The sequence below is a fragment of the Pristis pectinata genome, chromosome 34, assembly GCF_009764475.1.
Source record: "Pristis pectinata isolate sPriPec2 chromosome 34, sPriPec2.1.pri, whole genome shotgun sequence".
In the NCBI taxonomy this organism is placed as follows: Eukaryota; Metazoa; Chordata; class Chondrichthyes; order Rhinopristiformes; family Pristidae; genus Pristis; species Pristis pectinata.
Genome location: NC_067438.1, coordinates 670,860 through 733,138, shown reverse-complemented (window position 1 = coordinate 733,138; position 62,279 = coordinate 670,860). Strand labels below are relative to the sequence as shown.

The 62,279-nt window shown below is 54.0% G+C and overlaps 3 protein-coding genes across 4 annotated transcripts; 2 read left to right on the top strand and 1 right to left on the bottom strand.

The window, feature by feature from the left end:
• Window positions 1-5,592: 5,592 nt before the first annotated feature.
• rnf5 (ring finger protein 5) lies at window positions 5,593-15,161 on the top strand. The gene is made up of 6 exons (XM_052043755.1): window positions 5,593-5,912; window positions 10,749-10,767; window positions 11,228-11,340; window positions 11,909-11,963; window positions 12,918-13,029; window positions 13,641-15,161. The coding sequence occupies exons 1-6, from the start codon at window positions 5,728-5,730 to the stop codon at window positions 13,772-13,774; spliced, it is 618 nt and encodes a 205-aa protein (XP_051899715.1). The 5' UTR covers window positions 5,593-5,727; the 3' UTR covers window positions 13,775-15,161.
• Window positions 15,162-15,301: 140 nt separating this feature from the next.
• Window positions 15,302-22,100, top strand: LOC127585992 (nucleoside diphosphate kinase homolog 5-like). Its single transcript, XM_052043756.1, has 6 exons — window positions 15,302-16,531; window positions 18,384-18,532; window positions 20,045-20,250; window positions 20,604-20,704; window positions 21,179-21,297; window positions 21,898-22,100. The coding sequence occupies exons 2-6, from the start codon at window positions 18,416-18,418 to the stop codon at window positions 21,988-21,990; spliced, it is 636 nt and encodes a 211-aa protein (XP_051899716.1). The 5' UTR covers window positions 15,302-16,531; window positions 18,384-18,415; the 3' UTR covers window positions 21,991-22,100.
• Window positions 22,101-24,614: 2,514 nt separating this feature from the next.
• kifc1 (kinesin family member C1) lies at window positions 24,615-49,369 on the bottom strand. Of its 2 annotated transcripts, none has more exons than XM_052043693.1 (17): window positions 49,244-49,369; window positions 47,805-47,890; window positions 44,939-45,046; window positions 43,912-44,020; window positions 42,903-42,977; window positions 40,524-40,716; window positions 39,689-39,845; window positions 38,560-38,727; window positions 35,486-35,608; window positions 34,655-34,771; window positions 33,559-33,732; window positions 31,528-31,695; window positions 30,876-31,014; window positions 29,672-29,811; window positions 26,435-26,508; window positions 26,279-26,354; window positions 24,615-24,838 (listed from the first exon to the last, which is right to left on the bottom strand). In XM_052043693.1, exons 2-17 carry the CDS (start codon window positions 47,880-47,882, stop codon window positions 24,785-24,787), a joined length of 1,953 nt encoding a protein of 650 aa, XP_051899653.1. In that variant the 5' UTR covers window positions 47,883-47,890; window positions 49,244-49,369; the 3' UTR covers window positions 24,615-24,784. The 2 variants fall into 2 exon arrangements, with proteins under 2 accessions (XP_051899653.1, XP_051899654.1); XM_052043694.1 differs by having other exon boundaries at window positions 47,805-47,906; window positions 49,244-49,362.
• Between the last annotated feature and the right edge of the window lie 12,910 nt (window positions 49,370-62,279).

The window sequence follows — 62,279 nt, the reverse complement described above, 5'->3', positions numbered from 1 at the left end:
CCAACCCACCTTCACACCCCCCCCCCCCCCCCCCCCCCCCCCCCCCCCCCCCCAGGTTCTACACCTCACACACACACACACTGGGACAATCTGCAGCAGCCAGCTAACCCACCGACCCCGCACGTCTCTGGGATGTTGGAGGGAACTGGACCCCCCGGAGAAACCCTCCCTCCCGGTCACAGGGAGAACGTGCCAACTCCACACAGACAGCACCTGAGGTCGGGATCAGACGGGCTCTCTGGGGCCATGAGGCAAGCAGCTCCACCCACTGACCACTGTTGCCCAGGCAGAAGCGCTCAGCCACGGAGCCTCCGTACAATCCGGGGCAGGGAATTCCGACGGTTCCCCATCCTCCGCCCAAAGAAAATTCTTCTCATCTTCACCCTGAGTGACCGGATCCTCGGCCTCGGCCTGAAACCTGACTCTGCAGCCCAAGTGTCCGTCCATCCACCTGTCCGCCCGTGTGTGTGTGTGTGTGCGCGCGCGCGTGACTGTCCGTGTGTGCCTGCGTGTGTGTATGCGTGTGACTGTCCGTGTCTGCCTGTGTGTGTGTGTATACGTGTGTGCCTCTCTGTGTCTGTCCGTGTGTGTGTGTATACGCATGTGACTGTCCATGTCTGCCTGTGTGTGTGTGCGTGTCCATGTGTGTCCTAAGTGGCTCACCCTCTGCTGTAATAATTCCCTGATTCTCCCCGTTCCAGGTTCCTGTCGGGACGGGAAGTAGTCGTCTGGCTCCATGGCTGGTGTCCGGGAGGTCTCTGTGTCGGGGGTTCCCCAGGGAAGGTGCCCCCTCCTACCCCTCCGACACTGCTCCCTCCTCCATTGGTGCAAACCACTCTGTACGACTGTAACTTATGTTGTTGGGACAGTTTAATAAAATTTATAAAGGACGTGGTCACTGACTCAGCAGCCCATGGGAGCCCAGTGAGGGGAGCCCACCCCCTGGGTCACCCTAGCGTAGCCCGTGGTACGCAGACCTGCCCCTGGAGGGGCCCACCCCCTGGGTCACCCCAGCGCGGGCCGTGGGACGCAGACCTGCCCGTGGTACGCAGACCTGCCTGTGGAGGGGCAGCCCTGGTCCCCCACAGAGCCCCCTGAGCAGTCCTGGTCACTGTTGTAACAGAAGATGGGCTGGAACCAGCACTGTGCCGAGTGTACACATCAGGTAGGCAGGGGCTGGTGGCAGAAGAGGGTCAGAGAGTCCCACCGCACCGAGACAGGCCCTTCGGCCCAACTCCTCCATGCTGACCAACTTCCTACCTGGGCTGGTTCCATTTGACTGGGTTTGGCCCATAACCTTCTAACCCTTTCCTACCCAGGTCCCTGTCCAAGTGTCCTTTAAACACTGTAACTGTACCCCCCTCAACCCCTTCCTCTGGCAGCTCGTTTCACACACCCACCACCCCCTGGGTGGGAAAATGTTGCCCCTCAGATCCCTATAAATCCTTCCCCTCTCACTCTAAACCTCTGCCCTCTAGTTTTAGACTCCCCTACCCCGGAAAAGCACTGACCACCCAGCTGATCTACACCCCTCACTGCATCAGGTCACCCCTCACTGCATCAGGTCGCCCCTCATCCTCCTCCGCACCAGAGACAACAGTGCTGGCCTGTCTGGCCTCTCCTGATAACTCGAGCCCTCCAGTCCCGGTGACATGCCGGTGCATCCTTTCTGCATCCTTTCTGCACCCCCTGTCGTCTGTTCCCTACCCAGAGGTGCACACAATACTCCATGTGGGCTTGTACAGCTGGAACGTGACGTCCCCTCCTGTACTCGGGGCCCTGTCCGATGAAGGCCAGCGTGCCGAACGCTGCCTTGCCCACCCTGTCGACCTGTGTCACCACTCTCAGGGAACCACGTACCCGTACCCCGGGTCCCTCTGTTCCACAACACTCCCCCTGGCCCTACCGTTCACTGTGTAGGTCCTGCCCAGGTTTGTCTTCCCAAATACAACACCTCGCACAACTGAACTAAACCTGCTGATGGAGAGAGGGGAGGTGAGGGTGGGGGAGGGGTGAGGAGAGGTGAGGGTGAGGAGAGGGGAGGGAGAGGTAAGGGGTGGGGAGAGGGGAGGGGAGGGAGAGGTGGGGAGGGTGAGGGGGATGAGGGGAGGGAGAGGTGGATGGAGGGGGAGGGGGATGAGGGGAGGGGAGGGAGAGGTGGATGGAGGGGGAGGGGGATGAGGGGAGGGGAGGGAGAGGTGGATGGAGGGGGAGGGGGATGAGGGGAGGGGAGGGAGAGGTGGATGGAGGGGGAGGGGGATGAGGGGAGGGGAGGGAGGGTGAGTGCGGAGGGTGAGGGGAGGGGAGGGAGAGGTGGGGAGGGTGAGGGGAGGGTGAGGGGTGAGGGGAGGGGAGGGAGAGGTGGGGTGAGGGGAGGGAAGGGTTGAGGTGGGGTGAGGGGAGGGGAGGGAGAGGTGGGGAGGGGGAGGGGAGGGAGAGGTGGGGTGAGGGAGGGGAGGGAGAGGTGGGGAGGGTGAGGGGGAGGGGAGGGTGAGGGGAGGGGAGGGAGAGGTGGGGTGAGGGGGAGGGGAGGGAGAGGTGGGGAGGGTGAGGGGTGAGGGGAGGGGACGGAGAGGCGGGGGGTTCCCGGGGGGAGAGCTGAGGTTGATGTAAGGTTCCATCGAGGGCAGTGGTGGGGTAGCTGAGGAAGAGTTGGAGACCCCGGAGCTGGGCTGTGTGGTGGAAGGAAAGGCTGCTGGGCCGGTGGTGTGTGTGGGTGGGGAGAGTAGCTGGGGTCAGACGTCGTCACCAACCAGCACTGTAACATTTCACACTGAAGGGGTTATTGAACCAAACGCTGCCTCTCTGTCGCTGGACAAAAGGCCTCAGCAGAACAAAGGCCGTCTGTCTGACTGATGAATGTGGCCCCTGTCACTGGCATCGGGCAATGGCTCCAGCCCAAGAGGTGGGGGGGTGGGGGGGGGGGTCCCCTCTCTGACTTCTGACCTCAGTCAGCAACACATCTGCAGAGGGGGCAAACATTCCCTGAGCAACTCACAGAACGTCCCCGGGGCAAAGGATGGCTCCCAGACACATGGAGGCCTCACTGTTGGTGAGCAGAGAATGGTCGGGCATTGTAGGGGAGGGGGAGAAGGGAGGGGAGAGACACGGGCGAGAGAGGGAACAGAGGGGGAGAGACAGAGGAAGGGGAGGGAGAAAGTGAGAGGGAAGGGTGAGGGGGAAGGGGGAGGGATGGGGAGAGAGGGGGGATGGAGAGAGAGAGGTGGGGGGAGGGAGGGTGCATCTCTGCATCACCGGGGGTGCATGCACCAAGTGCATCCTCCCCCCCCCCCCCCCCACGTTCCAAAGACGTACGGGTTAGGAAGTTGTGGGGGTGCTATGTTGGCGCCGGAAGCGTGGCGACACTTGCGGGCTGCCCCCAGAACACTCTACGCAAAAGATGCATTTCACTGTGTGTTTCGATGTACATGTGACTGATAAAGAAATCTTGTCCTAATATCAGTGTTGTGCACAAGGCCTGGGGGCTGAGTCAATGAGAGCAGGAGTGGGGGAGAGATGGGTGGGGGAGATGGGGTAGAGAACAGAGGACTGAGAATTGGAGGGGGGAGAGAGGGGCGGTCAGTGATGAGGGAACCAGAGCACCCGGGGGAAACCCACACAGTCACAGGGAGAACGTGCAAACTCCACACACACACACACACACACACACACACACACACACACACACACACACACACACACACACACACACACACACACACACACACACACACACACACACACACACACCCGCAGTGGTGGAGGTTAGGATTGAGCCTGGGGCTCGGGAGCTGTGAGGCAGCAGCACTACCAGCTACTGCACCAGCTGTGTTTTTGTTGAAGTGATGCTCTTTCAGGGATCCATCCAAGCGGAGAGAGCATTGCAGGCTCGCGGACGGCCAGAGACAGGCCCTCGGAGACTTAGGGCCACAGCACAGGAAGGAAATGACGGCAGCAGAGATGACATTTAGAAGCCCGTTGGCAGGCTGGAGAACTGTCAGGAGTCTTGAGGTGTGGGCATTCAGGCAGGGGTGCCTTTTCTGTTGGGGGAGATTTAGCCAAGCTGGGTGAAATTATAATGGGCTCAGAGCGAGTGAAGAGGGGGTGTCAGAAAATAGGAAACAGATTTAAGTTAATTGCTTGGCTACGTCTCAGGAAAGGCCAGGTAAATAGTTGAGGGGGTAAGGGGCTGAGGAAGACGGGTATGGAATGGGGTAGGGGTCTGCGGAAGGGTGGGGAACGGGGTAGGGGGCCGGGGGAGGGTGGGGAACGGGGTAGGGGCCGGGGGGAGGGTGGGGAACGGGGTAGGGGGCCGGGGGAGGGTGGGGAACGGGGTAGGGGGCCGGGGGGAGGGTGGGGAACGGGGTAGGGGCCCGGGGGGGTGTGGAACGGGGTAGGGGGCCGGGGGAGGGTGGGGAACGGGGTAGGGGGCCGGGAGGGGGTGTGGAACGGGGTAGGGGGCCGGGGGAGGGTGGGGAACGGGGTAGGGGGCCGGGAGGGGTGTGGAACGGGGTAGGGGGCCGGGGGAGGGTGGGGAACGGGGTAGGGGGCCGGGGGGGGGGTGGAGAACGGGGTAGGGGGCCGGGGGGAGGGTGGAGAACGGGGTAGGGTGGGGAACGGGGTAGGGGGCCGGGGGAGGGTGGGGAACGGGGTAGGGGGCCGGGGGGGGGGGTGGAATGGGGTTAAGTTAGGAACAGGGCTGAGGATCGAGCCCAGTCCGGTTTATCGTCATGTGCAGAAGTAAACTGGTTGATTATTCTCACCCTTGTGCCGTGAAGCCTGTGATCTGCCCGCCGGCCGTCACCTCAGTGCAGCGAGGCAGCACAAGGGATGACAACAGGGCGGTGGGTGCGGGCAGGGTGACAGCCTGTGGGCAGCAGCACAGGTCCACAACACACAGAAGCTGCACATCCGCCTTAGCGCCAGAGCCACAGCCGGAGCGGGGTGAGGATACTGTCGGCGTGCTGCAGGAGCTCGGGCGTTCATGGGTTGGGGAGGGGGTAGGCAGGTCTATGATGGGCTGAATGGACCGTCTCTGGGCCACCAGCGCAGAAACATAAGGCATTAGCCCGCCCATTAACCTGTCAGCGTTGATCGAAGGCACGATGAACAAATCATTTTCCACCACGTCATCATCGTACGCATAAGTGACATTATCGGCGACCAATCATCATTAGGACCCGCCGGCTGTAAGGCGGATCCTATTGACGATTGGTCGCCGGGAATGTCACTCATGCGGTTACTTCACCAGCAGCTATCCACGCCGGTCCGGCGCTGCTGATTGACAGTCCGATTATCCAATCCGTGGCTTGGACCCGGGTCTATTGACCAATCACGGCATAAATTCTGCCAACAACATTCCTGACGGACGTTGAGAACCAAATCACCGCAGGTGCTGGGGATCTGAAATAAAACCGGAGGCGGCAGGTCCCAGCGGGTCGGGCAGCGTCGGTGGTGGAGCAGCAGCAGCTCGATGGCCCTTCAGGTGAACGATTCCCTCCCCGCCCACTGCCCTGGGGGCGGTTCTGTTTTTATTCACTGACAGACGCACCGACCAATCACCAGCTAGGAAACCGGTAGGGGCGTTTGATGGACAACGGAATAAGCCATTGGAGAGTCGGCGCCGGCGGTAACCCGCTGATTGACGTTAGGGCCAACCAATCAGCGGTCGGTGCGGGGGGGGAGGTTTCCGGCGCGAAGGGGGCCGGTCGGTGTCATTGTTCAGTCATGGCGGCCGCTGCCGACGGCGGGGGGAAGGCGGCGGGGGGCGAGGAGCGGCCGGGGGAGGCCCAGGCCCAGGCCCCGGGACCGGCCCAGGCCCAGGCCCCGGGGGACAGGGCCAGCTTCGAGTGCAACATCTGCCTGGACACGGCCAAGGACGCGGTGATCAGCCTGTGCGGACACCTCTTCTGGTGAGGGGGGGCCCGGGGGGGCGGGCCCGGGGGGGGGGTGGTGAGGGGGGGCCCGGGGGGGTGAGGGGGGCCCGGGGGGTGGTGGTGAGGGGGGGCCCGGGGGGGTGAGGGGGGCCCGGGGGGTGGTGGTGAGGGGGGGCCCGGGGGGGGGGGGGGGTGGTGAGGGGGGGCCCGGGGGGGGGGGTGGTGAGGGGCCCGGGGGTGGGTGGTGAGGGGCCCGGGGGGCGGGCCCGGGGGGTGGTGGTGAGGGGGGGCCCGGGGGGGTGAGGGGGGCCCGGGGGGTGGTGGTGAGGGGGGGCCCGGGGGGTTGGGGGGGGACCGGATCCCGGGAAGGGGGGGACCCGGGGGGGGGGTGATCCCCGGGGGAAGGTCCCAGGGGGTCGATCCGTGGTGGGGGGATCCCGTGGGGTCGGGGGAGGGGAGGGAGGGGGGGAGGATGGGGAGATCCCTGGGGGGAGAGGGAGGGGGTGGTCCCGGGGGAAGGGGGAATTCTTAGGGGGTTGGGGAGAGGGGAGGGGCTTCCCCGGGGGTGGTCCTGTGGGGAAGGGAGGTAGGATCCTGGTGGTGGGGGGGAGAGGAGAGGGAGGATCCCAGGGGAGGGTGTGGTCCTGAAGGGTGGGGGAGCAATCCCAGGGGAGTGGGCGATCCCGTGGCAGGGGATGGTCCTGGGGGGGGGAGGGGGCAGGGAGGGTGGAGAGTTGGATGCAGGGATCCCGAAGGAGGCTTGGGAGGGGGGATGGTCCTGGGAGGGAGGCGGCAGTCCCAGGGGGATGTAGGAGGAGGGGCCAGTCCTTTGTGGCTGGGGGGGGGGGGGTGGGGGTGAGGGACACAGGCGACGGGGGAAGGGGATGGTCCCGAGGAGGAGGGGGCAGTCATGGTCGGGGGGGGGGGGGGAATGGGAAGGAGATGGTCCGGTGAAGGAGGGGGCAGTCTCGGGGGATACAGGAGGAGGGGCCAGTCCTTGTTGGCGGGGGGTGGGAGGGTGACACAGGGGACAGCGGAAGGGGACGGTCCCGGGGAGGAAGGGGCATTCCTGGGGGGGATCACAGGGGACAGTCCCGGGGGGGGGGGGGGTTAGAGGGGATCCGACGGGAGGAGGGGGGACCCAGGGGGAGGAGGTGGGGACCCAGAGGGCAGAGGGGGGAGGGGATGTTCCAGGGGAAGGAGAGGGGAGGGGGTTACCCAGGGGGAGGGCAGGAAGGGGGGGACCCAGGGGGATGAGAGGGCAAGAGTGGGGGGACCCAGGGGGATGAGAGGGCAGGAGTGGGGGGGACCCAGGGGGAGGTGAGGGGAGGAGGGGGGGTTCCAGGGGGAGGAGAGGGCAGGAGGGGGTTACCCAGGGGGAGGAGAGGGCAGGAGGGGTGGTTACCCAGGGGGAGGAGAGGGCAGGAGCGGGGTTACCCAGGGGGAAGAGAGGGCAGGAGAGGGGTTACCCAGGGGGAGGAAGGGCGGGGGGGGGACCCAGGGGGAGGAGAGGGTGGACCCAGGGGGAGGAGAGGGCAGTTGGGGGGGACCCAGGGGGAGGAGAGGGCAGGGGGGGACCCAGGGGGAGGAGAGGGGAGGAGGGGACAGGTTCTCAGTTGCTTACGTTAACGAGCTGGAGGAGGGAACGAAATGCCAGTTTTCCAAATTAGCCATTGATAGGGGAATTGGTGGAAGGGCTGTTGCGATGGGGACACAGATCCTGTCACGGGATAGGGAAGGAGAGAGCGAGTGGGTGAAGGTACGGCGTGGAGTTCAGTGTGAGGTCCTGTGCCTCAGTGAAAGGAATCAAAGTGATGGATTATTATCTAGGTGGATAGAGACTGTAAGGGAGCCAGGTTCTGAGGGATCATGGGGTTCCAGTGAATGAATCACACAAAAGGTTAACAAGAAAATAACTGTGCTGAAGGAGGCGTGTTGGCCTTCATCACGAGGGGCTGGAGTTTAAGAACAGGCCGGTGTTGTTACAGTTGTAAGGCCTCAGTTTTGGTCTCCTTACCAAAGTATAGTTTGTGTTGGGGCAGTCCAGAGGAGACCCACAGGGTGAATTGGGTTGCGTTTGTCGTATCAACACAGGCTGGACAGTTTGGGTCTGCGTTCCTTGGAGTTCAGAAGAATGAGCGGTGACCTTAAAAGATCCTCAGGTGGTTTGACAGGGTAGATGTTGGGATGTTTTCACTAGTGGGAGAGTCACGAACAAGGGGACACAGCTACAAGGTAAGGGTCTGGTCATTTAAAACTGAGGTACGAGGAAGCTTCTCTCAAGGGGGTTGATCTCTGGCACTCCCTGCCCCCCAGGGTGGAGGAGGCTACATCATTGGATGCATTAAGGTGGAGGGGGATAACTATCTGAACGATCAGGGAACTGAGGGCTATCGGAACTGGCACAGAAGGAATGGAGACCACCGTCGATCGGCCATGCAAGGTGGGCCAGGCCTGTGGGCCCGTGGCATACTGCTGCTGTTACTTAGGGTTAGGGTTACTATGTGGAGTGTTCAGCCCACTATGTGGAGTGTGTGTGCGCGCAGGTGTGTGGAGTGAGTGTGTGCGTGTGGAGTGAGTGTGTGCGTGTGGAGTGAGTGTGTGTGTGTGTGCGGAGTGAGTGTGTGTGTGTGTGTGTGTGTGGAGTGAGTGTGTGCGTGTGTGCGTCCAAGGCTGGGGGTTGAGATCTGAGATCTTTGGCGTTGTTTGTACTAGTTCTGTGTGGAGCACGGACTTACACTGTCAGGCTGAACTCTGCCTTGTGGTCTGAAGAACTGAGTTCACACGTGGCAGCTCATCAGCTGAGAGTGAACAGCCGTGAGGAAATGGTTGGTGGATACGTCAGTGGGTTAGGCACCTGACGTCACGGTGTTGCAGCTGATGTGCAATCAGTTACCTAAACGAATCAGCTTTGATACCAGGATCAGTGTGATTGCATCATATAAAATCATTTCTGTATAAACTATGCTTAATCCACAAAAGCTGACAGCCTGTGGCCTTGCTGTGATTTAAGAAGTGTTTTACCAAAGTCCTCCAGACAGACGGAACTGTGTTTCCCGACCCACAACTCTCGGTGGCTGGTGCCCCCTGCGAGCCAGGAGAGCTGGCTGGATTCCAGCTCCGCAGGTGAACTGTGCACAGGCATTAAATACCAGTGACGCACAGATCCCCAGAGTGGCTGTTGTTGCTTTCGAAGTGTCAGTGGTTCAGGATTGTGTTTTGAAACAAAAAAAACCTGACTTTTACCTCTTAGATGGGTGTAAGAAATTATTTCTTTCTTGGGAGGGGGTTGTCACTGGCAAGACCAGCAGTTACTGCCCTTGAGAAGGTGCAGTGAGCTGTCACCTTGTACACACGGTTTTTGCCTGCCACACTTCACCTGCAGAAATGGAGCCAGACCACCTGTTGTGGCTCACTCACCCAAACGCGTGTTGTGAGCTAGGGAGCACAGCTGGCTCAGTCTGGGAACTGTTGTTGGAGAGGGAGTTCCAGACTCAGTGACAATGAAGGATCGAAATTGGCGTGTAACTTGGAGGGTTGTGTATGAGAGAGGAGATCCGAGGACTGTGATGTGGAGGGTGTGGTGCTACCAGTGATAGAAACATTTGGGGAAGGTAAACAAGGGGAGATAGGTCCTACCGTGAGAAGTGGGTGGACGCTAAAGTGTGGAGGAGGGATCTGGGAGAGTGGGTCCATGGGGAGAGGTGATCCATGGGGATCTGGGAGAGTGGGTCCATGGGGAGAGGTGGTCCATGGGGATCTGGGAAAGGTGGTCCACGGGGAGAGGTGGTCCACGGGGAGAGGTGATCCATGGGGATCTGGGAGAGCAGGTCCACGGGGAGAGGTGATCCATGGGGATCTGGGAGAGCGGGTCCTTGGGGAGAGGTGATCCATGGGGATCTGGGAAAGGTGGTCCATGGGGAGAGGTGATCCATGGGGATCAGGGAGAGGTGGTCCATGGGGAGAGGTGATCCATGGGGATCTGGGAGAGGTGGTCCATGGGGAGAGGTGGTCCATGGGGATCGGGGAGAGGTGGTCTATGGGGAGAGGTGATCCATGGAGATCTGGGAGAGGTGGTCCATGGGGAGAGGTGGTCCATGGGGATCAGGGAGAGGTGGTCCATGGGGAGAGGTGATCCATGGGGATCGGGGAGAGGTGGTCTATGGGGAGAGGTGATCCATGGAGATCTGGGAGAGGTGGTCCATGGGGAGAGGTGGTCCATGGAGATCTGGGAGAGGTGGTCCATGGGGAGAGGTGGTCCATGGGGATCTGGGAGAGTGGGTCCATGGGGAGAGGTGATCCATGGGGATTGGGGAGAGGTGGTCCACGGGGAGAGGTGATCCATGAAGAGATGAGACCCATGGGGATCTGGGAGAGGTGATCCATGGGGATCTGGGAGAGCGGGTCTGTGGGGAGAGTGGGGGGGGGGGGCGGTCACTGTATGGTCCGGGCTCCACACCCCCCTACAGTGGGGGAGACCAGCACCAATGTGGGAACAGAGAGGATTTCTGCAGATGATGCCGGAGCTGGGGTATTCCGGACACGGGGACAGACTATGTGCCGGGGCAGGGGACTGAGCTGTGGAGGGTCAGGGAGCAGGGGCAGGTGGGGGTAGCTGGGTGGGGGAGTAGTGGGTGTGTGGAAAACCCCACCCATGGTGACGGTCTGTGAGCAGTGTGAGGACCAGTCCCTGTGGAGACGTTGGTCACTGAGCTGGTGTGTGGCCTGGGGTCGCCCGCAGTGGGGTTGGGGGGTGGGGGGGATGTGGTGAGGGGTAAGTGTCACTGTCTGACGTTAATTCTTTGCTCTCTCTCCACCCCCCCCCCCCCCGCCTGTCCCGTGTGCCCCCCGCCTGTCCCGTGTGCCATACAGCTGGCCCTGTCTCCATCAGGTAAGCCCGTCCTCCGTCTTCTCGCACTCTGCTGCCCCCTCTCCCCACCGCCGTGGGCTGCCCGGTACCGGGTGTGTGGAGGGAACAAGTGCCCACCTGGTCAGGCAGTGTGCTGGGTAATGGGGCAATGGGACGGGGGGGGTGGGGCGTGGGAGGAGGGGTGGGAGACCCCCGGGGGGGTGGGAGATGTACGAGACCTCGGGGGGAAGTATTGTGAGACCCCTGGGGAGGGGTGTTAGAGCCCTGGGGACAAGAGGAGGGTTGTTGGGGTGTGGGACCTGCCTTTAACCCCTGCCCGTTATCCCCTGACCCGTCCTTATCCCCTGACCCGGTACCCCCCGAACCCTGCCTTTAACCCCTGACCCATCACCTGACCATTGCCTTCCTCCCTTGGCCTTTATCCCCCTGACCTGCTACCCCCTGACCCCTGCATTTAACCCCCGACCTCTTTCCCCCCCAGTGGCTGGAGACGAGGCCGGACCGACAGGAATGTCCCGTCTGCAAAGCGGGGATCAGCCCGGAGAAAGTCATCCCACTGTACGGACGAGGCAGCAGCAGCCAGCAGGACCCCAGGTGGGTGTGTATGTCCCGGGGAGGTGGGCAGTGGTGCCCCTGGGGCTGGGGGGTCCTAGAGACCCACCGGAGGGTACAAGGGACATGGGCGGGAGGGTGGAGGGGGGGATGTTTGTGGCACTCTCTTGCCCAGAGCGGGGGACAGGACAGGAACACGGGGCCGGGGAGTGGGGGACACCGAGGTCCTGGGCCAACACCGGGCTCGCACCACAGGGTACGGTTTGGGAGCTGCTGCAGGCGGTGTTGGGGTGGCTACAGGCGCGAGGCTGTCAACATCAAGCATTACTGGTGCCTATGGGCTGTCTGTGCTGAGCACGGCTCCTGGGTTTGACGGTCCTTGTCTCTGGGAGGCCCCCCCCCCCCAGCCTCTGGGGCAGGGGACCCCTGTCCCTGAGGTGAGGGAGCTGGCTGAAGGCATAAACCACAGCACCAGGGGACACCCACAATGTCCTGGGGTGTTGTTTGGTGTCCCACCAGAGGCTCCTGCCCCCAAGGTCCACTCGTTCCCTGGTCAGTTTGAGGTTGGGAATGGCTGCTGCTGGATAAACACCTTCTCTCCACTCCACAGACTGAAGACGCCACCCAGACCCCAGGGACAGAGATCGGAGCCCGGACACAGAGGGGTAACTGCATCACACACCGCTCCCCTCCTGAAGTACAACTGTACTGAGGCAGGGCCAGAACGTCACGTCACTCCCAGGGACCACCGGCTCTGACACGTTCACACTTCCTGACAGGTCCTTCCTGCGGGTGTTCCGACTGTACCCTGACTGTTGACACCTCCTGGGGGTGTTCCGACTGTACCCTGACCGTGGATACCTCCTGAGAGTGTTCTGACTGTACCTTGACCATGGACACCTCCTAGGGCTGTCCTGACTGTACCCTCACAGTTGACACCTCTTTGGGGGTGTTCTGACTGTACCCTCACCATGAACACCTCCTGGGTGTGTTCTGACTGTACCCTCACCATGAACACCTCTTGGGGGTGTTCTAAATGTACCCTGACCATGGATACCTCCTGGGGGGGTTCCAACTGTATCCTCACCATGGACACCTGCTGGGGGTTTTCTGACTGTACCCTGACTGTGGACACCTCCTGGGGGTGTTCCAACTGTACCCTGAACGTGGACACCTCCTGGGAGTTTTCTGACTGTACGCTGACTGTGGACACCTCCTGGGGTGGTCCGTGTTCGGTGTTCCGACTGTACCCTGAAGTTGGACACCTGGAGTTCAGCAGCAGGGTGCCTATTTTCCTACAATACTGCTTGTAATATCTGCGGCCCCTACACCTCTCCCTCTTTGACCCCCTCCGTCCCTACACCCCTCCCTGTCTCCGTGACCCCCTCCGTCCCTACACCCCTCACCGTCTCTGTGAACCCCTCCGGCCACCACATCCCTCCCTGTCTCTCTGACCTCCTCCGGCCCCCAAATCCCTCCCCGTCTCTGTGACCCCCTTCCCGTCTCTGTGACCCCCAGCTGTGCCCTGCCCCTGCTTCCGTTCCCGCCCCCTGGTCCGGTGCCCCTCACTAACATTACTCTCTCCCCATCACCCCCCCCAACCCCACCACCACTGACAGGGCTTCCAGGGGTTTGGTGACACCGGATTCCACATGTCGTTTGGGATTGGGGCTTTTCCCTTCGGATTCTTCACCACAATCTTCAACGCCAGTGAGAACCGGCAGAGAGCGGGTGAGTGCAGGGGCTGGGTGGTGGGGGGGTCTGGGAGCAACACAGCTCAATCACCCCGCGTTACCCCTGTGACCCACAGACCGGTCACTGACCCCGCGTCAACCCTCGCTGACCCACCCCGCATTAACCCTGTGACCCACAGATCGGTCACTGACCCCGCGTCAACCCTCGCTGACCCACCCCGCGTCAACCCTGTGACCCACAGACCGGTCACTGACCCCACATTAACCCTCAGTGACCTACAGAGAGGTCATTGACCCCGCGTCAACCCTCGCCGACCCACCCCGCGTCAACCCTGTGACCCACAGACCGGTCACTGACCCCATGTTAACCCTCAGTGACCCACAGAGAGGTCATTGACCCCGCGTCAACCCTCGCTGACCCACCCCGCGTTAACCCTGTGACCCACGGACGGGTCACTGACCCCGCGTTAACCCTCGCCGACCCACGGACGGGTCACTGACCCCGCGTTAACCCTCGCCGACCCACGGACGGGTCACTGACCCCGCGTTAACCCTCGCCGACCCACGGACGGGTCACTGACCCCGCGTTAACCCTCGCCGACCCACGGACCGGTCACTGACCCCGCGTTAACCCTTGCTGACCCACAGGCCGCGGACACAACCAGCCCATCAATGAGTGGGAATCGTACTTCGGGGTCAACCGTGGAGCTGGCAACAACAACTGGGACTCGCTTTTCCTCTTCATTGCCATCTTCTTCTTCTTCTGGCTGCTCAGCGTGTGAGCCTCGGCAGGGAGCCGTCCGCTGCACACGCCCAGGGTGACAGTGTTCCCTCCTGTTGGTAAATAAAGGACGGATGTGAACCACCACTCACAGGCAGCCCAGGACAATGCCCCACTCTGTTCCCCTCGCTCCTGGGCTCCGTCGGCTGTGACTGATGCCACACCACTCGCTCGGGTCACGAGTCACAGCTCCCACCTCCTGCCCGGAGCCCTGCTCACTCAGCCCCTTCCCTCCCCACCGCCGGGCCAGCGGGGCCAATCAGCAGACATGTGGCAGCAGCACACATCTGTCCGTCACACCGAGGCTGTCATAGAACTGGTGGGGAGCCGTCCCTCCGTCAGGATCCACTTCCCTCCCTCCCTGCCATCCCTCCCCTCACTATCCGCTGCTCTCTCTCCCACCCTCCCTCCCTGCCGTCTCCCCCCCACCTCACTATCCGCATCCCTCCCTCCTGTCCCCCCCCTCAGGATCTGCTGCCGTGCCTGGGGGACGATGGAGGGGAGGGACGCGACTCACAGGACCAGCCCCACCCCCCCATGTCCGCCCCTGTTTGACCAATAGAGACCCAGAGTGGAAGGAACACCACTCACGGCCAGGCGTGTTGCTGGAGCCCGGGCTTCTGGTGAGGCTGCTGCACCTCCTTGTTGTGGGGGCACTGAAGAAGGGGCACTTACACCGGGGCAGTGTGAGCTGTGATCTTCGTGCAGCCAGGGTCAGCCCCACCTCATCTGTGTTCAGCTTTAATCCCACCCCCCAATGGCTCTGCTCCCCTCCCCTCCCCTCCCAGTCCCCAGCTGTGGGTCGGGGCTCTCTGCAGCATCCCCAATGTGGCAGTCACACCTTGGTCACAGGTGATCTCACCTCCACCCCACTGAATCCATTCGACCTCCAGCACCTCGGTGCCAGAGGAATCTGCTTCACTGCCTGGATAATTCTATCCCTGTAAATACTTCTTGCACTTTCTCCTCTTGTCCTCATTGTAAATCAGAGAACTAAGTGTGGTCTAACCAAGGGTGTGTACAAAACCTGCCAGGGTTGCTGAACCTCGGAACTTGGTCCCACCCCGGAGTGTGCAAAGCCCACTCCCTGCTGGCCCTGCTCTGCTAGAGGATGGGCTGAGGGGCAGCTGTGGGATTCGTCTCCTCCCCCTCCCCCAGTGGACACTGGAGCGCAGTCCCAACCCTCTGGCTGTGGGCTCTGGGGTTCAGATGGCACCGGCGCGGTCTGAAGCTGCTGCCAGTCATTCTGTAAAATGACGTGGAGGTTCTATCAATGATTGTAACTTGACAAACTGTAGCTGGCACCGATTTGGTGTGTGTGTGTGTGTGTGTGTGTGAGCACATTTCTGCTTTCGTGAATAAATAAACCTTTGATTACCATGCTCAGACACCCCACCTCTCCTCTGGGTTGGTCTAATTCCCCAGGAGCAGCGGAGACTGGTGGGGAGCTGGTGGAGCAGGTACTGGGGTGGAGAGGGATGTGGCAGGTGGCACCCAGAGGGACCGTTCCTGCGCAGTACGATCCTGACACATACCCTCCCTCACAGACTGCCAGGGTTCTGGCTGACACTTCCTCCAGACCAGGTCCAGCTGCAGTGCTGCACCCCACCCCCAGGGGGGCTGCTGAGCTGCATTGTCTGGGGTGGGGGTGAAGCTCCCTCTGTCTCCACACACGCAGCACACACCTCAAAGGCCTAGCCCGAGCCTGGTCTAATCCACTCGACCGTTTCCCCAGCCAGTGTCTCCTATTCCCTGCCAAGTCACCAGTACAGCATGGGCATGTTGGGTTGAAGGGCCTGTCTCCATGCTGTATGACTGTGTGACCCGGCGTGGGGCACCGACCATCTCCTTCCCCCCATTCTGTGTTGGTGTCCTGTCATCGTTATGCTGCCTTGTCCCAGACCCTTTAATGTTTGCTCCGGAGGAGCCTGGACACTGGTGGGAGATTCAGTGTGGAATCCAGCATTGGTTTACGATGCCCAACACAACCAGAGGCATCAGGCCCCAGCTCACACCCCGTCCAGAGCTCTGGCACCACTCACTGCTAGCTGTGTCTGCAGCACACGGCTGTGGGGTTCAGACCAACTGACCAGCAACAGTGTCAGTGTAGATGGGGCCTGGTACTCAAGGTGAGGCTCTGTGTGACCAGTGCCAGTGTACACAGGGCCTGGTGTTCAAGCTGGGACTCTGTGTGACCAGGAACAGTGAGTGTACACGGGGCCTGGTACTCTATGCACTTGCTCACGTTCCAGAGGGTCAGGGCTGGACTCGGACATCCAAAGCAACAGACGCTTGTAATCCCGCACATGGGGCAAGGGCGGACGAGAACTTCTACCTTTTTATACCGGTTATCTCCCCTCTTTCCAGTCCTGATGAAGGGTCCTGACCCGAAACGTTGACTGTCCATTTCTCTCCTCAGATGCTGCCCGACCCACCGAGTTCCTCCAGCTGTTTTTGTGTCAGACCACAATGGTAGCCCCTGTAATGGGGGGATGGGGGGTTGGGGGGTGGAGAAAGGAGCTACAGCATTGAAATCCTTGCGTCCTGTACTGCTTCCCCCTCTCGGAATACCAACACGAGGCAGTGAACAGATTGGATCAGACACTGGCAGTACAGAGGTGCCACAGTTACTGCTCAGAGCTGGGGTGGTTCACGGACACACAACTCCCACTGACACCGACCACTGCCATCCCTCAGCACGGGACAGAGCCACTGCTGGGCAGCTCCATCCACACCCCGCGCTGCCAGTGTGGGGCAGGTACGTCCTCCCTCTGCCCCAACACCGCAGGGCACGTCCTCCCTCCGCCCCAACACCGCAGGGCACGTCCTCCCTCCGCCCCAACACCGCAGGGCACGTCCTCCCTCCGCCCCAACACCGCAGGGCACGTCTCCCTCCGCCCCAACACCGCAGGGCACGTCCTCCCTCCGCCCCGACACCAGCAGGGCACGTCCTCCCTCCGCCCCGACACCGCAGGGCACGTCCTCCCTCCGCCCCGACACCGCAGGGCACGTCTCCCTCCGCCCCGACACCAGCAGGGCACGTCCTCCCTCCGCCCCGACACCGCAGGGCACGGGGTTCAGCTGGGGGGAGGTGAAGGGGCTCCAGAGGGAAGTTTTCACACAGTTACACAAGGGCAGACTGGAGGGTTGTGTCTGGTCACCTGGGCAGGAGACATGTTACTGAACGGTAAGGACTACGGAGGAGGACCACCGGGACTCTGGGCCGGAGTTACACGGGGACGTGGGGTAGACCAGGACTTTATCCCCCAGATTGAGGGGGCCCCTGACAGCGGTGGACAGGGTCCCGGGGGGGGCACCGATGGGGTGGACAGGGTCCCGGTGGGGGGGGGGGGGGGGGGGGGGGGGGCACAGACAGGGTGGGGGACCTGACAGGGGTGGACAGGGTCCCGGTGGGGGGGGGGGGGGGGAGTGGGGGCACAGACAGGGTGGGGGACCTGACAGGGGTGGACAGGGTCCCGGGGGGGGGGGAGATGGGGTCCCGGGATAGGTCCATGGACAGGGCAGGTGGAACCAGCTCTGCCGGCAACACGGTCAGTATGGACGAGATGGGCCGAAGGGCCTGTTTCCATGTGACATTGAGGGAGGGGTGGGGGGGGCAGGGTCAGACTGAGTGACGTGGAACAGGGGCGGGGCCAGTGCTGAGTCACGGGGCAGTGGGCGGTGTCAGGACTGAGGCGGGATCACGTGAGGCAGGGGCGGGGTCAGGACTGAGGGATCACGTGAGGCAGGGGCGGGGCAAGACAGTGACGGCAACAGGTGGGGCGGGGCTTGGCCGTGAGCGGCGGCAGTCCTGTAACGGAGTCACGTGTTGCGGTGACGTCAGGTTGGGCGGGGCTCGGGGGGACAGCCGTTTCTGGGAGAGGGGCGGAGCTGAAGGCAACCTAGCAACCGGTGGGTGGGGCCTAGCGGGTACCTGAGGCCAATCCCAGCAGCGGGAACCAGGCCCAGCAGGGGTTGGACCCTCCCAGCAGGGTGTGGGCCAATCCCAGCAGGGGAATGGGAATCCAATCCCAGCAGAGAGAGGGCCAATCCCAGTAGGTAGGAACCAATCCAGCAGGCGCTGGGCCAATCCCAGCAGGGTGTGGACCAATCCCAGCAGGGGATAGGAACCAATCCCAGCAGGGGCACCAATGCCAAACTCCAGTTGAAAAGCTCAGGCCCTGTTCCCAGGAGGGAAAAGCCGAACTGGAATTGGGAAACTGAGGCCCAAACCCAGCAGGAGAATTGGCCCAAATCCCAGCAGGGGAAGAGGCTCCGTCCCAGACAAAAGAGCCAGGTGCCGATGAAGGGTCTCGACCCGAAACGTCACCCGTCCATTTCCCCCACTGAGTTCCTCCAGCTGTGGGAGTGTTCCCCGCTCTAACGGAAAGTCTGCTTCCCTTCCCATGTCCAGTTTCCGGAGCGCTCTTGCTCTGGGATGTGCCGTGTTTCTCGGGTGGTCTGCCGACAGTGTTCCGGCGGGAACCTCCCCAGCTCCGATCATCCAGCGTCTGGTTCCGATCCCCGCCTCTCCCTGGGAACCTCGGGAATGTGCCGGCATCGTTTAGTGAAACGGCTCCCTTTCCCTCCTTCCATTCGGTGTCCTGCAGGCTACACGAGGCAGCACCCTGTGCGCTGACTGATGGAGAGCAGCCGGGTATTAGTGGAGTGCACCCTGGCCCTCATCAAACCAGACGCTGTGGACAAAGAGATCGAGATCGAGGAGATCGTTCTACAGTCAGGCTTCTGTATACTCCAGGTACATCACAGACACGGGTCCTGCACCTCACCCTCTGCACTAACCCATCTTCCAGCGCTTCTCTGCCTTGGCAATTCAAGTGGTCATTCTGAGAGTCACAGAGTCATACAGCAGGGAAACAGGCCCTTCGGCCCAATTGGTCCGTGCTGACCTGTGTTGCTCAGGGAGCTGGTCCCATCTGCCCGCATTTGCCCCACAGCCCTCGAAACCTCTCCTATCCTTGGACTTATCTAGATGGCTTTTAAACGTTGCTAATGTGCCCGCCTCAACCACTATTTCTGGCAGCTCGTTCCAAATACGCACCACCCTCTGTGTGAAGAAGCTGCCCCTGATGTCCCTTTTAAATCTCTCACCTCTGATCTTAGACCTCTGCCCTCCTGTTTTCAGCTCCCCCTCCCTGGGAAAAAGACTGTGTGCTCTCACCCTGTCTATGCCCCTCATGATCTTGTATACCTCTATCAGCTCACCCCTCAATCTCCTATGTTATAGACTACGCACCCTCTCCTTGTAACTCAGGCCCCCAAGTCCAGGCAACATCCTGGGAAATCTTTCTGTACTCTTTCTAGTTTAGTAGAATCTTTCCTGTAACAGGGTGACCAGAACTGTACACAGTGCTCCAGTGTGGCCTCACCAATGACTTATAGGACTGCAACATAACTTCCCAACTCCTATACTCAGTGCCCTGCCAGATGAAGGTCAGTGTGCCAAACACCTTCTTCACCACCCTGTCTACCAGTGACGCTGCTTTCAGCAAACTATGCACTTGTACTCCCAGGTCCCTCTGCTCTGTAACGCACCCCAGGGCCCTACCATTCACTGTACAAATCCTACCCTGGTTTGAGAGCTTCAGATGTGTCTGGCATTTATTGTGCACCCTGCCCCATCAATGTGGGGAGAGGGAGCCTCCCCCCTCAGTCTTGGCAGCAGGGTGGGGGCAGTAAGTGTAGGACAGGGTCGGTGGGGGGGGGGGGGGTTGCTGGTTGTTCTCACCTGTTGCATTCTGTGGGCGTAAAGGCTGGGCATTGTGGATGGCCAAGGGAGTGGTTGTTAGGAGGGTGGAGGGGAGGGGAGGGGCAGGAACAACACCCCCACCAGGTGGTGGAGGGAGAGAGGGGAGGGGAGGGGAGGGGGGGCAGGAACAACACTCCCATCAGGCCTGGCGTGTGATGTGGAGCGAGCACCCATTCAGCTCTGACTGGGCACCAGCCTGGGACTAACAGGAGACGCGGGACACTGCAGACACGAATCTGTAGCCACAGACAGTTTGCTGGGGGAGCTCAGCGGGTCGAGCAGTGTCTGTGGGGAGAATGGACGGTTAGGGTTTCAGGCCGAGACCCTTCCTCGGGACTGTTGACGTCGAGGGTGTGGACACAAGAGCAGGACTTTTTTTATTACTGCCTGTTTTGGGTGCAGGGCTTTCAGCAGCAGAGCTGGGCTGCAGCAGTGGTGCTCGGGCGGGGTTACATTCCCACTCCCCTCATGAGGAAGGACTGACACCCCCGTCTCTCCCAGAGGAGGAAGCTGCAGCTGAGCCCGGAACAGGCCAGTGAGTTCTACAGCCAGCACAGCGGGAAGATGGTGTTCCCCAGCCTCACCACCCACCTGTGTTCTGGGCCCATTGTGGCCTTGCTGCTGGCCAGGGAGTCTGCCATCACACACTGGAAGGAGCTGCTGGGCCCAGCCGACAGTGAGAAGGCCCGGGAAACACACCCCACGTGGTGAGTGAGGGACAGGGGCGGCACACACACACACACTGACACAGACACACGTACTGACACACACACGTACTGACACACACATAGACGTACACACACAGACAACACATACACACATATAGAGATAGACACACACCGTGGGGGAGGCTGGAATGGCAGGGAGTGCAGACCCCGCGGTGGGGTGGGGTGGGCTGCGGGGATGAGACGAGTTTCTGGTCAGGGGTCAGTACAGGGACACTGACTGGCGTGTAGGTGGGAGGAAGCAGTGGGCTGTTGTAACCCCTCGCCACCCGCCGTGACCCCATTCCCATGACCCTGACACACGCCGTGACCCCAACATGACCTGTTGCCCCCAGTTTAAGGGCGATTTACGGGACAGATAAGGTTCGGAACGGACTCCACGGCAGCGACTGCTTCAACATGGCAGAGCGAGAGATCACCTTCATCTTCCCCAACAGTGAGTGTCCGAGGGGGTCAATGCGTGGGTCACAGTGTGAGACTGACCGGTGCCTGTGGTCCATGGGTGGGACTGACCGGTGCCCGTGGTCAGTGGGTGGGTCACATGGCGGGACTGACCGGTGCCCACGGTCAGTGGGTGGGTCACAGGGTGGGACTGACCGGTGCCCGGGTCACTGCGACACTGGGTCACCCAGTCTCCTGACCAAGGACCCTGATCTCGTCTGGTTGGGGGGGGGGGGCAGGAACCTGCACCTCGGTCAGGGCTCTGAGGGGGGGAGTGGACATGGGCCTCGGGACATGGACCCGAGGCCCAGTAATGTCCTGGGAATGGGCAGGGGGTGGCAGGGCTCTGGGCCCCAGGTCTCTGAGAGGTCAGTTCGGGTCTGGCCACTGGGGCTGTCGGGAGGGACTGGGTGGGGTCAGGAGGCTCTGAGAACACTCCGCAGTCACCCTGCTCTGCCAACACCCACAGCAAAGGTCGAACCGTTCCCCAGCGGACAGGCAGCGGAGGATTATCTCAGCAAGTACGTGAACCCCACCCTGCTCCAGGCACTGACCCACATCTGCAAACTGAAGCCACACAACCCTGTTGTGAGTAGATGGGGGGGGGGGGTGGGGGGGAGAGAGGAGCAAGGGTGAGGATGGGTGACGGGACTCCCCCAGCCCAGGGTGACAGGGCCCAGGGTGTTGGGACCCCAGGGTGTTGACCCTCTCCCAGCAGGGTGATAGCCACAGGGTGTTGACTCTCCCCCAGCCCAGGGTGACAGGGCCCAGGGTGTTGGGACCCCAGGGTGTTGACCCTCTCCCAGCAGGGTGATAGTCACAGGGTGTTGACTCTCCCCCAGCCCAGGGTGACAGGGCCCAGGGTGTTGGGACCCCAGGGTGTTGACCCTCTCCCAGCAGGGTGATAGCCACAGGGTGTTGACTCTCCCCCAGCCCAGGGTGACAGGGCCCAGGGTGTTGGGACCCCAGGGTGTTGACCCTCTCCCAGCAGGGTGACCGGGCCCAGGGTGTTGACTCTCCCCCAGCAGGGTGATAGCCACAGGGTGTTGGGACCCTGGGGTGTGGACCCTCCCCCAGCGGGGTGACCGCTGTCAGGAGAACCTGGTGGTGCCTGCGTCGGAGGGAAGTGGGAAGGGGTGGGGGTCTCCGAGCAGACAGCACTGGGTCTGACGTCCCTCTCTGCTGCAGGTCTGGCTGGCTGACTGGTTGTTAGCAAACAATCCAAACCGGCCCTCGGTGCAGGAGAGCAGTGTGAAGGCAAGTCTGGAGTGTGACTTCTGACTCCAGCAGTATTCCGATTCAGGAACCGTTGCCAGCTGGAGCACATGTTACTGCAGCCAACATTTCCCAAAAACCCTAAATTACAATGGCCAGTAAATTACTTGAGTTAACACCGGCTTTGTTGTTATTTGATCACCCCGAGATCTTCACCCCTCTGCTGCTCAGATGGGACAGGGCTGATCTTCTGCCAAAGTCATTTTACCCAAATGGCCAGGAATATCAGTCACAGATCAGCCTCTCCTCTGTGAGCAGGCACAGCTCCTAAAGGAGAGGTTACAACCCAGTCAATCAAAATGCCAAGAGACCTCCTCACAAACTGTCCACCATCTGTTTGGGGAAGTTGGCCATTCCCACATTGCAGTCACCTCGGGATCCATAGACCTAGAGTGGACGCAAGTCATCCTCAATCCTGAGGGACTTCCTTAGTCAAGTCGTCACACACACGGGCGCAATGAAAAACTTACTTGCAGCAGCATCACAGGCATGTAGCATCAGATAAGCAGCATTCACAAGAAAAACATGAACTAAACATAAATTATACACAATTTTTACATGAAAGAACACAATTAGAAGAAGAAGGTGGTCCATTTTAGTGTAAAGTGATCAAAATGGTCATAGTGTTGCTAAACTCTAGTGATTAGGGTTGTGCCGGTTGGTTCAAGAACCAAATGGGTGAAGGGAAGTCGCTGTTCCTGAACCTGGTGGTGTGGGGACTTCAGACGTCTGTACCTCCTGCCCAATGGGAGCTGCAAGAAGATGGCACGGCCCGGATGGTGGGGATCTCTGATGAAAGATGTTGCCTTCTTGAGGCAGCGTCTCCTGTAGATACTACCGATGGTGGGGAGGGATGTGCCCGTGATGTATTGGGCCAAGTCCACTACTCTCTGCAGCTTCTTGTGCCTGCACATTTGAATTGCCATCCCAGACCGTGATACAAGGAGAGTTAGATCTCCAGCAACAATGTGCAATATGACACGCTAAACACCCAAATCTGGTCTATTCCTGACTACAGTGGGAAAGCTACAAATAGTGGAGATTAGAGGAAACGTGTGTGCTAAACACAGGCAGCAGTGCTAAATTTGAAGTGGGTTTTAGCTCTCAGTGACAGCACCTGCCAAACGTTTCGCTATGGTTACAACTGTAATGTCGGGGCATCCCAATTCACAGAATTATTTTTTATTGAGATCTTCAGATAAGTGGTGGGAAAAGGGGTTCTGCCTCTAGGAATACCCAAATCACAAGTGGCACAGACACAGGTCAATCAGACCTTTACAAGAAGCAAACCAAGCCAAGCTTCACTTCCAGTGGGCAGAGCATTGAGGAAGGGGTCTCGTTCTCACAGGCTTTGGTTCAGGCAAACTGTTGTAATTGTCTTTCGGGGCAGTGCGGTAGATGCAGGGGAGAGAAGGAAACGTTAGACTGGTGTCTAACTCATGCACTGGCACAGAACTTTGTGTGTTGTCACTTTTAAACCATTTACATCAGTAATTACCCTGAGAAATGTTGCTTAAAATATAAAACCACAGCAATGAAGGCAGCTCACACAAAGCAGATGCAAGTATGGGATTGTCAGCAGCCTGAACACTGTTTACACCCACTCCGATACCACCCGTGGAGGGAAGCACACTGCTCGGTTAGACAGGCAGCACTCTTCCCCACAACCAGAGGTGACACATGGATGCTTCTCCCTGCCCAGCCTGGACCCCTCCATGTGTGACCATGCCTGCCACAACCCCCCTACCAGCTACTCTGCAAGATATCTACTGCCCCAGAGGCAGTTGGGTACCCTGCCATTCTCCAGTCCTCCCAGCCTTGGGCAGTGCCCATCCCATCCTGCCTTGGGCTGTGCTGTACCCCGAGACATGGGCCTCAAGCAGGTACCCAGATAACTAGAGAACCCCCCCACCCCTGATTGGTACAGGCTGGATCCAACCCAGATCCTTGATGCCCAGCACTGCTCTCCTGACCCTGGTCTCATTTTCCCAACTGTTGGCCTGGGTTCTGCTCTCCCAGGGCCGAGTAATCCATATCCAATGCTTTATTTAAGGATGCTAAAGAGATTAATACTATGTAATCTAGCCCGAGATAACTGACCAATAACATCCCTGTTTCTGCATTTAATTCCCCTTGCCACAAATGATAAGGATGCCTAACTCCCTCTGCAATCTCTCACCATTCACAGAACACATTTTAATTTGAAAATTTTCCCACTATCCTTTTATCCCCTTTGCAAATTAATTTCCTGTCATCTTTGTTAAATTTAGTAACTGCACCTTCAAATAACTTTCACCAGGATATTGCTGGTACAGAGGGTTTCAGTTACAAGGAGAGTCAGTAGGCTGAGTGTTTCTCTCCTGGAACAGAGTAGACCGAGGGGGTACTGACTGAAGTGTATGGATCGTCAGAAACTTTCCCACATGACAGGTGGTGCCCCAAGCCAAAGGGCATTGGTTTAGGGGCAGGACAATTACAGAGGATCTTTTCCACCTAAGATTTTTGGAACCTACAATGCAAACCACAAAAGCCTGAGGAGGGAGCTGGTTACCGTGAAGCCCAGCCTATCCATGTTTATTGCTGATACTGAGCCAGGGGTCAGTGTGGGCGAAGACACAGAAACAGGCCGACACATCAAATTAATCTTTATTGATTATTACAAATGCCAATAAAATTGATGCATATATATATTTATATATATTTAAAAAAATCAGAGCCCAAGAGCTGATAACCACACATGGACGATCCAAGCATAGCTGAAGACGCGATACAGTTCTTGGCTCAGGGTCCCATTTCCCCCTCACACGATGTGTCTACGGTTCATCTGTGCAGTTCCAATCATACACTCATTCACCTAGACAAGGACAGTGGGGTTAAATGTTTGCTCCACTCAACCCCCACTACCATAGCTTCAATAAAATGGGCAGTTAGATCAAAGTTTAAGGTATTTGTGGAATTGATACGGAAGGTGGAGGGAAACAATATCCTCTGGATGGAGAGTTTGGAAACATTGAGCAGGGTTTCTAGACTGAAGACCACAGACACACCCACATGCAGCAGGCAGGAGAGATTAGGAACTCTCCATAAATAACCCTCATCAGGTCAGTTAATAATCTTCGATCCAAGGTCAATAGGTTTGTTCTATTTCAAACCATGGTTAAATAGTGGTTGCGGCAATGCAACTGATCAACTAGGACCTCAAGGGGCTGAAAGAGCTCCTGTGCAGTGAACCACAAGGAGCGAGGGCTAGAAAGGCCCCTCAGATTGTGGGCAAAGGGTGTGTTAAACAGAAGCCAGTGAACTTTAGAGCTTTGGACCAACGTCACAGCAGTATTGCAGTTCCTGTCACACAGTGTTGGGCTCTGTGGAACCCTCATTAATCTGCTGCCTCACTACTGCCCCCTTCTGCCCTGCTCAGTTTTCAGCAGTTTCAGTTATAGTCAGTTATACAGCACACACGTCCACACCAACCAAAATGCCTACCTATTACCCAAGCTGAACCCATTTGCCCCATATCCCTCTAAGCCTTTCCTATCCATGTACCTGCCCAAATGTCTTTTAAACATTGTAATGCCCATTCCCACCACTTCCTCTAGCAGCTCATCCCATATACCACCACTGTAGAGAAACTTGCCCCTCTGGTCCCCTTTAAATCTTGCCCCTCTAACTTCAAACCTATGCCCTCTAGTTTTAGACTCCCCTACCTGGCAATCCACTTAATCTATACCCCTCATGATTTTAGACTTCTCCTTAGCCACCTTCATTCGAGGGAAACCATCCCAGCCTAACCAGTCTCTCCTCATAACTTAACATCCAGCGTTGGCAAATCCTTGTGAATCTTTCGTGCACCCTCTCCAGCTTAACGCTATAGTGTGGCACCCAATGCTCCAGGTGCAGTCTCACCAACATCTTGTACAGCTGTAACAGGACATCTGTACTCAACTCTGACCTGTGAAGTGTGTCACACACCTTCACCAGCCTGTCTACCTGTGTCACCACTTTCAGGGAACTATGTACTTGGGTCTCTGTGTTCTGCGACATCCCCAGGCCCTGACATTTACCATGCCTGCTCTGTCCCGGGTTAGCTTCCCAAAGTGCATCATTTCACATTTGTCAGAGTTAAGTTCTGCCTTCCATTCCTTGGCCCACTTCCCCAGCTGATCTAGATCCTGCTGTATCCTTGACAATCTCCCTCACTCTCCACCACACACCAACTTTGGCATCATCTGCAAACGCAAACATGCCACCTGCATTCACAGCCAAATTGAGAAGATATACAACATCCTCAGCCTACCTGACGGGCAAAACGCAAGGTGTTCACTGATTCACTGAAATTTTCTTCCAGGGGGGACACGTTCACAAACATCAGCCTGCAAGACAGAAGTTCCAATTACAAACAGGGTACTGGGGGCCACAGCGCATGCTCTTGGACAGCGGAGGGGCAACTTACATCTTTGAGTTGCCTCCCAAACTGTTCTGCAGCAGGTAGGTCAGCTTGCTGTTCCGGTAGGGAATGTGAGACTCCTGGAAAACAGAAGAGGAGGGGGGGAAAAATAAATCAGCAGCTTTGGAGAGCACCCACAGGATTACTGACAGCACATCCCACCCTCCCACTGCCTGGGAACAGGCCAAGGAGCAATGGGTGGTCTTTACACACCATACAGTCCTGCAAACATTCAGTCCCTGCTGCCACAGGCAGTTCAGTTTGGACTAATCCTCCTTTACCCAGAGCCATCCTGTTTAACACCTCACACCTGTGCACAGATACAGTAGAATCATCCACTGGCCCAGTGAGAACAACAGCAGCACAGCATCCAGAAGCAGGATGGTATCACAGCTGCAGAAAGGGAGGACGTCATGGAGGGATCGTCTAGTGTGGGTGGAACAGGAGGGAAGTGACCACTATTGGGAGTATTCTATAGTGCTCCCTCCACCCCCCAATAGCCACCGGCACACTGAAGAGCAGGACAATTAGGCAGATTTTGGAAAGGTGCAACAATAACAGGGTTGTCGTCATGGGTGACTTCAACTTCCCTAATATTGATTGGCACCTCCTTAGTGTAAAAGGTTTAGATGGGGCAGAATTTGTTAGGCATGTCCAGGAAGGATTCCTGATACAGTATAGAGACAGGCTGACTAGAGGAGAGGCCATTACTGGATCAGGTTCTTGGCAATGAACCAGGTCAGGTAGCAGACCTCTCAGTGGGCAAACATTTCTGAGACAGTGACCACAACTCCCTGAACTTTAGCATAGCCATGGACAGGGATAGGAGAGACAATATGGGAAAGTATTTAATTGGAGGGCAGCTAATTTTGCTGGTATTAGGCAGGAACTTGGAAGTGCAAATTGGGAACAGATTAGCTCTCAGGGAAATGCACAGCAGAAATGTGGAGGCTGTTTAGGGACCACGCATGGGGTTCTGGATAGGTTTGTCCCACTGAGACAGGGAAAGGATGGTAGGGTGAAGGAACCATGGTTGACAAGAGAGATGGAACATTTAGTTAAGAGGAAGAAGGAAACAAACTTGTTTAGGAAGCAAAAAAAAAAATAAAATAAATCAGACAAGGCTCTTTCTGAGAGTTACAAGATAGCCAGGAAGGAGATTAAGAAGGGACTTAGGAGAGCTAGAAGGGGACATGAGTAAGTCTTGGCAAATAGGATTAAGGAAAACCCCAAGATTGTGAAGAACAGGAGGATGATTAGAGTGAGGGCAGGACCACTCAGGGATAAAGGGGGAAACATGTGCCTGGAGGCAGAGGAGGTCCTTAATGAATACTTTGCTTCAGTGTTCACCAGGGGGAGAGACTTTGACGAATGAGAGGTCAGTGTAGAACAGGCTAATGTGCTGGAGCATGTTGATGTTAAGAAAGAGGTTGTGTTGGAGCTTCTGAAAAACATTATGACAGATAAGTCCCCAGGGCTGGATGGGATATACCCAGGTTACTATGGGAAGCAAGGGAAGAGATTGCTGGGGCATTGACGATGATCCTTGAGTCCTCCCTGGCCACAGTAGTAGTACCAGAGGATTAGAGGATGGCAAATGTTGTTCCCTTGTTCAAGAAAGGTAATTGGAATAATCCTGGAAATTATAGACCAGTGAGTCTTATGTCAGTGGTGGGCAAACTATTGGAGAGGATTTTTAGGGCCAGGATTTACAAGCATTTGGAGAAGCATAGTCTTATTAGGGATAATCAATACGGCTTTGTGCCTCACGAGCCTAATTGAGTTTTGAGGTGACAAAACAAGTTGAATGAAGGTAGAGTGGTGGATGTGGTGTAATGGACTTTAGTAAGGCATTTGAAAAGGTACCCCATGGTAGGCTCATCCAGAAAGTCATGAGGCATGGGATTTATGGAAACTTAGCTGTGTGGATTCCAAAATGGCTTGCCCACAGAAGGCAGAGGGTGGTAGTAGATGGAGAGTATTCTGCCCAGAAGTCAGTAAACTAGTGGTGTTCTGCAGGGATCTGTACTTGGACCTCTGATCTTTGTGATTTTCATAAGTGACATGGATGAGAAGTAGAGGGATGGGTTAGTAAGTTTGCAGATGACACGAAGGTTGGAGTTGTGTATAGTGTAGAAGGTGGTCGTAGGTTATTAACAGGATATAGACGGGATGCAGAATTGGGCGGAGAAGTGGCAGATGGAGTTCAATTCGGAAAAGTGTGAAGTGATTCACTTTGGAAGAATGAACTTGAAGGCATTAAAGTATTAAACTTGAGTACAAGGTTAATAGCAGGATTCTTAGCAGTGTGGAGGAACAGAGGGATCTTGGGGTTCAAATCCATAGATCCCTCAAGGTTGCTGCGCAGATTGATAGGGTGGTTAAGGTGGTGTATGGTGTGCTGGCCTTTATTGGGGGATTGAGTTCAAGAGCCGCAAGGCAATGTTGCAGCTCTATAAAACTCTGGTTAGACCACAATTAGAATAGTGTGTTCAGTTCTGGTCACCTCATTATAGGATGTGGAAGCTTTAGAGAGGGTGCAGAGATTTACCAGGATGCTGCCTGGATTAGAGAACATGCCTTATGAGGATGGGTTGAGCGAGCTAGGGCTTTCCTCTTTGGAGTGATATAGGATGAGAGGCGACTTAGAGGTGTATAAAATAATGAAGGGCATAGATAGAGTGGACAGCCAGTACCTTTTCCCCAGGGTGGCAATGGCCAATACCAGAGGACATCTATTTAAGGTGCATGGAGGAAAATTTAGGGGAGATATCAGAGGTAGATTTTGTTTTAAAATATACAGAGTGCTGGGTGTGTGGAACGCACTGCTGGGGGTGGTGGTAGAGGCTGATACAATAGGGACATTTAAAAGACTCTTAGGTAGGCACATGAATGTAAGAAAAATGGTTATGGGCTGTGTAGGAGGGAAGGGTCAGATGGTTTATATGGGTCAGCATAACATCATGGGCTGAAGGGCCTGTAGTGTGTTGCACTGTTCTATATTCAGTGTTTAAACCAGCAGCAACACACTGTCCCGCAGAGTACGGTCAGTACAGACTGGCAAACACCTACATGGCACTTTTCAAGCTACGGGGTTGCTCTGAACTTCCATGGCAGAGGGAACACTTGATGGGAGAGGGCAAAGGGACTAGCAACTGCTCCAATCTATCCTGACTTTCATGGAGAAACTGGACAGAGTGGAGAGAACAGCCAAACCCATCCCACTCCAGTGCTGCGCATTACCTTGTTGGACAGCGACATGATAACATGCCCAAGGCATGAAAGGCTTGTGTTGATTGCCTGAGCCTCACGTAGACGGTCACCTTTAGAGTGAGATTTATCCAGGCGCTCACTGCCTGCCAGATCCACTAGACACAGGGTTGCTAAACAAATGCAAAAAACAGCAGTGTTAGCAAAAACACAATCACTGCACAGGACTTGCCTGGGGCAGATCTAGAACCCCGGAAAAGAGAAGGTTAATCAGGACCATGTGAGACATCTGACAGGATGTGGCAACAAGTGAACAGCATGAAGCCAGATTGTGGCAGGGCAGCATCATCCCTTTGGTCACATACTGCCACATGAAGGGTTTTGAACAGCCAAGGGAAGAGCATACTTTGAGCAGGCTAGTGCCATGGCAGAGCAGTTGTGGGAGGTGCCCAGGAAGCATCTGCTGTTTGAGAAGCTGGAGCAGGTCACAGCCAGGTTATACTGGATAGGAAACAGGAGGAACAAGCTGTGAGCTCTGCTTCAAATCTGACAAACCAATGGGGTCAAGCCCTCCTTCCTAGAAGGTGCAGCAGGCTATTGGAGTCTATTTCCAGCCAGAATAAGCACAATCCCAATCTGGGAACAGCAGGATACAAAGGTGGGCAAACAGGATTAAGTATGGTCCTTGTCCTGTGACCAAGTGCAACATGGACTGAGCAGGAGCAATAATTCACTATTATCAACTTCCTGCATTTGTTGTCTGGGGTCATTCAGGTTACAGTGTTGGTGCAAACTGTGCGAGAAGAACTGCACACAAATCACTTACTGTGACCTTCCACCCCCACATCACTGCACTCCCACTGAAGGTTCATTGCCAGAGGAGACAGATTTAAGGTGATCAGGTGTTAGATTATTCTGTACAGCAGCTTGTGATTGGGGACAGAGCAATGGCAGCACACTCAACAGGAATATTCAAACAGAAAGAGTTGGAGTAACTAGTAGGGACTGGAAGAAATTGGACATCTTAAATCAAGGAGATGAAAGACATGATACAAGTGCAGGCCATAATGAACGAGCAGTCACTAGCGGAACTATGCGCTAAAATGGCCCTCAGGCCAGAGCAGCCAGGACAAACCAGAAACAGAGGACAGCAACCACAATCAGGTAGCCGACCTCTACCTCAGGCCCTTGGGCAGATCTTTCACTTCAAGCCACACGTACTGGGGTGGATACTCACATGTGCACTGCAGACCGTGGGTGGAATCAGTCCCTTCAACGTGCAGCTGGAAGACACTGTGGCTTCGTGAGGAACGATCATTCATTGCTGTTTTTGCCACTGAACGGTTAGCTTTTGCAATGGCAATTAACCTGTAGACCTGTGGGGAGAGCAGAAAGCACACTCACACCCCAATACCCAGAACCAAGCAGCTCAAACCCAACCACTCACTCCTTCACATCCCTTACAGCACAAATCTCTCCAGCATGGAGATGTTGAACAATTGGGTAATCCAGAGCGAGTTATCAGAGACACCAAAAGACCAGTGTATCACAAACAGGAGTTCATTTGGCCCTTGACCCCATTCTGCCATGCAGTGAGATCAAGGCTGACCTGTGACCTAATTCCACTCCATTTATTGAGGTGAATGGTCATGGTGAACCAGGGGTAGAAGTTAAATGTTCGGGAGTGGTGACCAGCTGTCAGACGTGGGCACCAAGATCCACTCAGGGCCTTAGTAACAATGTTAAAGTCTTGCAGTTCTGTGAACCATCCAACCAATTGTCTGGGCCCCTTTCCTTGAAGGACCAAGGACAGAATGCAGCTACCTTTGATGCTGGGTCGAACCAGGAGCAAAAAGGGCAAAGATTCCCTTCATTACACATGTACACACCTCCTCCTCTGTGTTGACACCGATGTACTTGAGGTTTGTCACATGGAGCTGCTGACTTGTACTGCTCAGTTGCTTGATCTCGTACTCGATGTTCTTCTCTGGTTTTGTCACCAGCAGGTCACGGATAGTTTCATTGTAGATCTCCAGAAAGCTGGCAGTGAATTTGTACTGAAACCAATGCAGAAAATGCTCATGGATTATCAGAACTAATTGACTCAAGGCTATTAATAATTTAATTTAAAAAACTCTCACAGTTGAATCAGTGCCTGGTATTGCCAAGGAAAGCCTAATGTAGAATTATGGTGGTAGCACTAGTCAATATACAGATTCAGAGTCATACAGCACAGAAACAAGCCCTGCAGCCCACCACATCTACAGCAGCCATTGTCTCCACATGTAGTAAATGCATTTGCTAGCGCTTGGTTCGTAGCCTTCTGTGTCTTGGTGATTTAAGAGGTCTGGAAATGTCAATGCTGTGAGACTACCTGTCTCACCACCCCCTCAGGCAGTGTGTTCTGATTCCAATCACCCTCTGGGTTAGAAAGTTCTCACTTAGATCCCCTCTCACTCCTTGCCCCAAACCTATGCCCTCTAGTTTTAGATACCTCATCTATGGGGAAAGTGTCCTACCATCTATACACCTCATTTATCAGGGTTACATTCCAATCACCATTGCTCTGCCCATCTAACCAACTGGTATCATCCTGTAACCAATGACTACCCTCCTCACCATCAACACCACCAAATTTGTCATCTGCAGACTTACTAAAATCATACCTTCCACATTCAGATTCATTAATGTCCATAAACAAACAATAAGGGCCCCAGAACCAATCCCTGTGGTTACCAACAGTCACAGTCTGGTGGTCACAAAACAATCCACCATCACCTTCTGTCTTCCATCACCAAGTCAATTTGTCAACTTGCCTTGGACTCCATGAGCTGTAACCTTATGGACAAGTCTCTCATGTGGGACCTTGTCAAAGGCCTGCGTCGAACACATTCTCCTTAATATGTTCTTACCTCTTCAAAATATGCATTCCAATTAGACAGGATCTTCCTCCAACAAAGCTATGCTGACCATCTGGTTAATCCTTCCCATTCCAAGTGTGGATTAATCCCATCACTTTTGGTCCCCTCAATACCTTCCTTAGATTTAGACTCACAGGCCTATAATTACCTGCCTTACTCCTAGTGCCTTTTTGAATAAAGGAACCAGATTTGTGGTCCTCCAGTCACCAGCACCAGTGACCAACAGTCATCAGTGGCCAGAAAAGATTTGTAAATCTTTCATAAAATTCATCCAGAAAGTCATGAGACATGGGATCCATGGAGACTTGGCTGCATGGATTTGGAATTGGCTTGCTCACAGAAGGCAGTGGGTGGTAGTAGATGGAGAGTATTCTGCCTGGATGTCGGTGACTGGTGGTGTTCTGCAGGGATTTGTTCTGGGACCCCTGCTCTTTGTGATTTTTATAGATGGCTTGGATGAGGAAGTGGAGAGGTGGGTTAGTAAGTTTGCTGGTGACACGAAGGTTGGAGGTGTTGTAACCTACGACAACCTTCTACACCATCCACAACAGGGTGCAAAGTTGGGCATTGAAATGGCAGATGGAGTTCAATCTGGAAAAGTGTGAAGTGATACACTTTGGAAGATCGAACTCAAAGGCAGAGTACAAGGTTAATGGCAGGATTCTTAGCAATCTTGGGTCCAAGTCCATAGATCCCTCAAAGTTGCCACACAACTTGATAGGGTGGTTAAGGCTGCTTACGGCATGCTGGCCTTCATTGGGGGATTGAGTTCAAGAGGTAATGTTGCAACTCTATAAAACTCTGGTTAGACCACACTTAAAAGAGCATTGTGTTCAGTTCTGGTTGCCGTAATTATAGGAAGGATGTGGAAGCTTTAGAGAGAGTGCAGAGATTTATCCACCTTTCACTCTGCCAAGAGTCAAATACCTTCTCAATGATTAAATGTTTGCTGTAGCTGTGAATGTAGGGAGATGCATGCCACATTCTGCAGAAACTCACCACCCATCCCACGGTCTCCAGTTTGCGTGCAGTGAAGAAGAGCTGCTCAACAGCACGTGGAATCATCCCCCTAGTCTCAGGTGTCAAGTCATCAGGCCCCTCCATAGTATAAGTCTTCCCGCTGCCTGTCTGACCATAAGCAAAGATGCACACGTTGTACCCATCCAGGGCAGACTAGGTGAAAAAGGCAGACGGTTATGGTAGTGCAAATAATTAGACCAATTCAAAATGTTTACTTACATCATTGTCTTAGGCACACAACCCTGGTACCAATTTGAACAATTCCAAATCCCATCATTTCAGACTGGGTGGAATGTACAACATTCATTACTCATACAATCTCACTGAAGGTAATAAACACACACACAGTTCCCTGAAAGTGGCATCACAGATAGATAGGGTGGTGAGGGTGGCTTTTGCCACTCTGACCTTCAGTCAGGGCACTGAGTATAGAAGTTCAGTGGTATGTTGCAGTTGTACAAGACCCTGGTGAGGTCACACTCAGGCTGTTGTGTTCAATTTTGGTCACCCTGCTGTAGGAAAAGTGCCATTATGCTGGAAGGAGTGCAGAGATTTACAAGGATGTTGCTAGGACTCGAGCGACTGGGTTACAGGGAAAGTTTGGGCAGGCTAGGACTTTATTTCTTGGAGTGCAGGAGACTGTGGGGTGATCTTATAGAGGTGTATAAAATCATGAGGGGCATAGATAGGGTGAAAGCACATAGTCCTTTTCCTAGGGTTGCGGAATCATGAACTAGAGGGCATTGGGTGAGAGGGGAAAGATTAATAAGAACCTGAGGGGGAACTTTTTCCACACAGAGGGTGGTGGGTATTTGTGGAATGAACTGCCAGTTTAAGTGGTTGAGACAGGTACAATATTTAAAAGACATTTGGACAGATACATGGATAGGAAAGGTTTAAGAGGGATATGGGTCAAACAGAACTAGTTTAGATGGGCACCTTGGTCAGCATGGACATGGGCCAAAGAGTTAGTTGCAGCCAGGTTATACTGAACAGCAAAAATTCAAAAGGTAGCTCCAGAGTGACTGTAGCAGCAATCTCTACAGCCGACTTGAGTGACCCATCCCTTCATTACCTGCACTAGCTGGGAGATATCTTCAAACACCTGTTCCTGCTTAGCCACTGGCTGGAAAACACGGTCGAAACTGAAGTTATATTTCACATCTTCTTTACGGTTGTGCCCAATGCGAGACTTTAGGAGCAGGAGAGAAAGTGAAGAAAGTTCAGAAGAGCTGAATGTTCAGACTTCTCCTTCCACTCACTCAGGCTCAGCGAGAGGTGTAGTTCAGATCCCATTATTAAACTTTGCACTGCAGGTTTCCACGTTGGAAACAACTAGTAACCACAGGAAGCCGGAGCATACAGGGAGTATGAGCAAGCCCTAGTCCCTTCCAACCCTCAGCATCAGTTTGGTATTAGTATATTATTGTCACGTACCAAGGTACAGTGAAAAGCTTGTCTTACAAACCGATTGTACAGGTCAATTTATTACACAGTGCAGTTACATTGAGTTAGTACAGAGTACATTGAGGTAGTACAGGTAAAAACAATAACAGTAAAGTGTCACAGCTACAGAGAAAGTGCAGTGCAATAAGGTGCAAGGTCACAACAAGGTAGATCATGAGGTCAGAGTCCATCTCATTATACAAGGGAACCTTTCAATAGTCTTATCACAGTGGGGTAGAAGCTGTCCTTAAGTCTGGTGGTATGTGCCCTCAGGCTCCTGTATCTTCTACCTGATGGAAGAGGGGAGAAGAGAGAATGTCCTGGGTGGGTGGGTGGGCGGGCAACACCAAGAGACAACCCTTTGTTTTGTTGCTGCCTCAACACCTGAGCCTGAGCACAGCGGTGTCTCTGCACATTGCTAGTCACCAGCCTCATGGATGAAGTACCATCACTAGCTTACCTCTTGCTGTTTTAACAGGGTAATCGCCTTCTCATCACTGGGCAAGAATTGAATATGCCCTATGTCATTCCCTCCTTCCAACTCCAGAAGTGGGCGAACTCGGCAGATGACACGGATGTTCCCCTGCGAGGAGCACAGCAGAGAGAAAAATCACTGGCTGCATACAGAAGGAGAAAGCACTTCATGGCCAAGTGAGCAACCACCAGCAATTCAGAGCAGCCTGGCTGCAGCCAGAGCCCAGGGGGCATGATGACAGATCACTCACTGCAGTGCAGGGAGCTCTGGTATTCACACTGGTGTCTGCATATAAAGTCACTCAAGGTCCTCGAGGCTGACTGTAGAGGATCTGTTCCTTGCTTTGAACAATCCCTGGATCCCTCCTCAATGCTGACCATTCAAGCAAGGACCAGAGCCTCGACAATCCCTGAATTCCTCTTTGATGCTGACCATTCAAGTAAGGACCAGATCCTCTACAATCCTTAGACCACTCACCATTTCCCTCCCCTTATCTCGTTTCTGTGTTCTGCATGACAGAGGTATGTCAAGCTAAAGTGCAGACACTGAAGGCAAAGGGTAAAAGGTTTGGAGGGGACCAGAAAAAGCACTTTTCCCACCCAGATAGTGGTTGGAATCTGGGAGACACTGTCTGAATGGGGGTGGGAGATATTTTCAAATGTTAACCCAATTAGACAAGCACTTCAAGACATCGAACCAAATGCCGTAAATGGGAAGAGTGCAGATAGGTACTTGGTGGTCAGCACAAACCCGAATGGCCTGTTTCCTTGGTGTACAACTCTTGTTAAGACCAGTAGTTATTTTAATAGAGCAACAAAATGTGCTGGAGGGACTCAGCTGGTTGAGTAGCATCTGTGGGAGGAAAGAAATTGTCAACGTGATGAGGAGAGTTATTTTAAAACTCAAGTTCTTACCTTCCTCACAACTACCTTATTTTCTGCCTGGTTAACAGTTCACTGCTGGTCTAAACATTCCTGGCCAGGAACTATTCTTTCATGCCCTTGTGTGACCCAATAAATCAGTGTGGCCATTGATCTCCAGCAAACAAGATCAAGGAGAATTAATCCAGATCAGAGCATTGAAGAACAGGCTGCTGGTCAGGAGAATTAAAAGCAGCTGCTAGGAGATTTGTTCTGTTTTCTGTCCACATGGCATGACTTAGTTTAACAGTGCCGTACCGAATGGATTACAGACTGATGTGGTTCAAACTCTCACAATTCCATTAGACACTGTAAGCCAAGGTAGAGTTTTCTCAGGCACTTGAAATCTCCTTCAGCTGAACAGAGCTAGTTGCATTTTGCTGCTCTCCACATACCAATTTTTTTTTGCAATTATTCCATAACTCAGTTTCCATATCTGAATTGTTCTATCGCAATCTTGTTCCTAAGATCACCCAAAATCATTGAGGCTACATACCCAGTTTGTTCTCCTTTCTGCCTATCTAACGGTTTGTTTAAAGGCATTTTATCAGACTCCACCACCTGGTTTGGTATGCCAGATATCAAACGCTATGCAAGATTAAAACTTTCCCCTCAGATCCCCTTTAAAACTCCTTCCTCTCACCTTAAACCCATGCTCTCGTTTTTGATAACCCTACCATCGGAAAAAGATTGACCTGATAGAAGGATGCAAGATTAGGGTAGATAGTCATTGGGGCCATCAGGCATGAGGTACAGGAGCCTGAAGACCCATACCTCAAGGTTCAACAGCAGCTTCTTCCCCACTGCCGTCAGGTTCTCGAACCCACCTGAAAAACCCTAATTCTACCACAGGCTATATTTCCATCAACTTACACGAATATCATTATATCATTTTTATTATGTTGTGCAATTTATGTTAATTTGTTTATGTAATTTATGTTTGTCATGTACTGTGCTGCTGCAAGCAGCTAATTTTCATGGCATTTATGCCCTGACAATAAACTTGTCTTCTTCAGAAAAACAGCTCAAAAAACCAATCCAGCAAATACGCCTAATCAATCATTGGGAAAGTGAGGGAAGCTACTGTCCATGATGCTATCAAACAGCACATATTCACCACTGCCCAGTTTGGGTTTTGCCAACAGCCTTGGTCCAAACATACTAAAGAGCCAGGAGGCAATGCAAGAGTGACTGCCCCTGACATCAGTGAAACTGAAATTAATGGATATCAAGGGGAAAACACCCCTATGGTTGGAGTTATACCTTGTACAAAGAAAGTTGGTTGCACCTGTTGTTGTAGCATCACCTGGAAGGACTATTTGAGTCCCTGGAAGGCAAGAAGGGACAAGTCAAAGGGCAGGCTTGTATCTCCTGCAGCTGCATGGGAAAATGCTACAAGGGGAGTGATGCAGCAATTCATTTGTGCTTCCAATTTGGTATATTGCATGTAGTGTTGGTATAGTGGTCTCCTCTACTTTGGAGAAGCCAAATGCAGATTGGGTGACCACTTTGTAAAACACTCAGAGCCATGGGAGTTATACACCACACCACACCAACCAAGGTGGCCTTGAGTTAGCCCCATTTGCCTGCCCATATTCCTCTAAACCTTTCCTATGCATGTACTGTCCAAATGCCTTTTAAACATTGTAACTGTACCCACCTCTACCACTTCCTCTGGCAGCTTGTTCCATATACCCACTACCCTCTGAAAAACTTGCCCCTTGGGTCCCCTTTTAATCTTTACCTTAAATCTATGCCCTCTAGTTTAGGAATCCCTATCCTGGGAAAAAGACTGACCATCTACCTTGTCCGTGCCCCTCATGAATTTATAAACCTCTACAAGGTCACCTCTTAGCTTCCTACCCTCCAAGGAAAACAGTCCCATCCTATCCAGCCTCTTCTTATAACTCAAGCCCTCCAGTGTGAATCATCTATAAAATGCACTACAGTTACTCACCCAAGCAGCCTTTGCCCATGGTCTCAGCCATCAAGAGCAGCCGATGCAGGGGAACACCAGCCCTTGCAGGCTCCCTTACTCATAGGCTAGGTGAATTCAAATCCCATCCCCAATTACTCCCAAGGTTAGAAAGTACTCCTTGGGTCTCTGGAAGGGGCCTGGTTGCCTTGGACCAACTGTACCTTCAGCTCTTGCACTGTATTGTGCAACCTCCGCCTTTCCAGTTCTAAATTTGTGAGTGCCCGTTCCATACGTTGTAGTTTCTCTTCCTGATTGGCAATGACCTTCTGTTGTTCCTCCACACATGAAGTCTTTTGCACAAGCTCCTCTTCTTTGCACAATAATGTGGCCTGGATAGAAGAGAAACATGTTTACTGATGTGTACAAGTATAATGCTGATTGGTCATGTTGCACACTATCTGGTCACAATAACATGGCATGGAGTCAGGAACATTTGAAATGTCTCACAACTGGATCAGGATCAAACCTGAAGGCAATGTTGGCAATTCCACCTCCTTACAGCTGGGGAATGCAGTGGGTTCAAACACAAGATGCAGTATTTGAAACCCAGGAGAATTTTGCAAAAGTGACAAGCAGTTTCAGACACTCATTTGATGTCACTTGTGAATGGCACAAGCCTCAAATAGTGAAACAAGATGGTGAAAACTCAGGTCAGGCAGCATCTATGGAAAGAGAAGAGAAACAAATCAGCAGACCATAAACATTCACTGTTTCCCGGAGATGCTGCCTGACCTGCTGAGTTTTTCCAGCATTTGTTTTCATTTCAGATTTCCTGTGGCTGCAGTTTTGATCCTCAAATACTGAAGGTGATCAAAACTGGAGGCCATGGCTTTCTTTAGCTATCTAAAGGGCCAGATCTTACCCATCTTACCTGCAACACTGTTAGAATGTCTAAACAGTCAGTCTTCCTCCAGACAGGCATTACATTATACTCTTCTTCCTTCAGTTTTTCTCACCCTCCCCTCTGAACTTGCGCAGATATCCTCAGGAGCACCCACACCTCATCTACTATTTGACACTCCACTCATGATCCCTTATCCCCATTCATCTTAATCCTCCCTTAATTGCCCCACAATCCTCCCTGCATTACCCACCTACCAACACCTTCCCCAGTCTTCACACACAATTCTACCATGCCTCAAGCCTCATGCAGCAGAATATCAGAGCCTGGGCCAGTGAGCCAAGTCAAGAGTTTCTGGCAGGCAGATTCAGCTTCCCCACACTAGACTCTTCATTGGGCTGGACATGGGTGGAAAAAAGTAATCCAAACATTTACAAGTGTGACTTTACCTTTAAATCTTTAGTTACAGTGGATAGGTCTTCAACTTCAGCAGTTAAACTGCCTATCTGAGTCTCACAGAGCTGCAACACCTCCTGTAGGGCAGCATTCTCTCGCTGATACTTTTCCAGCTCTGACTCCCTGCTCTGCACCAGAGACTCCAGTGCCCTAAACAGAAGTGGTGAATGGTCAGGTATGGATCAGATCAAAACTCTGCCACATCTACTTAGCAATGATAGTGGAAAATTAAACAGCTAAATGGGAAGAGGTGGCTCAAAGATCATTCTCCTCATCTGGATGATGGGGCAAGTGTACAGGCTTACCTTCCAGAGAGCTGCAGCAGCTTGGGGAAGGAATTGCAGTGCTCAGGACGCAGTGAAAACATGTCCAATAATGGTGCAGTAGTTAATGTCAAGTACACAAGCCAGAACTGGACAAGTACTGAGATCAGTGATTTACAGGGCTGGAAGAAGTCATAGAGACAACGAGGCCATCACTACTGAGTTAGTACTGGCTGCTTAGATGAGCTTGAACAGTCCCCCAGCCTTCAAACCTGCTGAAATACAACTTCTCACATTCCCTTCTCTGTTCAGTGTGCTTGGATTCTACTTCCAGCTCTCACTATTCCAGTTACTGGAATGAAGGAGCACCAGAGCAGCCCCATGTCCCGTCATGACACAATGCAGCAATGCAAAAGCCAAATATGAAACCTGCATAAGCATTTATGCAGTGTGCAATGGGGAGCTACATGGGTGTTTTTCTCCCTCTTAAGGCTGCTGTGCTACAGGCCCAACACCTTAGATTCAATTCCAGCCATTACTGATAACCTTGGAATGGAATACTAACTGCAGCTTGTCTTCAAGTTCCTTGTTTCGTGAATTGGCGGCAGACAAATGTTTGCTATGTAGACCCACACTTTCCTGAAACTCTTTCCTCTGCTGCTCCGAGATCTGGAGCCTTCCCGAGTACTCTGACATCCGTTTCTTCATGTCCTCCAGCTGCCCTTTCAAATCCCAAGCCGGGCGCTTCTTGGACACGGCTGCAAAAAGGAGCACATTTCAACAGTGGCCAACAGATTTTGTAACTACCATTTGTGAACCATACAATACGTAGATGACAAATGAATTTCCAGTAATACAAGGGCATCAAGTTACTTCTTCCATACATTACTTGTGTTAAAGCATTGTTGCCATCCATGGGCCTGACATATGAAGCTTATTTGGAATTGGAACACACTTGATTGATGCAACTTTTTTTTTTAAACATTAAAGACCTTCATATAACTAGGCACCATTCACTGCTTTAAAACTTGATGATGTGAATAAGCGTACAATGGAAACCTAGAAATTTATAGCACAAGAGGCCCATGGCTCATTCTGACCATGATGAAGTAAACTTGCTGGATCTGTAGACATTCAGGGATTTAGGAGTTTGTTGCATGCTAGACCACCATTGTCATGAGAAGCACATTTTCAGTAACGCAAAAAGATGCATTTCATTGTGTGTTTCGATGTACATGTGACTAATAAATAAATCTCTCAATCTCTCATCTCATCCCCCAATCCTCCTTTGGAGTTGCACAAAGTGTAACTATAGTTAAGCCCTGGTCCATCGTTGTTTTTCCCTGAACTGTGACTTCACCTCTACCATAGTGGGCAGAGAGCCACTGACCACATCTGTCATTTCAGCACCACTGCTCTCAATCCCTCTCCTCCTGGAGAGAGCAAGAACAGTTTCCCTGATCCCCATCTTCCACCCCTGCAGCCACCACATTCAAAGGATCCTTCATAATTTCTGCCAGTTCTAACAGGATTCCACAAGACACACATTCCCCTGCCCGTTCAGCGCTTCAAGAGGGTCACTCTCTTTGCAGCTCCCTGATCCACAGTTCCTTCCCCCATCTTATAGAACTTTGCCTTGTAACACTTGTCTCTTCATTTCTTCCCTTACCACTATTCAAGGACCCAAACAGTATTTCCAGATGAAGCAGCAGTTCACTTGCACTTCTTCGAATCGTGTGAACTGCATTCAGTGTGCACTGTGTGGCCTCCTCTACACAGACTGGGCAATGGCTTTGCAGAGCCCCTGTGTTCAAACTGCAAGAGTGATCCTGAGCTTCTGGTTGCCTGTCACTTTGATTCTCCATCCAACTCCAACTGTGCTTGTGGCCTGCAGCACACCTACGACAAGGTCCAATGCAAGCTTGAAGAAAACACCCCATCTTCTGTCTGATCACGCTGCAGCCTTCTGAACTCAATATTGAATTCACAACTTTGGGCACCTCATTTTTCTGTCTGTATCAAAGCTGGTCATTTTTGCCCATCACCCAGCTTTGATTTTGGCTCAGATTTTCCTCTATTACCATAGTCTGGCCTGCTAGGCATACACCACAGCACTGTTTTGTTTGTGCGCAGCTAATAGCAATCTGATTCTAGCTGCCACCTTAATGAATTTGATCTCACCCAGTCAGATATTCCCTTGGTTCTAGCCAGCCCTCCCCACCTTTCACTTTCCCAGCTCTGTCAAAGGGTCTGGAAACCAAAACATTATTGCTGTTTCATTTTCCACAGGTAGTGCCTGACCTGCTGAGTGTTTTCTGTTTTTATTGCCTTGAAATATGCTTCTACAATTAAATTAATAGACTGTGGTTCATGTTTTCTGAGTTTGCACTGAGCACGAGATGTTGCCTGGATGGAGAAAGGTGCAACTACTGCTGGCATCAAGAGAAGTGAAGTAACAATGCACCTATCTGTTGACCCAATGGACCAGTTCTCCACCACAGTGAGGTTCATCAGTGCCCGTCCAAGTAGATCATTATTGGTCCCACACCCCAAATCCTCAAGTTGCTGATCTGTTTTAAAGTTTCTTTCCCTTTTCTCCTCCCTCATCCCATGCACCAATGACCAAGGGCACAAGAACTTGGAGAATGCTCTAGCCACTTGCCTAAATGTTAAAGGTTAGCCTTCAGCAGAAACTGTGTCCCACTGGTAGATAGCTCCAACCTTAATCTCTCTAGCAAAAGGACATTACAACCCCATCCACAGCCCCACCACCACCCCCCAAAACCCTGCTCTGCTACTCCCAGTGAATAAACCACACCACAATTTAAAGCCATGTGTTAGTTCATGTGGGTTTAATAGCATTAGACAATGATTCCAGTTTAAACAGTGCTCCCATGTATCCCAATGGAGGAAAATGAAATTCAGAGACATTAGACATACTTACCTCCAGTGCTAGTGGAAACAGTGGCCGTAGTTGGAGGTCTGGTCCCTGTCCCTTTAACTGTCATTGCCTGGCGAGCTGTGGAACACAATTTGTGCTTTGTTAAATCAGCCTGAATCTTCCACATCAAACTGGAAGCCCAGCACAACAGGCCCACAGCATGTGATCAGGCCAGGCTGATGTGAAACCCATTCACCATGTTCAGTCTATCCCAAGGGCTCTCAACTGTAGCACAACTTCAACTTGCCACTCTGTTCTACAGCATAAAATAGTCAATAATTGGCAAGAGACACTGCCGCAGACTTAGACAGGTTACTGGGTCAACAAAAGATCTGATACCATCCAGAACCAGAATCAGACAGGTCTCAAGAGGAGATTTGTGGCCACAACACCATGATAAGTAGTAATTGCAGGAAGGCTAAACAAAACATCAGGCTGGAGAGGAAACCAGGAGTTAGGCTGTCTTTAAAAGGGAAAAGTGTCCAAGGGAGATGTCAGATGAGAAAACTTGGCAGAGATTCCCAGAAGACAGAGTAAAACCACTTGGACAGGAGCAGAGGGTGAGGATGTAGGATAAAGGAACAGAGGATGGCTGGAGGATTTCAATACCAAACCCAAGCTACTGAGTTTGAGTCGTCACTGAAACTGAGTGTTAGGTGACGAGGAAGTTGGTGAGCAACACAACACTGTAAAGGCCAACATTTGGTGTGGAAATGGGCAAGGTGCGGTTGCAGAAGTAGCTCCAGTCATCTTCAAAGTACAGACCAGCAGTGATGCAAGAAACTCAGTTGTGTAAGGTGTGACCCAGAATGAACCCACTGTCACACTCAAAGCATTCCTGGGCCTTATGCCAGCCTCACTGACAAGGGCAATGTTTAAAGAGGAATCTACAATTCATTGTACTGCACCCAATCTCTGCTCAGCAAGGATATTAAACAGGCTGACAACATACCCTGTATCAAAAAGACCCTGCATCAATGAACAAAACTGAGAGAAGGGACAAGTCATATACCTCCATACTGATTCTTCACCCCCTTCCCAGGGATGCTCGATACCAACTTGCTCCTGGAAGTGCTCAGGGAGACACTGCTGAAGCCAACCTTCTTCACAGTGCTAGCTGGCTAAATGAGAGAGGGAGAGAGCACACCACATGAGCACTTGAGTTCACACATAAATCCTAACTGGCTTCCTGCATCTAAAAGCAAAGGTTATGTATGGCTCAAAAATGCCCAGCTGTAAATGTCAAAGTAACCTCATCCTACTTGTGTAGGGTAATTATTCTGTGTTTACTCAAAATGTTGCTATCAGGAATTGCCCACCTAATTAAAATATCATGCATCTGCCTGCTGTTGTATTAATCCAAATTGTAGCAAGGGACTTGAATCCACAACTTTCGATTCCAATCCAAGTGGTGCTATGCACATACAAAATTCTTTTCTGCTTTTGGTGAAGAAATTGGTTTCCAGAGCTTTGGGTCCAGTTGTAGTTATGCTCTGGATAATCTGGTGGCAAGAGCCAGAACTTAGAATCAGCAACATCTAATGAAAAACCGCTCCAATTTCAGGGTTTGTTGATGCTTTTCACATACATACAACTAGCAAGGTAGTAAGAAAGGACAACTTCAGGGACACGCCAGAGTACACTGTAGATGGCCAGTGTGCAATATCCACTGATACATGAACCACCCCCAGCAAGGGTGAAAGGAAGACTTGATGGTAAATGCATTTAACATGTCAAATAGATGTCCCAAGTAACTACAATTTAAGTGTAACGTGTGCTTTTTAAACACATCAGCAAGCATGGTGTCTAATGTGGATTTACCATTCTGCCTTTTCTGCCCCATTCACACCAGCATCAAACAGGTCCACATCCATCAAGAAAATCAGACAACAGCTGTTAAATTTTTACCACCACCCTTCTTACTCCCACCATCCGCCCTCCCCAAAGTATTATATTTTCCTTATCATTGTTTACTCCTCACACATTAAGGATTTTGACCTTCCCCACATGCAGTTTTTCCCCCATTCAGAGGGACTCACATTAGTTCTGGCCACTGCTGTTGTCAGCTCCATTCTCTTCAGTGAAGGCTGTGGAAGCCGTGAGCGTTGTAGAGACAAGTTCTTGTTAACTGTACTCCCATTGATATTCTGTTCAAATAATAAAGAAAAAGATGCAAAACCAGGTACGAGTTTCAGTGTCGTACACACCTCAGACACTATTTAAAACTATCCAGCTTGATCTGCTACCATGAGGCCAAGGGTCTGGAAGAAAATTAATTGACAATCATCTTTTCCCAGAGCTCTAGGAAATCATTGAATAAAAAACAAAATCACTTTTTTTTTTAAACAGTAAACATGTTAACAGCATTCAGCTATGCTGCATTTCCTGTGATCTCCACCTCGGGCCCAGTTTCCCCAAATCACACTTCTCCCACAGATATTTTTAAACAGGATTAATTGACGAAAGTTAAGGCTAGAATCCATCCAATGACTTCCAAGGAAACCCTTTGATCTCACAACATATTCCTCAGTTCTTATCTCCGACCTGGTTTTGAACCACGAGCATGCAGTGAATGACACAGGTTATTCGGGAAAGTTCACAATTTATTTTGGATCTATCAGTAAATGTGGTGCATTTGGATTCAGCTGGTTTTCATTAAGCACCAGCAGAGGAGGATAGTCAACAAGGTTAGAAGAGATGGAAATAGGGTAACAGACTAATGTGGATTGAGAGTTGGTTTACAGATGGAAAAGAGTACAGGTCCTGCCCAGCTTACGAATGCCCAATTTATATACGGCCCATACATACAAATAAGCATTTGCGAGACCAGCAGGATGGATTATCTGGCTGCTGCAAGCATCTTTTGCCACATGGAAACTGTTTGCTGCCACATTTCCAACTTGCAAACTGTTTGGGTCGTAAACAAGTCTCACAAATGGAACTCTGGAGGGGATCTGTAGGAATAAACAGGCCCTTCTCAGGGTGGCAGGCTGTGACTAGTGGGATACTGCAGGGATCAGCGCTAGGAACTCAACTATTCATAACCTCATCATTGATTTGGCCAAATCAACCAAATGTAGTATTTCCAAGTTTGAAGATGACACAAAGCTTTGAGATGGGAGCAGCGAGGATGCAAAGCAGCTTCAAGGGGATATAAACAAGCAAAGCAAGTGGGCAACCGCAGAGTAGGTGGAGTACAACGTGAAAACATGAGGTTACCCACTTTAGTAGGAAAAATAAATGCTTAATATATTTTTTTAAATGGTGATATTGGGAAATGGTGTCCAAACAGACCAGTGTTCTCATACTGAAAGCCAACATGCATATGCAGCAGGCAGTTAGGAAGGCAAATAGCTTGTTGGCCTTTATTGAACAGGGTAAAGGCTTCAACAACAGTTCTGTAGGGCTTTGGCAAGACCATACCTGGCATATTGCATACAATTTTGGTCCTCCACCACCCCTGCCCCAAGGAAACAAAAAATGTTATTGAGGGAGTGTAGCAAAGATTTATGACACTGGTTACAGGGCTGCTGGGTCTGTCAGATCAAGAGGGATTGAATAGGCTAGGATATTCTTTAGACCCCAGAAGAATGAGAGGTGACCCCATTGAGCAGATACAAAATACTAAGAGGACGACAGGGTAGCTACAAGGAGGATGTGTTGAGATGGATGACCAGCCATAAACATACTAAAGGTCCAAATGGGCTTGAGGGGCTGACTGACCATTTCTGCTCCAGTTTCTTACATTCTTACCAGGCTAAATACCTGCTCATCATCAACCAAGAATATTTGACCCTTCTCTCCAGTGCTAACTACCACTGTCTCCAGTCTTTGAACAAACCACAGTTTCCCAGTTTCACATTGGCAATATGCCAGTCTTCACGTTAGAGCCCCTGTAATCGGGCACCCACCCCTGCCTCACACCAAAGATAGGGAGGATCATCTGTGATTTTGACAAAGGTACTCTATCCCTCTGTCCTTCTCAAATGTCTGCCATCCTTGGCACACACCCACACTACCCTACTCCCATGCCTCACTACTTCAGCTAGCAGGTTAGGTATAAATTTCAGTCAGGCACTGCCAGAGTCAGAACAGGAGACATGGCTTTAAGGTATTGGGTGGGAAGTTCAAGGGAGATATTAGAGGGAGGTTTTTCACCCAGAGGGTAGTTGGTGCATGGAATGCGCTGCCTGAGGTGGTCGGGGAGGCTGATACATTGGACAAGTTCAAGAGAATGTTGGATAAGCATATGGAGGAATTTAAGTTAGATGGATATGTGGGAGGAAGGGGCTAAATAGTCTTAGGTGTGGTTTGAAGGGCGGCACAACATGGTGGGCCGAAGGGCCTGTATTGTGCTGTATTGTTCTATGGTTCTAAAATATACTACCCCCTCCTAGAGACATCGTTCAAAAACAGTCAGTCAGTTTCCATGCTTGGCTCAACCTGTCCACTGTCTCTCCACCCCTCTTCTGCTGTCACTAAACTGTCAGACTGCCTATCTGGGCATAAAATTCCTCCAACTAGATATATTGGAGGACCAAAGTCATCCTACTCCATGGCAACTGTCAGAACTGAATCAGGTGGTTTTGGACCACATACCTCTATCACTAAGGTCACCTCTTTCTACCTCCAGCTGCATCTCAGCTCAGTTCTTTCCTTGTTGAGGGAACCATCATCAGGTGTCCCGGCTCAGAGGAGGGTCCATCTTGTCCACTTAAAATCAGGCTGTTCCACACATTTCCACCATCTGACTCCACAGGGTACCTCACTTTCTTTCTGCATCAATTCAGCCCCAGCTTCACCCATTTCCCACCAGCAACCGCTCTCCTTCCAATCCCAGTGTCTGGATGCCAGATATTGACACAGGCTCACAGTTGACGCCTTGCCATATCTTGCACTGCTCACCTCTGCATTTTCATCCTGCACCTTGCGCTTCTTTGCCAGAGACCGGAAATCTGCAGACAAGTCCTTCCTCTCGTCCATCTCGTGACCTGTTGGAAAGGAGTGCTGAGTAAAGTCAGAACAGTGTGTTACTGCCAGAGTTAGACCAGGGTAAGGGTGGGGGGCAGAGTAACCACCCCTCTCCCCACAACCTTACTGACCCTTTCTCACCCTCCAAACCAAGCAACTCTGTCCCTCATCCTCAAACCCAGCATTAGACTGTCCAGCATCTGCCTCCAAACCCACCATTGGCAGTGTCATCAAACCAGAGCAACATAACAGTGAAGGGAGGGTGGTGTCCAAATCACAAAGCCCAAAATTCCAATAACACCCCCTCCATTCCAGAGCCAGCTAAATTTTCAACTCTAAAACCCCATCAACTCCTCCCCACTGCATCACCTGTTCCCCCCACACCCCTTCACCCCTCCCCAACCCCATCACCTGTTCCCCCCGCATCCCGACACCCCATCACACGCCCCCTCACCAGCTCCCCCACATCCCCGACACCCCTTCACCCGTCACCCCTCCCCAACCCCATCACCTATTCCCCCCCGCATCTCCTGACACCCCATCACACGCCCCCTCCCCACCCCATCACCTGTCCCCCCCGCATCCCCGACACCCCATCACACGCCCCCTCCCCACCCCATCACCTGTCCCCCCCGCATCCCCGACACCCCTTCACCCGTCACCCCTCCCCAACCCCATCACCTATTCCCCCCCGCATCCCCGACACCCCATCACACACCCCCTCCCCATCACCTGTCCCCCCGCATCCCGAAACCCCATCACACGCCCCCTCCCCGCCCCATCACCTGTCCCCCCCGCATCCCCGACACCCCATCACACGCCCCCTCCCCGCCCCATCACCTGTCCCCCCCGCATCCCCGACACCCCATCACACGCCCCCTCCCCGCCCCATCACCTGTCCCCCCCGCATCCCCGACACCCCTTCACCCGTCACCCCTCCCCAACCCCATCACCTATTCCCCCCCGCATCCCCGACACCCCATCACACGCCCCCTCCCCGCCCCATCACCTGTCCCCCCCGCATCCCCGACACCCCATCACACGCCCCCTCCCCGCCCCATCACCTGTCCCCCCCGCATCCCCGACACCCCATCACACGCCCCCTCCCCGCCCCATCACCTGTCCCCCCCCGCATCCCCGACACCCCATCACACGCCCCCTCCCCGCCCCATCACCTGTCCCCCCCGCATCCCCGACACCCCATCACACGCCCCCTCCCCGCCCCATCACCTGTCCCCCCCGCATCCCCGACACCCCATCACACGACCCCTCCCCGCCCCATCACCTGTCCCCCCCGCATCCCCGACACCCAAACACCCTCTCCCCCCCTCCCCCGAACACCCTCTCCCCCCGGGGGTGGGTTCCCGCCTCACCGATCCCCCGGCCTCAGTCTCAGTCTCCCGGCTCTCCGGTCCCCGGAGGTGGGTTCCCGATGTCCGGTCCCCCGGTGTCCGGTGTCTTCACAAACCAAGCGCCCGCGCACCAGCAGCCGCCTTCCCGCCTCTTTGACTTAATTGGATGCTGATCGTCACGTGCCACATCCACCACGTCAGCCGATTGGCCGAGGCGGCACCGACGACAATTTCAAACTGCGGGCGGTTGGAGCAGGAGCGCGCGCTCCCAACAACAACAACAACAACTGCGGGCTCGGTATGGAGGTGTCACTGCAACCGGACAAGGCACCAGGGAGGCCACATCGAGAGCACAGCGGATAGGTTTGGGTCTCCAGTCTAAGGAAAGACATTATTTCACTGGAGGAGGTTCAGGGAAGGTTCACTAGGAAGCTCCCAGATATGGGGGGATTGTCCTACAAGGAAAGGTTCAACAGTTTGGGACTCTACTGCTGGGAGTCCAGAAGAATGAGAGGTGAGGTGACAGAAGGATCAGATTCTGCCAGGGCTGGACAGGGTCAAGGCTGAGGGTGTTTCCTCCCATGGTCTCAGGTGGCCATTTAGGACGGAGATGAGGAAGACCTCCTTGTCCCAGAGCACTGAGAGTCTCTGGCAGTCCTTGCCACACAGACCCTTCTTTATTTATTACGCTGAGATAGGTTCCTAATCAATTCGCAAATCAAAGTTCTGGAGAAAGGGTAGGAGAGTAGACTCCAAGAACACCAGAGCCCTCAGTGACCTGTGGAATGGAGAGGAAGGGGCTGGATGTCCTCGTCCCGATCCCACTTCTGATGGTCTAACGTGAGGAACGGTCCCCGCTGACCAGGTCCTGTGGTGGTGGAGCCTGGTCCCGTACACTGGGGGACAGGGCCTTCTTCGTACGGATGCTGGGTATGGGGCCCATCCTCTGGTGTGCTCAGTGATGGAGCAGGGACGTGATGGACGGAGCTCAGGAGACCGGAGGAGATGATATCGCAGCCCCAATATCCTACAATCAGCCATTCCCTTGAAACTGGTCGGACAGTCGGGGATGTTTCACAGAGTTAATATTGAGCAAAGGCTTCTCTCTGGGCAGAAGGAGATATGGACCTCTGAGGCAGGAGAGGGAGGTGGCGAGGGTCAGGGAGGGAATCCCAGGGCCCAGGCAGCCACCAGCGGACTGATTCAGTGACAGAGGGGAGGACAACGAAGGGCAGCTGGGGGAGTGGGGGAAGAGCCGTGTCTGGAGGCAGCAAAGACACTGTGAGGGCTTCTGCAGCCGAAGAGCTGAAGCAGCAGCAAAGTCGGGGGATGTCCCGGTGGGCAGGTTTCATGATGCAGCAGATACGTGGTCTGAAGCTGCATCAAAGGCACGGCTGAGGGCCACTGTGGCTGAAGAGCTGGCAGGGGTGTGGGAGGATGATAGAAGTCCCAGTGATGTGACCGATATGTGGATCCCTCTGACCCTCGCTGTGATCCAATTCCCTCTCTGGAAACGTCCCGGGGACAGACTGGTGTGTCAGCCAGGGATTATGCCTTTAATGCCGGTCTGGATTAGGACAGCTTTATACCTGCTGACTGGTGCTGAGCTAAGAAGCAGCATCACAATCCCTCCCCACCAGCTCTGAACAGGAGCCGGGTCTCTGCGCCAGCGGCTGCCGCCAGACTCCTGTCTGACCTTGAACCAGCAGCCTCACGGACCCCTCGGCACAAGGTCCGGCCCGCCACACCAGCTGGGGCGTGCAGCGGATGGCGAACGGGGACGAGCCGGTCTCAGGGGAGTCCGAGGACAGCGAGGATTCGGTCTTCGGCAAGGACGATGTGGAGCCGAGACCGCCCCCCCGCCCTCAGAACCAGACCCTCAAACACAAGGTGATTTACTACGCGGACCGTGTCTTCCTCTGTTTCTTGGCACTGCTGCTGCTGGTCCTCACCATGGAGGTTCTCTACAAGATCTGGTACATCACCAACTGGTCGGCAATCGTCCGTCACCTGAAGCAGCTGGCACAGTGGCTGTCAGCGCCCGAGGAGGACGAGCCAGAGTTATGATTGACGGCTGTGGCTGGCTGCAGGGAGTGTCTCTCCAACAGCAAGCCTCAGACAGTTGGCATCACTGGCATCCTGCACCATCCGCTGCATTGGAGTCTACATCTGGAGAGGGAGCCTGGCGCAGGAGGAAGACCCATTTGAAAAGCCACAGCTCATTCGACGAAATCTTCCCAACGTGTCATAACTGCAGCCTAAAACCCCTCAGCTTCTCCCCTCCAATCTGCTGCTTTTGTGCTGGAGGTGAGTCACCACTGGGTTCCCAGCCTCTGACTTGCTCTCACAGCCACAGTATTCATGTGACTGCTCAGTTCAGTAGATGTGGCAGGATCGCAGAACTTTGACCCCACGCATTGGTTCCAAGGTGGTTTGGCTCAGTATCCTGCCTGCTGTTTGTGTGTTCATCACGCATGTAGTCTGTACCACAGCCTCACTAGACGTACACCTCATGGTTTTTGGCATGCTTGGTGCTGGTTCGACATGCCCTTCTGCAGCCCTCACTGCACCATTGCCCCTGATAGTGAGGTAGAGGGAGGGAAATGGCAGCCCGCGGGGTTACAGCTTGAGCTGGAGCACATTTCCGCTGTCATCGATGGTCCACAGCACCTCATGGGTGCCCAGGTTTGAGCAGCCTGTTCTGTTCTGCCACTGTCCCGTTTCACCTGATTATAGCGCCACACGACACGCTGGAGGATGTCCTCAGTGTGAAGATGGCGCCGTGTCTCCTCAAGGACTGTGAAGTATTTGCTTCCATCAGTGCTGTCGTGGACAGGCACACCTGCCACAGGGAGATTGGCGAAGTCACGGTCAATGAGGTTTATCCCTTGGAAATAAGAACACTGCAGATGCTGAAACTCTGAAATAAAAGTGCTGGAAACACAGAAGGTTGGGCAGCATCTGTGGCGTTCCTTTGGTGGGTCTTTTGTGGTGGTGGTGCAGGACGCTCCCAAGGATTGTGAGGGGGAAGGCTGGCACGTTGTCAGTGAGCTGTCATCCTGTGAGTACACAATGTCGGGCAGGTTTTGCACTAGGATGTGGGACAACATTCCCAAAGTAGACAGCGGTCCCCAGAGGTTTATGCAGAGGGCTTTGCAACTGGAAGCAACTTTGCTTTGTCTGAATTCGGTGCCCAAGTCAGGGCCATGTTGGTGTACGGGTGTCTGTGTTCGAACGTAGTTAGTGGTAATCTGGGGTGATTTGCTCAGCCAGCGAAGAGTCAGCTGCAGGAGATGAGTCTGGAGTCGCATCTAGAGCAGAGCAGGTAAGGACAGCAGATTTCCTCCCCTGAAGGGCAGATGGTTTTCATGACAATCTGGCAGTTTTCCTGATCTTTGAGACTAAGATCAGTTATTGTTTTATTTCCCCCACCTACTGATTATTAGCTGAATGTCATGGGCTGCGTGGTGGGACTTGAACTCATGGCCCTGGATTCCGGTGAGGTACTTTAACTGCCATGCCACTGACATACCTGTGGGTGACTGTGTGTACATCTCTGCATTTTGCTGTGTGGTCAGGAGCTTTGTGGCTCTGCAGGTCTACAGGGTGGAACTCGATTGTTCCTTAAATCCCTCTGATATTTGTTGTAGGTGCAGCTTCCCTCTCTCTGGACATTCCACAGTGCACAGAGGGAGACTGTGTGGTTGGTTCATTGTGTGGTCAAGTCATAGAGTACTACAGAGCAGAAACAGGCCCTTCAGCCCATCTAGTCCGTGTCGACCTGATCTTCTGCCTAGTCCCATCTACCTGCACCCGGACCATATCCCTCCAAACCCCTCCCAACCATGGACCTATCCAAACTTCTCTTAAATGTTACAATTGAACCCGCATCCACCACTTCCGCTGGCAGCTCGTTCCACACTCGCACCACCCTGAGTGAAGTAGTTTCCCCTCAGATTCCCCTTAAATATTTCACCTTTCACCATAAACCTATGACCTCTAGTTCTTGCCTCACCCAACCAGAGGGGGAAAAGCCTGCATGCATTCACCCTATCTATACCCCTCATAATTTTGTCCCTCTATAAGATCTCCCCTCATTCTCCTGTGCTCCAGGGAATAAAGTCCTAACCTCTTCAACCTTTCCCTGTAACTCAGGTTCTCAAGTCCCGTCAGTATCCTCATAAATTTCCTCTGCACTCTTTCAAGCTTATAGATATCTTTCCTGTAGGTCGGTGACCGTCTTGCATTCAGTCTGTGACTGACCAGCCCCCAAACCTCAGCCTTGCAGAGACAGACTGTGCTAGCAGTGTTTAATGTCTTGAACCCAGACCCGTTATTTCCCTCCATGTGGTCCCACTTGGATGGAGAGCTTTGCTGATGAGACAGGCTGCCTCGAGCCTCAGTTCATGATGTGTGGCCCCTCGGTTCTGTGCTGCCCCTGCACAGCAGGACAAGGCCTGCTCACCCATACAGGGGCTGCACGACTAAACCAAACCCCCCGCAGTCAGACAGCCCATAGGGTCCCCGATCTACAGGGGTGCTCCAGTCTGTCCAGGACTCTGCTGCTGCAACAGGAGGTACATGGGGCAAGAAGCAAGAGGGAGCCACAGTAACAGTGACGTCACCCAACCTGCTGATCAGCCAATCACATCACAGAATTCACAAAGGCAGCAAATCATGAAGAAAGAACTAAGTTTATTACTTTAAGTATTTTGTATTGACAGTACATGTATAAGCCAAAGTCATAGATCTTATTAAAAGTACATTTTAAAATCTATTATTGTTAAATACTTGTAAGAATTACAATCTGCATTAATAAAGTGAATTTTCCCCACAGCCAGTGAGTTTGCTCCGCTGCCGTTACAACCAGCACACCATTAAATGTGCCCTTCACATTGGGGATGGGATTGAGAACCTCGAGGCCACGCATTGGCAGCACACAGAAGCCTAGCATAAGGTGCAGAGAGAGTGGGCCTCCTCACAAACTGTCGACCATCTGCACGTTCTTTGGCACCTCCCGTCCCATCTGTGGAAGAGTTTGCTATTCCCACATTGGTGTCAGGAGTCACTCCAGGACCCAAAGACCTGGAGTGAAGCAGATCATTCTCGACTGAGGTATTCACAGAGGGTGACGGTAGAGGGTTGATTTTGTGATGGGGTGCTGAGAGTTGAATCCAAACAGCTAACGTATCAGAAAACTTACATGCCCCAGCAGGAGGAACCGTGGCAGCTCAGAGGGAGGTGGTCACGTCGGCTGTTCTAGTCTGCCTTTCACAGCGCCGGGTCACACACAATGTCACACAGCCAGCAACCCTGCCCCACCCCAAAGCCTCTCTCCACACCTTCAGTACAGTGAAACCAGGAGTTCAGTCTGCTCCCGGCACACAGTAAGCAGGGAAGGAACAGGCCGGCGTGGGGTTCAGAGCTCCCTTACCTCCTCCAGAGTCGGAGAGATGTCGGGAGCCTGCACACAGAAGGCAATGGGAAGCAGTTCTGTTGGTGGGGGTGGGGGAAGAGGGCCACGTGTATCTCAGTGAAAAAAGGATCCTGGGACTCTGCTGCAGACTTGCCCAGTGCCAGTTAATTCAGCCTTGTTTGCACAGTACCTTGAGCTCAGAGTTATTCACTTGAGTCGATGTAGAGGGATCGGAACTGGTCCTCCAACCGCTCTCTGTGGCCCTGCCAACAATGACAAAGCCGGAGCCATTTACAACATAAAGTCCCAACAACTGCAGCACTGAGGGAGTTACGGGCAAAGGTCCCAACCTGCTGAGCTCGGGGAAAGGTGACTAACAGAGAGTGGCGATGTGCAAATTTCCACCGACTCCAGCCACTGCCAACAGCTGGCCATCAAGGACACTGTCAACAGCATGGACACTGTTTACACCCAGTTCGATACCACCCAGGCCCTGTGGAGGGAAGTACACTGCTCAGTTAGACAGGCAGCACTCTCCCCACAACCAGAGGTGACACATGGATGCTTCTCCCTGCCCAGCCTGGACCCCTCCATATGTGACCACGTCTTCCACAACCCACCTACCAGCTACTCTGGGAGACGTCTCCTCCCCCGGAACAGCCTGTCCCTGCAGGAGTTGGGTACCCTGCCATTCCCCCAGTCCTCCCAACCTTGGGCAGTGCCCGTCCCATCCTGCCTTGGGCTGTGCTGACCCGGCTGGTGTCTGTACACGTGTGACCTGGGCTGTACCGAGACACAGGCCTCAGTCAGGTACCCAAATAACTAGAGAACCCCCCCCCCCCCCAACACATCATCAGTACAGGCTGGATCCAACCCAGCTCCTTGATGCCTGGCACCTCAATCTTGGCCTAGTCCTCTTGACCCCAGACCCCTCTCCTGACCCCTGGCCCCACTCTCTTGACCCCCGCACCACCCTCCCAACTCCTGACCTCTGGCCCCGCCTTTGAACCCAGCACTCCTTTACTGTCCCCTGGTCCCACCCTCTTGACCCCAGACACCCCAGTCCTGGCCCCACCCTCTTGACCCCGGACACCACTCTCCTGACCCTTGGCCCTGCCCTCGACCCTGGACACCCCTCTCCTGACCCCTACTCCCACCCTCTTGACTCCGGAACCCCTCCACTGGCCACACCCTCTCCTGCCCCATGGCCCTGCCCTTGACCCTGGACACCACTCTCCTGGCCCAACCCTCGACTCCTGACCCCGGCAATACCCTGCCAACCCCAGCCCCTGTGATCTGACCTGATCAGTTGTGACGTTAATTGCGTGTGCGCTGTGGGTTCCGCTGCCCCCAGCCAGCACCACGTTGGCGCTGCAGAACCGAGCTGTGTAGAGGAACTCTCCCTGGCCCTGGTGCAGGGGAAAGGGAACTGCCTTCTGCAGCTGCAGACTCCGGTAGTCCCAGAGCTTCAGGGCGTTGCGGGCCACCCACTCCCCCGTCAGGATCTGGTTTCCCTGAAACCGTGCGCAGAGTATAAACTCCACTGCTTTAGTCGTCCCACCGTCCCACAACCACACCACCTCCTTGCTGCCTACTGCTCCCCCTCCTGTCCTGGGTACACCATCGCTCAACCTCTTGCCATGGTGCTGTCATTTACTGTCAAATAGCTGCCAGCTATTTGGCTGCAGAGGCATCGCTGCCCAGAATACACCTGCAGCCAGAGTTCTGGGGCAATGAGCTCAGCCGAATGCTGAGATCACCTGAGGTGATCGAGCTGTGAATCTGGGATCATAAATCAAGACTAAACAGGAAGCACTTCAGGAGTAGCAGACACTGAGTACAGGGGTTGGGACACCCTGTTACAGCTGTACATGATGTGGGTGAGCCCACTCCTGGAGTAGTGTGTGCAGTTCTGGTCGCCCAGCTGTAGGAAGGGTGTCATTCAGCTAGAGAGGGGGCAGGAAAGATTCACAGGCATGTTATTGGGACTGTTACGGGGAGAGACGGGACAGGCCGGGACTGTTGACCCTGGAGCGAAGGAGGCTGAGGGGTGACCTCACAGAGGTTCATAAGATCATGAGGGACGTAGATAAGGTGGGTGATCACAGTCTTTTCCCAGGGTGGGGGAGTCTAAACTAGAGGGCATCAGTTTAAGGTGAGAGGGGAAAGATTTAAAAGGGAACCTGAGGGGCAACTTTTTCACACAGAGGGTGGTGGGTGTGTGGAACGAGCTGCCAGAGGAAGGGGTAGAGGCAGGTACAATTACAGTGCTTTAAAGGCATTTAGGAGAGGAGAGGTTTAGAGGGTTAGGGGCCAAACGCGGGAAATGGGACCAGCTCAGGTAGACAACTTCGTCACATGGACAAGTTGGGCTGAAGGGCCTGTTTCCGTGCTGTATACCCCTGTGACTCTATAAATTGTAGGGGGGGGTATTTAAAAAAAATATAGGAGGGCAAAGATGGTGCATGAAATACCAGACAGGCTTAAGGTAAATCCCAGTACAGTTTATTAAGGGCAAGGGGTAAACAGGGAAAGATTAGTCCCAAAATGGCAATCTGTGAGGAGCTGGAGGATGTGTGAGGTCTAAAATGAATCCATCCTGTCTGTATTCACTATGGAGACTGTAATCATAGATTTCAGGGAAGGGGCATGATCGAGTTCTAGGACGTGTGATCATTAAGAAGTTACTAGCAGGCTTGAGGGTGTGTCTGTTCCCTGGGCCTGATGAGAAGTGGCTAAGGCTGCAATAAGGCGAGATGCTGGGGCCCTGACACAGGGTTTTAAATCTGTGACAGGCGAGATGCCCGGTGACCAGACGGTGGTAAATGTGGCTCTTCTGTTCAAGAAGGGGAGCAGAGATAAGCCAAGTAATTACAGGGCTGTAGGTCTAACATCAGTGGTAGGGAAATTACTGGGAAAAACCAGAAGGCCGGGATTAATCTACACTCAGGAGGACAGGATTAATCAAAGATGGGTTAATCCTGGCTCTGTTGGGGAGATCCTGAGTTTTTCAAGGGTAACAAAATGTATTGATGAGGGCAGTGTGGCTGATGTAGTCTGCATGGACCTCAGTAAGGCCTCTGACTAGGTCCCACATGGGAAACTGGAGCAAAGGTTTGAGCCACGGGATCCAAGGCCAGTTGGCAAATTGATTCCGAAGTTCTCTCTGTAATAGGGGGCAGAGAGTGTTGACGGAGGTTGTTTTTGAGTTTGGTCTGTGACCAGTGGTTACCACAGGGATTGGCATGGACCCCCTGTTGTTTGCTGTATACAGTAATGAGCTGTACTTGAATGTAGGAGGCACAATCATGTACGATGTAGGATGACATGAACACTGTTGGTGGTGAGAAGGGTGTGGGAGGCTTCAGTTGGTGAAGTGGGCAGGGCCACGGCAGGTGTTCAACCCTCGTAAGTGGGAGGCAACAGAAGGACGAACAACGCTGCCCCAACGCGAGCCGGCTGCCCCAACGCTGCCCCAACGCGAGCCGGCTGCCCCAACGCTGCCCCAACGCGAGCCAGCTGCCCCAACGCTGCCCCAACGCGAGCCGGCTGCCCCAACGCTGCCCCAACGCGAGCCAGCTGCCCCAACGCTGCCCCAACGCGAGCCGGCTGCCCCAACGCTGCCCCAACGCGAGCCGGCTGCCCCAACGCTGCCCCAACGCGAGCCGGCTGCCCCAACGCTGCCCCAACGCGAGCCGGCTGCCCCAACGCTGCCCCAACGCGAGCCGGCTGCCCCAACGCTGCCCCAATGCGAGCCGGCTGCCCCAACGCTGCCCCAACGCGAGCCGGCTGCCCCAACGCGAGCCAGCTGCCCCAACGCTGCCCCAACGCGAGCCGGCTGCCCTAACGCTGCCCCAACGCTGCCCCAACGCGAGCCGGCTGCCCCAACGCTGCCCCAACGCGAGCCAGCTGCCCCAACACTGCCCCAACATGAGCAGGCTGCCCCAACGCTGCCCCAACACTGCCCCAATGCGAGCCGGCTCCCCCAACGCGAGCTGGCTGCCCCAACACTGCCCCAACACGAGCCGGCTCCCCCAACACTGCCCCAACGCTGCCCCAATGCGAGCGGGCTGCCCCAACACTGCCCCAACACGAGCCAGCTGCCCCAACACGAGCCAGCTGCCCCAACACTGCCCCAACATGAGGCGGCTGCCCCAACACTGCCCCAACGCGAGCCAGCTGCCCCAACACTGCCCCAACATGAGCCGGCTGCCCTAACGCTGCCCCAACACTGCCCCAACACTGCCCCAATGCGAGCCGGCTCCCCCAACGCTGCCCCAACGCGAGCCGGCTGCTCCAACACTGCCCCGACACGAGCCGGCTCCCCAACACTGCCCCAACGCTGCCCCAATGCGAGCGGGCTGCCCCAACACTGCCCCAACACGAGCCAGCTGCCCCAACACTGCCCCAACGCGAGCCGGCTGCCCCAACACTGCCCCAACACGAGCCAGCTCTCCCAACACTTACCTTGATGTCGATGCCACTACCACAGATGTGGGGGCCACTGAGGAACCTGCGAGCTTCCTTCTCCATTCGTTTATCCCAAACCTGGAAGAAAGGCCGTGTGTTGCGGCTGTGACACTGGCACCGAGAGTGAAGTGACGGTGTGTAGGTCGGGGGCAGGGGGTTAGAGACGGCGCAGGAAATGGGGGATGTGTTCACTGATGCACTGTTAGTCTTCCCATCTGCTCACGGTTGGCATTGGCTCTGCCCATTGTCACCAAGTGCTGAATATCAACCTGTTGCCTGGTGAGGGAGACGTTAGCAGATGTCTCCGCCGGAGACACTGGCCTTTCTCCTCCCAGTGACCTTCAACAGCTCTCAGTGTGCCAATTCTGACCTCCTCCAAACTGCCCTGGCCTGGTACTCACCACCTGCTCCATCACTGGGCTCGAGCTGCTTGGGGTCTGGGCTGTGGAAGCCCCTTCCTCCACCTCCCTCCCTGGTCCTGAGAACCAGCCTCCTGGCCACTTGGCTAGAAGTGGAGAGCCGTGGGAATGTTTCTCTGGCACGGCGGATCCCAGTTGTTGTTGTTGGTGTGCGGTACTGTTCCCACCTTCACGCACCCCTCCTGTGACCCTACCTTGACCGAGTTGTCCCAGCCGCCGGTCAGGAAGATGTGACACTCGTCTGGGTGGAAGCGAAGGGCAAAGATTCGGCGCGAGTGACCACTGGTCAGTGTCAGCTCGTCGCTGCTGCTGAAGCTGGGAGCCTCCATGATTTTCACTACCTGTGGGGAAGTAAGTCACAGAAAGCAGATCAGTCTGGGTGAGGAAGGAGCCAGGGAAATGAAGCCCAGCTCCTTGCAGTCTCCCTGCACACATAATCACTCTTCCTTCTTTGTCACTGTGTCCGAGTCCTGGAACTCCTCCCCAAATACACCGGGAACAGCTTCACCAGAAGGACTGCAATGGCTCAGAACACCTGTCAGGGGCAACTGGGGATGAATAATAAGTGCTGCCCAGAGCCATTGAATGAATGAGGAAGAGTTAAGACAATGTGATAACTCCTGAAGACGTGGTCAGCCAGTGAGCTGCTCGATACCCTGCTAACACAAAGCGTAGATGCCGTGGCCAAGAAAGCTCACCAGCGCCTCCACTTCCTCAGGAGGCTAAAGAAATTCAGTTTGTCCCCTTTGACACTCATCAACTTTTACCAATGCACCATAGAAAGCATCCTATCTGGATGTATCATGGCTTGGTACGGCAACTGCTCTGCCCAGGACCGTAAGAAGCTGCAGAGAGTTGTAGACACAGCCCAGCTCATCACAGACACCAGCCTCCCCTCCTTGGACTCTGTCTTTACCTCTCGTTGTCTTGGTGAAGCAGCTGGCATAATCAAAGATCCCACCTACCCAGGACACTCTCTCCTCTCTCCTCTTCCATCGGGTAGAAGATACAGGAGCCTGAGGGCACGTACCACCAGACTTAAGGACAGCTTCTACCCCACTGTGATAAGACTATTGAACGGTTCCATTATACAATGAGATGGACTACGACCTCACAATCTACCTTGTTGTGACCTTGCACCTTATTGCACTGCACTTTCTCTGTAGCTGTGACACTTTACTATGTACTGTTATTGTTTTTACCTGTACTACATCAATGTAACTGCACTATGTAATGAATTGACCTGTACGATTGGATTGCAAGACAATATTTTCACTGTACCTCGGTACAAGTGACAATAATAAACCAATACCAATACCAATCCTTAGCAACCTGTTGTAGGGGGCAGTGAGTTCAGCGTACGGTCTGACTGCTCCTGTGTTAGTATGAGGTCGGAAAGCCTACCGGTTTAGATTGCTTGGGCTGGCATCTGGAGAAGGGGGATATCCTCTACAATCTGGTTCATTCCAGGAGGCTGGAATCAGAGTGATGCAATGCAGGAGGCCATTCATTCCATCCTGCCTGGGCTAGATCTGACAGGTCCCACTACCCTCTTCACCGGCACATAGCCTACAGTCTGGGGAGAAGGTTGTCTAGGCTGGGGAGCTGCAGGACCCATCCACTGCCTCCAGACCACCATGTGTCCTGCCAATAATAAATGATTGAACCCAGCGTGAGGCAGCTTGGAAAACCTTGCCGGACGTGGGCTCCCACCTGGCTGGTTCTGCTGTCGTACAGGCGGATGTGCCGATCCTTGCCCGCTGTGGCGTACACACTTCCATCAGAGCAGAAATCCAGCGCATGAATCTCATTCTCCTCCTCTGGCAAAAGAGACAGCATAACGCGCTTGTGAAGACACACTAACTGCATGCAGTCCGTGCCGCGAGAGGGAGCAGAAGGAAGGACCACTGGAGCACTGCGGCAGCAGGCACCCCAATGGTTTCTGGGAGCCACAGTGGCTCCAGCTCCATCTCCTGACACTCGCTCTGTCCACCCAGACCCAGGGAGGACACGTGGCCACTGACGGTCAGGAGAGTAGCACTCGCCCTCTCTGCAGCCCTGAGTCAGGTGCCAAGTAATGTAACTCAGGGTGTCCAGAAACACTTTCATGGGGTAGCTCAATGTGACCACTCACCGAGTGTTGGCACCTGTGCTGATACTTCTTCCTTGCAGCATCACAACCTGGTGTAGAATTCTCCCCCCCCCTTGCCCCACTCCCCCCCTTGCCCCACTCCCTCCCCTTGCCCCACTCCCTCCCCCTTGCCCCACTCCTTCCCCCTTGCCCCACTCCCCCCCTTGCCCCACTCCCTCCCCTTTGCCCCACCCCCCTTGCCCCACTCCCCCCTTGCCCCACTCCTTCCCCCTTGCCCCACTCCCTCCCCCTTGCCCCACTCCTTCCCCCTTGCCCCACTCCCCCCTTGCCCCACTCCCCCCCTTGCCCCACTCCCCCTTGCCCCACTCCCCCCCTTGCCCCACTCCTTCCCCCTTGCCCCACTCCCCCCCTTGCCCCACTCCCTCCCCCTTGCCCCACTCCCTCCCCCTTGCCCCACTCCCCCCCCTTGCCCCACTCCTTCCCCCTTGCCCCACTCCCCCCCTTGCCCCACTCCCTCCCCCTTGCCCCACTCCCCCCCTTGCCCCACTCCTTCCCCCTTGCCCCACTCCTTCCCCCTTGCCCCACTCCCTCCCCCTTGCCCCACTCCCCCCCTTGCCCCACTCCCTCCCCCTTGCCCCACTCCCCCCCTTGCCCCACTCC

Excerpts from the sequence above, each read along its gene's own strand:
- rnf5 (XM_052043755.1), top strand. The coding sequence starts at position 5,728 with ATGGCGGCCGCTGCCGACGGCGGGGGGAAGGCGGCGGGGGGCGAGGAG. Across the intron at positions 11,341-11,908 it reads AGCAGCCAGCAGGACCCCAG|ACTGAAGACGCCACCCAGAC; the intron begins GTGGGTGTGTAT and ends TCCACTCCACAG. Across the intron at positions 11,964-12,917 it reads CGGAGCCCGGACACAGAGGG|GGCTTCCAGGGGTTTGGTGA; the intron begins GTAACTGCATCA and ends CACCACTGACAG.
- LOC127585992 (XM_052043756.1), top strand. The coding sequence starts at position 18,416 with ATGGAGAGCAGCCGGGTATTAGTGGAGTGCACCCTGGCCCTCATCAAA. Across the intron at positions 20,251-20,603 it reads CGGGAAACACACCCCACGTG|TTTAAGGGCGATTTACGGGA; the intron begins GTGAGTGAGGGA and ends TGTTGCCCCCAG. Across the intron at positions 20,705-21,178 it reads CACCTTCATCTTCCCCAACA|CAAAGGTCGAACCGTTCCCC; the intron begins GTGAGTGTCCGA and ends CAACACCCACAG.
- kifc1 (XM_052043693.1), bottom strand. The coding sequence starts at position 47,882 with ATGGACGAGAGGAAGGACTTGTCTGCAGATTTCCGGTCTCTGGCAAAG. Across the intron at positions 40,717-42,902 it reads TGTTTCCACTAGCACTGGAG|CCGTGTCCAAGAAGCGCCCG; the intron begins GTAAGTATGTCT and ends TCCTTTTTGCAG. Across the intron at positions 31,696-33,558 it reads TGGAGACCGTGGGATGGGTG|TACAAATTCACTGCCAGCTT; the intron begins GTGAGTTTCTGC and ends CATTGGTTTCAG.